Source organism: Mustela erminea, chromosome 8 (genome assembly GCF_009829155.1).
Source record: "Mustela erminea isolate mMusErm1 chromosome 8, mMusErm1.Pri, whole genome shotgun sequence".
In the NCBI taxonomy this organism is placed as follows: domain Eukaryota; kingdom Metazoa; phylum Chordata; class Mammalia; order Carnivora; family Mustelidae; genus Mustela; species Mustela erminea.
The window spans coordinates 27,593,881-27,664,416 of record NC_045621.1 but is presented as its reverse complement, the minus strand read 5'-3'; the positions used below and the strand labels follow the sequence as shown (position 1 = coordinate 27,664,416).

Sequence of the window (70,536 nt, the reverse complement as noted above, 5' to 3'; positions counted from 1 at the left end):
CTCCTAATCTTTTCCAACCAAAGCTGCTTAGACACACACAACCTGAGTCCTGCTCTAATGACATGGATTTAGGCTTGTGCTCTGGGACCCCTTTGCTGAGAGAGCCCCTGGCCGTAGATCTGCTCAGACAGCATAGCTCACCCTTGTCTCTGTCTGTTTCCTGGTCCAAAACCCAAATCCTAAAGGTGGCTGTGTAGACAAGCAGAATTCACTTGTGCACATATAGACCTTTATGGTTTTCGAGACACACGTCTCATCTACCTCTCATAGCAGGTATGAGCCGTGCATAGGGGGCTTCATTTTATAAATGAGAACTGAGTGCCAAGAAGAGGTGGAGGGACAGGGCAAGGTGGCTCACCTGGTAAGAGACAGAGGCAAGTGGGGACATGGGTCTTCTAACCACTGGTCCAGTGCTCATTCTATTCCTCTATAGGATCCCTGAAATTCAACCCTCCACCCTCCACCTCCCAGGGGCCATCCCCTTTTTTGTGGGGGTATTTGTCTTCCAAGTGAGAGGTGTGAAAGTGCCTCTGCTCCTCTCCTAAAGTCTTGTGTGACTCTGGTCAACTCCACTGTCTTGGCAAAGTCACTTCCAGCCTCAAGGCTTTGTCTTGCCCACCAGGAAAATGAGGGCATTGGATCAGATCTTCTCTATGATGGCTTGGAAGCTCAGTCTTTTGAGGGTCTTGAGATGAGGGGTCTGATCCTGTCAGAGGTCAGAGACTTGTCAAGGCTCCACAGCTGGTTGGTCATTAACCTGGAATAAGAACCCTGTTCTCCTGACTCGTGATGGTGGTGTCTTGTTGAACCCAATGTGGGAAGAGAGTGCTGGGTTCGCCAATGGGACTGGGAGTCTGGCTTCCTATCTATAAGGGTCTTGGTTCCTGGGAGTCACCATGAAAATCTGTGCCCAGAGATCCCGTTGTGCCCCTGCTGGGGACAGCCCAGGCAACACAGGCATGGGATCTTAGTTCTGATGCAGGTTTGGGTGGGAGGTCTTGCAGAATTCATCCTGCCCTTCAGGCCTGATATGGGGAGGTCTGGGCTTTCTCATGAACTGTATCAAGGCTGAGAATCAAGCGGGAGTGTTGAGTTGGTGCTTCAAACCACAGCTGAACCCCAAGCCATTGCAGCAGCCTGGTTGTCCCGGGGCAGCTGAAGACAGGGCGTGGCATGGGAGGGGGGCTTTCTGGGGAAGGCTCAGGGACATTTGCTTGAGATTTCATACCATATAGGCATAGAGATCTTATATTCCTGAGAAATGATTCCACCTGGTCTGTGTGGCTTAAGGGAAGTCTTTTCTGGAGGCAGGAGCCTAGATATAATGATTTTCAGAGATTTTTCTTCTACTTAGATATTTTTTCTTCCTCTGCCTACTTTTGTTTTTCTGCTTAAAAACTGCCATAGTCAGGGACGCCTGGGTGGCTCAGTTGGTTAAGCAGCTGCCTTCGGCTCAGGTCATGATCCCAGCGTCCTGGGATGGAGTCCCACATTGGGCTCCTTGCTCAGCAGGGAGCCTGCTTCTCCCTCTGCCTCTGTCTGCCATTCTGTCTGCCTGTGCTCGCTCTCTCCCTCTCTCTCTGATAAATAAATAAAAATCTTAAAAAAAAAAACCTGCCATAATCAAATGCCTATAAAAGTTCACTTATTTGCCTTGACAACAGGCTACCTTCTTTGCTTATCCCTGCTACTCCCTTCCTTAAGCCTTGATCTTCCTCTTAGTTCTATTTTTCTAGCCCCACTAAACAACAGTGTGACCTGGCGGAGGTCTCTCATGTGGCAGGCTGTTGTTAGAGCATGGGTTGTCCTTTCAATGGATCTGAGTTCGAATCTCAGTAGACAGGCTCCAGCCAGTTGTGTGAATCTGAGCAAATCACTCCATCTTTCTGAACCCTGGTCCCTCCCCCGTAAAATGGATAATGCTATCTAACTCATCTAGTTGTTTTGGTGATCTGAGGGGGACCTATGAGTTCTTAACAACCAGAAGCTCTCGGCGTCTGCTGGAATGAGGCAGTCTGGCGAGCGAGGAAGAGAGAATGTACTGAAGGCAGGGAAAGCAAGTTTTCTGAGGTTGATTTCAGTCACAAGGTAATTGCGTTCCTGCAATGTGACGTGTGAATGTGTGGATTAGCAGATGTGCTTTGGGGCATTTGTGGTCAACGCCTGCCCTGGAATGCAAGCCTGAGTGCAAGGTGACGATGGCCACTAGTGTGGGTGTGTGGGACAAAAGAAGCTTCCCTGGAGTCAGGGATTTGGTATGATTCAAGCACCTTAGGAAATAGGACGCTGGAGGACTCTGCTACGTGGGATGGTCTGAGAAAGGACTGGAAAGCTGGAGAATGGAGTTGTATGGCATTTGTCTTTAGAGGGGGTCCAAAGGGGTAGATTTAGGGTCCTTTAAAAGACATTGAAGAAGGTGGGAGAGGCCGGGAGAGGCCAGGAGATGGAGTGCTTTGAAGCTCCATCAGTAGAAGATCTAATTTAGGTGAAAAGTTTTGGATTCTCTGCAGAGAATCCAGCAAAGTATGGGGGTTGGTGACAGGGGGAGGGATGACAGAATTCTACCAGCCTTTGCTTATAAGAGGTCCCCCAACCTTGGAGGATATCTTAAAGTAGCTTATTTGTTTAATATTTTCATTGCTTTGATGTTCCTGACAGTAACCCTCAAACCAGCTTACCAGACTCAACTTGGTCTTGACAAATACTTAACACCAGATGATCTGGTCTCCCTGTGGTGCCTCGTCTGAGCCCTGGTGCCCAGGCAGATGAGCATTTGGAAAGGCTGGAGAAACTTCTCCGATGTGAGCCCCATGATGATCGTTGGAGGGAGCCCCATGGTTGTGGCAGGATGGGGGGGTAGGCTTCTGGCAAAGCCCAGGCGCCAACTTTTGTTCCCTCAGCAACATCTGGTGGCCATGATCTTCTCCGCCTCCTGGAGGAAAGCTGCCACGGAGAGGAGGAAGACACATGATTGGTGTCTTGCATTCATATCCTGTGTCCCTGCGTGATCCCTGTGATTTCTAAGCAGCTCAGACTAAGCCACATGGGTCTGGTAGGAGCTTTTCCAGGGAGAAACAGAATGGGTGTCATTCATTTACATGTAGCTTGTCTAAAAGGGGTTGATTTCTTTTTTTTTTTTTTTTTTTTTTTTTTTTTTTTTTTTAAAGATTTTATTTATTTATTTGACAGAGAGAGCTCACAAGTAGACGGAGAGGCAGGCAGAGAGAGAGAGAGAGAATGAGAGAGAGAGAGGGAAGCAGGCCCCCTGCTGAGCAGAGAGCCCGATGCGGGACTCGATCCCAGGACCCTGAGATCATGACCTGAGCTGAAGGCAGCGGCTTAACCCACTGAGCCACCCAGGCGCCCGAAAAAGGGGTTGATTTCTTAATACCTCTCAGTCCTGAAGGCACTGGAGTCCACTCCTCTATGAAGAGTGATACCTTGCCCTGTGTCCAGAACTTGAAAGGGGCTTTGGGCATTGTTGCCTGACTACTGTTTTCTTTCTTATCTGGTGCAACAACAAGAGGTTTGGCTATCTTTGGGCTCTCATCTGAGGATCCCCTCAAACTGAACTAGAAGTGGGGAGCGTTCTTGCAAGCCCTACCAGGCCATGGGAGTGGAAAGGGCCTAAGCTGGAAATTAGAGCATCTGGACTCAAGTTCTGGCTTTGTTGCCATGGTTTGTGCTTCAACTTGTCCTTTCCACCTCCACAGAGAGAGGGAAAAACCATGACATGTACCTCAAATTGAGAGAATTAAAGAGATGATGTGTGTGGAACATAAAGGAAAGGAAGTCATAAGCACAGGAGAAGCACTTGGAAAATGTCATCATTTCTCTCACTTGTGTTCCAACCAGTCTCTGGTATTTTGGGGTTAGGGGTTGGTAGTGGTGCTGTTGACAGGGTTGCTAATGAACAAAATGGCTTGGGGAGTCCATACTGGGAGGCAACCCAGCCAGTTCCATTCCTCTGAGAATGCCTCACTTTTTTGTTGTGTGGTGGTCTTCTGCAGACCAAGCAAATGCAACTATGCTCAAATGTGCACTATCTGTGAGTTGGATACACACTCACTTGAATCAACTTAAAAATGGTTGTGAAGAAACTAAACAGTGGCACAAGGTGTTCTACCATTTTGAATGGCACCGAGAGAGTTCTCTGTCTCAGGTGCCAACTGGTGCCAACTGGCAAAGACCCAGGAAATTGTCTGCATCAAGTCCCTTCCACTGCCTCCTTTCTGGGAAGATTTTTGGTCTTTCCGTGTTACATCCAGTTCTTGCTCTTTTACCTGATTGGACTTTCCTTTGTCTCCGCCATACTCTTTCTCTCTCTCTCATTTTTTTTCCCCATTAATAGACAATGACCAAGGTTGATCTGATCTCACAAATGTAATCAAAAGAAAAGACAAAATATTCATGATATGCTTATCAAAGCAAATGAAAGCAGTTATCAAGTAAACTTGGACATGGCTAAGAAATAAAGAAAAGAATGACAATACTCATAATAGTGACAGTGTGTGTGTGGAGGGGGTGAGCACTCATGACTCATGACTCAATGCGAATATAACTGGATTCAACTGTGCTGGAAGACAATTTGGCATATGTATCAAAAATAAACAAAATATTACATGGTAATGTAACATCTAGGAATATATTAAACAACCAGGCAAATTCACATAGCTATATATGCAAGATGGGGGGTTTAATTATAACGTTTATTAACAAAAAATTGGAAAGACTGTAAATATTCAATAATAAGGATTTGTTGAGTAGACTATGGAATATGAGGCTATGATACAGAGCTATTTAAAATGGTGACCTGGGGCGCCTGTGTGTCTCAGGTGGTTAAGCATCTGCCTTCGGCACAGGTCCTGATCCTAGGGTCCTGGGATTGAGCTCCACATCTGGGTCCCTGTTCGGTGGGGAGTCTGCTTCTCCTGCCTCTCCCTCTGCCTCTCCTTCTGCCTCTCTTCCCGGCTTGTGCTTTCTCTTTCACTCACTCTCTCTCTCTCTCACAAATAAATACATTAAAAAGAATGGTAACCTGGGTTAGAGGTTACATATTGGTAAAATTGAGAGGATAAAGAATTACAAAATATGTGTGTTTCCACTTTTATAAAAACAAAACCTTAATAAGAGCATAGAAAAAATCTGGCACTTATGTACATCATATGGGATGGGAAAGAAATGAAGGGGGACTTAAAAAAGCTTTTCTAGTTAACTGAATTTTGATCTTTTGCTCCAACAAACAGAGATTGCTTCTTTAATAAAGAAATCACAATAATTTAAATGGAATTGAGACAATGAACACAGGCATAAATAGAGGTCAGCTGACACTTCCATCAGAATCTCGAAGTCCCTATCTTTCCTCCTCTTTAGACTAGATTAGCTCCCCAGGATTCTAGAGATGCAAAACAGAAACAATTAGTTCTTAAGCAATTTTTCCAATTAATCTTATGCTAAAATACTAATTCACCAGGATGTTATTCTCTCCTATTTTTCACTGACCGCATTTTTACTTCATTTGTGTTGAAAGGAAGCTGAAAAGGGATTTGTAGTCCTGTTTTCATTTGTGCACAACTGTCCTTTCCAGCTGCAGTTTTGGAGAGGAAACACACTGAAACCCCACCAGGGAGACAGCTGTATGCGTCCCAATCAGTCTGGCTGGAAGGAACCGCTCTTGGAAACTGACCGAGGGGCAGAAGCTCATTTCCCGTCCTCTGGCGCCTTCCCAGCCCTGCCACCCGCCTCCACTTCTTCTGGCACTGTCTGAGCCCCCCTGGAGGGCTTTTGGAACAGGGTTTGGGGCACCTGTAGCTTAGTTCTGTATCCCCAAAGGGGTTTAACTTGTCCATGAGAAATGAGTCAGCATGTAGAGCCAGGAGCCGCGAGATACTTCTGTTCTGAGATCTGGAATCTCCTGGACAGTTTAGAAAGACATGTTTTTGGCGGGTGAAATCTCAAGGCCTAGGATGGGGCATTTTTGGTTTCTGGCTTGGTTAGGCATATTCTCCAGAGCAGGCAGAGGTATCATACTGAAAACAGGAATGCTGGTGTGGAGTTTCCGGGTTGGTGAGAACAGATCTTGCCCCTCCAGCAGTCCTGGTCCCACACTGTTGCGTAATGAGTGGACATAAAGACAGAGTGGGGAGATCGGAAAGGCTGAGGTGGCTGACTTGGGAGAAGCAGTCCATTTTGCTGAGCTAGCTTGCATGGCTGGGATGGCATTTGGGGCCAGGATCCGGTCACAATTCTGTCTCCCACCCAGATTCCTGCAGCAGGAACAAAGTGACCTGGGTCTTGTCTCTCCAAGTGGTTTCTGTCAAGTTTTGTAATGTGAGAGCTTCCCTGGGGGCTGAGGCCTTCATGCTTAGCTGTAAGCCGCTGAGACGCTGTTTCCAATCTTTTTAGCAAGTGGATTGGCTTCCAGTTCCACAGCCTTGGAAACCAGACCCCTCTGTTTGTCCCCAAAATAGGTATCACCTGCGAGGAGGCAGAACACGCTGTCCGAGGCCAACTCTGGATTTTCCATGGTTTGGTGTGGGCGTGGGAGGGTGAGGGAGCATTTGGAGAGCCCAGAGAAATGATGTCTAGAACCCCAAATTGATAAAGATTAAAAAAAAGTCAGCCATCTAAATTAACTCCCCCTTTCAGAAGATGTTTCTAAAGCTAAGTAGCTGAAAAGTGACATTTGAACGATTTCATTTCCAGCTCCTCCATCACTCTAAGATTTCCCTCCAAGGCTTGAGTTGGGGAAAAACAAAGAACCTGTTTATGCCCCTATTCAGGCCACAAGTAACGGAGACCGGAGAGCCGATGCTCATGAGCCTGCTCCTTCCCCTCCTTCCCATTCATACATCGGAGGACCTGCTGAGAATCGGTACTAGAATTTCGAAATAATTGTCTTAAGAAGAAAGACAACAATAACAAGAGTATCTATGGTTTAATAAGTGCCTACTATGTGCTAGGTGCTGTATATGTGTAATCTCAAATCCCCAAAAATAATCTTGCAAGAGCAGTGTTGTCACCCCCATTTTATAGGCTCAGAATCTGAACACGGAGTCTAGGAGAAGTTGTCACTTGCCCAAATTTGCATGACTCAGAAATGCCGGGATCTACATGGTGCGCTCTCCCTCCAAGTCAAGTGTTCTCTCCCCGTGGTGCTCTGTGCAGACTCCCGCTCTCCCATCCTCCCCTAGATCCAGGATAGGTCAGGACTGGGGAAGAGGGGTGACCACTGCCCACCCAGCTCTTGGCTCCTTCATTGCACAGTTCTTGGCTGGAACCCACTGTCCTGGTTTACTACATGGCTGGGAGAGGGAAGGGATTAATTTGCCTCCCCAACCTAAGAGAGGTAGGTTGGTTGGGATGAGGGGTGACATACACAGGAGGAACCTGGGTGGAGATGGGAGGTGAGAAGTCAGCTGAGCTGGTTTTGAAAAGTGTTTACAGACTTTTCTCAAGGTGAAGGACATATTCCCTTCATTATTCCCATGTTCTTGGAGATGACAATGGCCTGGTTTAGGGAAATCCCTTTAAAAACAAAGTTCACAGGTATTACAAGTTTCTGATTTCTCTGGCCAAGACTGATTGTCAGGGTCCATTCAGATCCACCCACTACCTTGGTTATAGAAGAAAAACATTTCAGAGCTGTTTGGCCACCCTTCTGCTTAATACTTGTGGTCCTGGGGTCCTTTCAAGTAATTTGGGGGTAATTCTGCTCCTTTAGGCCCAGTATGGCTGGGAGGAGTCAAGAGCCTTGGGAGACACAGAAATGCAAGCCACTAACCAGAAAGATATCACAAGCCAAGAGCTCATAGACAGTGACAGAAAATGGTTCCAAACCCAGAAACAGGGGAGCTTTACCACAAGGAGGCAGCTCCTCAGTGCTTGCAGATGGGTCACTTCTGAGTCACCTCAGTCACTACCCATCCAGCCCTTCCTGCCATCCCCACATTCCACTCTGTAGCTAGTGCTACATCCCGGCCCCAGGTTTCCCACTACATTAACTTGAGATGACCACAGTGCCCTTAGGTAATGGTGATCGAGAGAGTAGTTTCATTGACAGTAAATACGAGAATCATGTTTCCCAGAAGGTGACTCTACCAGATAATATGCAAGGTGCTTTGCCTACATTAACTAATCATCTGCAGAATATGTTCATTTTACCAAGATTCAAAGAGGTTAAGCGACTGGCTCAGGATCACACAGCTTGTCACACAGTCAGGATCCAGATTCAGGCTTGTTGGACTCCAAAACTCACAGCAAAGAGGACAGAGTAAAAGCAGTATTTCTAGTCATAAATACTAACACCATTTCTCAGCCATTCCTATTCTCAGTGTGCTCCACAGAATTCTCAGCACTAGGTGCTGTCAGGCACAGATGGGGAAGCTAAAGCATACAGAGGCTGAGTGAGGTATCTACAGTCTCAAACAGGTCAGCAGATGAACCTGAAACAGAAGGTGGGTGGTCCATTAATTTATTACCTCTTTTGCAAAAACTGCCAAGAGATCCAATTGATTGCATAAAAGATATCAACTCAGGGAAATACATCAGTCAAACTGATAAAGATGTCAAACATCAAGATGCATGTTTGCCTGTGAGCCAAGTGGTAAGAAATGGTGAGTGGTGTCTGAGAATGCTTGCCAGGGTGACAGTCATTTCATGGTCTCACAGAAAGCAGAGTGGGGAGGGTGCTGGAAGGTGAGGTCATCTAGCCCTCCTCTGCCTCCATGACAAGTGGTTACCTAGCCCCTGCAGGATACCCACAGTGTCACAAAAGTCCCTTTCCCAGAAGCTGCAAATTCTGTTTCTTCCACTTCTTCAGGACACGTCTGACTTCCTAGATATTGAACCAGCAGACATAGAATATCAGTATTTTCAGCCTGAGATTTGATGAGTTTAAATGAGGTCCTGCCCAATAAGAGTTAGAGACAGTGGGGATGCCAAAGTGTCCAGCAATTTTGGAAAATACTTTGACGGTTTCTTAAGAAGTTAAACATATAGTTAGTGTTGGGTCCAGCGATTCACTCTTAGCTATTTACCCAATGACAACATATGTCCACACTAAAAGCTGGATGCAAATGCTTCATTTGTAGTCATCAAAAACTAGAAACAACTGAAACATCACCAACAGTCCGTCAACTGGTAGATGATAAACCATGGTGTACCTGTACCTGGAGCTCTACTACTAGGAAACCAGGACCCAGGGCTGAAATGTGCAACATCATGGACTATGGATCAATTTCAATGCCTTATCTACAGAAACCAGACTCATAAGGCTGTGTAAGTTTACAGTTCCTCTTATATGACATTCTGGAAGAAGCAACAAATAATATATTTGAGTGAACCCACATAACTGAAGATTTTTTTCCCCCAGTAAATGCAGTGTGTTAGTGTCAATATTTTTTTTTCTTATAATTTTATTTTTCTTTTTAAAAAATCTTTTATTTTATTATTTATTTGACAGAGAGAGAGAGAGAGAGCAAGAGAGCACAAGCAGAGGGAGCAACAGAAGAAAAAGGAGAAGCAGTCTCGCCAGTAAGCAGGGAGCCTGATGTGGGACTCCATCCCAGGACCCTGGGATTATGAGCTAAAGGCAGATGCTTAACCAATGGAGCCACCTAGGCACCCCATAATCCTCTTCTCTTCTCTTCTCTTCTCTTGTCTTCTTAAGAGAGAGAGGGAGAGGGAGAGAGAGAATCTTAAGGATGCTCCACACCCAGGATGGAGCCCAATACAGGCCTCATCCCATGACCCTGAGATCATGACCTGAGCCAAAATTAGGAGTGGGTTGCTTAACTGATTGAGCCACCTAGGCACCCCTCTAATGATTTTCTTTTTTTTTTTTTTTAACTTAATTTTATTTTTTCAGTGTTCCAAGAGTCATTGTTTACATATCACACCCTGTGCTCCATGCAGTACATGCCCTCCTTAATATCCACCACCCGGTTCATCTATCTCCCCACTCCCCTCCCTTCCCAAACCCTCAGCTTGTTTCTTGGAGTCCATAGTCTCTCTTTGTTCGTCTTCCCCTCCAGTTTCCCCCAATTCACTTTTCCTCTCCTTCTCCTAGTGTCCTCCATATTATTCCTTATGCTCCACAAGTAAGTGAAACCATATGATAATTGGCTCTCTCTGCTTGACTTATTTCACGCAGCATAATCTCCTCTAGTCCTGCCCCTGTTTATACAAAAGTTGGGTATTCATCCTTTCTGATGAAGGTTATAATATTCCATTGTATATGGACTATATCTTCTTTATCCATTCATCTGTTGAAGGACATCTTGGCTCTTTACATTGTTTGATGATTGTGGCCATTGCTGCTATGAACACTGGGGTAGAGATGGCTCTTCTTTTCACTACATCTGTATCTTTGGGTTAAATACCCAGTAGTGCAATTGCAAGGTCATAGGGTAGCTCTATTTTTAATTTCTTGAAGAATCTCCACACTGTTTTCCAAAGTGGCTGCACCAACTTGCATTTCCACCAACAGTGTAAGAGGGTTCTCCTTTCTCCACAACCTCTCCAACACTTGTTTCTTGTTTTGTTAATTTTGGCCATTCTAACTGGTATAAGGTGGTATCTCAATGTGTTTTTTTTTTAATTTTTTATTTTTTATAAACATATATTTTTATCCCCAGGAGTACAGGTCTGTGAATCGCTAGGTTTACACACTTCACAGCACTCACCAAAGCACATACCCTCCCCAGTGTCCATAACCCCACCCCCCTTCTCCCAATCCCCCTTCCCCCCAGCAACCCTCAGTTTGTTTGGTTTTAATTTGAATCTCCCTGATGGCTAATGGTGATGAATATTTTTTTCATGTGTCTGTTAGTCATTTGTTTGTCTTCATTGGAGAAGTGTCTTTTCATATCTTCTGCCCATTTTTTGACGTGATTATCCATTTTTGAGTGTTGAGTTTGAGGATTTCTTTATAGATCGTGGATATCAGCCCTTTTCCTAATACCATTTTCTTTTCCCTAAATTCCTTTATTGTAAGAATGCAGTATGTAGTACATAAACATAAAAAATTTGTGTTAATCAAACACTTATGTTATTGCTAAGGTTCCCAGTCAACAGCAGGCTACTAGTAGCTAAGCTTTGGGCAAAGTTATATACGGATTTTTGACTGTGTGGGAGTCAGGGTCCTTAACCCCCTCATTGGTCAAGGATCAGTTGTATATATTAAAAACAAAACAAAATGAAAGAACAAAACAGGTTGATGGTTGCTAGAGGCTGGCGTATGACTATAAAAAGGTATTGACTACAAAAAGTCATGAGGGCACATTTTGGGGTGATGGAAATGTTCTGTATCTTGATTGTGGGAGTGATTTTACATTGTATGCACTTGTGAAAATTTATTAAATTATATACTTAAAAGGGTAGATTTTACTGTAAGCAAATTATATATATAACTCTGACCTTATAGAAATATAAAAGAAGATGAGAAATCCCAGATGTCCATTGACAGATGAATGGATAAAGAAGATGCGGTGTGTATATACATAGTGTAATATTACTTGGCCATCAAAAAGAATGAACTCTTGCCATTTGCAATAATGTGGATAGAACTAGAGGGTATTATGCTAAGCAAAACAAGTCAATCAGAGAAAGACAAATACCATATGATTTCACTTATATATGGAATTTAAGAAACAAAACAGAAGAACATAGGTGAAGGGAAGGAAAAATAAAACAAGATGAAAACAGAGAGGGAGGTAAACCGTAACATACCCTTAACTATAAGCAACAAACTGAGAGTTGCTGGAGGGGAGGTGGGTGGGGGAATGGAGTAACTGTGTGATGGGAAGTAAGGAGGGCACTTGATGTAATGAGCACTGGGTGTTATATGCCCTGATGAATCACTAAATTCTACCCCTGATACTAATAATACACTATATGTTAAGTAAATTGAATTTTTTAAAAAAAGAATGCAGACATAAAATTCAATAGTTGGATGTTCTCCATCTATGTAGCTGCAAAGTTTTGGTCCTTGTGTAATGACAGTCATGAGAAGAACCATCCTGTCTCTGGCAGTCTACACGAGCTGCCTTACATGGGTGTCTGAAGCCTTCTAGCTGCCTTGGAGACCTGGGCCGTTACTCTCTCTGGGCCAATAATTCTGATGTTCCTACAGCTCTGTCCCAGCCTCTGTCCCAGTTTCTGTCTCTGAGGCTGCACTTGGTCTGTAGCCTGTGGTAAGGCCTTTCCAGACTTTTCCCCAGGCTACTGACTGATACCTTACTGTTCCAAGCTACGTAAGAGTTTTTTCTTTGCCAAGACAGAAATGGTTTCCTTGTCTTGGTTGTCTACTTTGTGGTTCCCTCTGAAAAATTGCTTGAGTCCTTAGATATCATGGTTATCTTGATGCACATGTCACCATGGTGCCTGGGGCTGGCATGATTAAAGCAGGGCTGCCGTCTGACTCTTCCCGAAGTCCCCACTACCACTCCTGAAGTTCAGACCCCACACTTTGATGTTTTTCTGCCTCCTCCTTGCAGATTCTGCTTTGCTTCTCCCTTTGAAGTCTGGCTTCTCTTATCATGTTTTGCTCATGCACCCCAAATTCACCATGTCCCTTTCTATGTCTGAAACCCCAGTTTGGCCATGGTTCAAGTTCAAGTTATTTCCCCAGGACATCCTCACACCACATGCTAGTCAGTGCTACAAATAAATTGGGTATTGGGGAATCTGGGGGAGTTTGTAACTTCAGATGTTTGAAATAGCTCAATTCTATGTTGGTCTAAAGCCCTCTTTTCCATAATGAAGATGTGTTTGCCTTCTAGTGGCTTCTACTATCTCCATTCCTCTCTGTCACCAAGCTGGGTAAATATAATGCCTCTTCTATGTGACATGCCTTTAACTATTTGAGGACAGTGATCATGTCTCTCTGAAATCTTCTCTCCAAGCTGCCTTAATAAGAACACCATGTCTGCTGGGAGACTGCATCTGGAATCCTGATTTGAGATGTGATTTCTGCACATAAGAAGGACCTAGATAAAAGAGGGAACTCAGAGGTGAATAAGCAGAAATTCCCACACCAGGCTGCAGGGGCTTTCTGGCCCTATTTCATGCTCTAGACTTGCCTTTCTTTCCATCACAGAAATGTCTGGAGAACAACCTGTCATTGCTATGCCATGAGTGAGCAAAATGACTCCTTCCTGTCTGGAAATATGGAGCAAAATGATACCACCTGTAAAAGTTCTTTGTAGAGTTATTGGCATGTTTTTTTGAATAAATTATCCCATTTTTTGACTCCAAAAGTGTATTTAGCATCCCTTGGGAGTATTGGCTTGGGCCAGAGTTTGTGTGGAAGCTCAGAGGGAGGAAAAGTCCTGGTTTTAATGGAAGAAACACTGCAGACACATGGGGAAAGGACCCAAAAACAAAACCAGAGAAGCGTAATGTACCCAGCCCTCCTCAAAGCACATGGGAGTTGGCACTGTGTGCATTCATAGTGTTCAAGCAAGGTTGAAACATAACCCAAACATTGGCGAGTATGTGGGTCAACTCCCTACATTTCTGGAAAAGTCTTCCTGAGAATTAGAAATAATGTTTTATCAACCAGAATTCGCTTTAGTCTTTCCCACACAGGCTGCCTCTTCTGCCTTGTACTGGACAAGACCCACCCTAGTCTGAGCATGGCTACGTTTTCTGAGCATAGATGGAGACCCCCTTTGAAGGGGCCTGTATTTTTTGGAAGAAATATTTTGAGTCACTATGGGTGGAGGGTGACATCCAAGGCTGTATTCAAGTAGCAAAAAATGACTTTGGAACCACATGCGTAGGGCAAGGAAGAAAATTTGTATTGTTGTTGAGAGGGGAGTGAGGATAGAATAAAGGAAAAGGGGGGAAGGGGGAAGCCAGGGGATGGGAGAGACTGTGGGAGTGAAGGGAAGGAAGTGATCCTGATTCCCTTTGAAGGTTTATTGTAAATTATTAAAATCATCAAAATGGCGGGTGGGAATGAACTTGGGGGCGGGACCCTGGGTATTGTGCCTAAATTTGAGTGAAAGAAACTAGAGACTGTCAGGATTGCGGGGGTGGAAGGTCTGAACCTGAGTTACATTTGTTGTCTTTCTGTTCTCCCATTTGACTTGAATTCCTTCCTCTGGGGGCTGCATCTTTGTATTTTCAGTGCCTGGTGCACAGCCCAAAACATAGAAGGCGCCCAAGAAATGTTCCTTAAAGGAAATAAATATGGAAATAGAGGCAGTGGTATCTCCTCATTTTACAAGTAATAAAACCTAAGAGATAAATGAGAATGTCCCAGAAATGTCAAAGTCCCAATATTGATTTTTTGGGTAAAGACTTCTGATTCATTCAAAGGAAAATGGAATCAGTTAATTTTTTTCTCTAAACATTGGATCCCTTATCTTGACACTATATCTTCTTTAGGTCTGGCCCAGATGCACCTGCTCCTTGAAACCTCTTTTATTCCTTTAACTGGGCATCACGGTACATGACCCAGAATCATGGAAAATTGGAATTAAGAAGGGATGTGAGAGGTCAGTTACTGATAGTCTCGTTTCTTTCTTTCTTTCTTTCTTTCTTTCTTTCTTTCTTTCTTTCTTTCTTTCTTTCTTTCTTTCTTAGTCACTTTATATTTTCTATCTTTATTTGTTTTAGAAAATGTCTTTTACTTTAAAATGAGTTCTCTCTGGGCCTGTCAATATAATATGTGTTCTACATGAATAAACGCAAGTCAAAATTGTGAAACAGGATTGGCAAAATGTCAGTGCTGGAAAGTGCTTTGCAAATGTTTTACAAGAAATAGATATTACTCTTTCAAACCCTAATGGCTTCCTGGTAACTGAAAGACCCTTTTGTTCAGTTGAGCCCCTTGAGTTGGGATATGCAAAGTACACTTGGAGCTCAGTTTTAGAGTATGAGTCAGGGGAAGCCAAATTGGTGTTCTAGTGGTAGGGGTCAAGGGCAGTCTGGGAGGCAGGAGAGGAGGTGAATGGGAGTAGATAATACAAAAATGGTCTAGTGAGACAGCGAGGGGTGGGGGTGAAGGGTGACGTGCAGGGAAAGCATGCTGGCAATATCTGAGAGTAATGAATGTGGAAGCCCATGTTCTTATGATGTGACCCTGCCGCCACCTCCATTTCCTGCAAACCTGGAGCTGAATTTTTGAAGAAAGTTTCCTCAGAAATTCACAGAGATATTGGGGAGGGCATTGGATCTTCAACAGTTTGCAGAATGGAGATTTGGAGAATCCTATTTAGAGCTTAAGAGCAGGGAAAGCCCAGCTCACATCTGGGTTATACAAGACTATTTATTACCATGGAAACCTGTGTACATGAAAATGTGTTTTTGTTCCCTACAGCATCACCTTGACATTATCATGTTTGATAACAGGAGATAGTGGTAGAGATGAAAGTCATGCATGAACAGTCAGATCTCAGCTGTAAAGTACAAAACATCCATCGAATGTCTTTCATGTAATTTTTGTTGTTCTCTAGTGTGGATTTTGATGCTGTGATCATAGCACAAGAGATCTGAAGATATCACCAGTGTGAAATTGGGAGACATGGGGAAAAGGATGTCTTAGTGATATATTATCCTAACAGCTTCCACAGTAAAGTCTGATGAAAAGTTTTCACACGTGATTATACATCCGAAGAAGAATGGCAAGTGGCCTATCCTCAGACCAACCCTGTGCCAGGAACACAGTGAAATTCAGAACTGTAGTACTTTTAAGGCCATAGGAAAGGAATAATGCTATGACAAATCAGGAAGCAATCCCTGCCTTGATGGCTTTATTTCTGCAAAGATCTTGCTAGAAGTTGAAATTACTCTGGATCTTCTTCACGATCAGATGTACTCTGTGCTGGACCTTAATAATGCCAATGAGAGCAGCTGTGTAGCCTGTTCATGCCAGGTATTTTCTCTGATACCTCTCCCATTCTTGTGCATAGTTGTCTTCCCAGTCATTCATGCTGTCCTTTCCCATTGTCCCAGAGTTAATGAGAGTACTGGGTCTAAATCTCCCCCTGCATACATAGTGACATGAACTACCAAAGCTCCAGAGCCTTGCATGAGGCCAGTGTGTGGGCAGCAGTATATGGCAGCTGGCTTGTTCACCAGCCCCTCCATTTTCCTATGGTGAGGCTTCTGGTTCAAAATATCATTTTCAGCTTTTTCATAAGATAAAGTGATGAGGGAATTATGTCTTTGTCCATACTGATGGATAAGATAGTAATGATGCTGGTGGGCAGGGAAAACTCAGCAGTAATATAAATTAAAAAGGGCAGATGAAATCAGAGATGGAGACAAACTATAAGAGACTTAACTATAGGAAACAGGGTTGCTGGAGGGCAGGGAGATGGGGTCACTGGGTGATGGGCATTAAAAAGGGCACTTGATGTAATGAGCACTGGGTGTTATATGTAACTGATGAATCACTGAATTCTACTTCCCAAACTGATAATACACTTTATGTTAATTAATTAAAGTTAAATTAAAAATGGGAGCAAAGTTCAGCAGTGTTCTAGGCCAGGGTAAAAGCAATGATCTTCAGGTTATCAAAGATTAGGCAGCCTTCCTCCACTCTGTGACTAGGTGAGGAGATGTCATTGTCATTCAGTAAGATGGTGTGACCTATTTTTTGGCAGCATCAGAACCTGCCACCTCCATGACAATCCCAATATCTGCCTTCTTTAGACTGGAAAATCATTTACCACCTCATTGGTCATGGCAACAACTGTGTCTGATCTCTCAAAGCCTAACACAATGGTCAGTGTTTGCAAAGATGATCCCCAAGTGGTTGGTTAAGAACTCATACAGGTGCTCATGATTTATGCCCTTTGGTTCCATACTGGCCACTACAGTGGCCTTAGCAGCCTATTCGCTAACTTGCTCCCCATGAGCAATGGGCATTTTTTGATATCTTCTACCATCCTACTATTGGCTGAAATGGTACCTACACACCCTTGGGAGTGTTTTGGCTATGAAGGACAGTTACCTGTAGTTATAATGATCTTGATACCAGCACTTTGGCATTCACTGAGTGCATCAGGCACAGTGCACAGACTGAAGGGGATGTATTTTTTGTTGACAAGAGTGTACAAAGCAGAAGTTGGAGGTGGGAAAGATCATGGTATCTGTCAACTGAGTAGGTTTCTGAGAACTTGTTTGCTGGAAGGTAGAGGAGGTACAAGACAAGGATTTCTCTCTCCTAGGCCATCTAGCTCCGTATACACTGTGAGGAAGACCTCAGCTGTGCTTTTGTCCAGGGGTGAATCTAGGACATTCATAGTGATGATGCTGTGCTCTCTGAGGCCTTCGTAGAGAGAAGGTTTCACCATCACTGGGGGGCATTTATCGCTGGAGCCATCACTCTCATATATGAGGAGCTGAAATTTGTTGGTAGAATCAAAAGAGATTACAGGCTTTTTGCAGTTTTATTTCCTAATTTCTACCCAAGCACCCCACAGTGACCTCTGAGAACGTCCAAGGGCAATTTCTGAGGCATCTCCAAGCAAAACTTTCTTGATGATGGGAATATTTTCCTATCCTTGCTGAACCCAACTTGCTTATCCAGTGTTATTATCTTAAATAAGGAGGCCCAGATTCCAGAGCTTCAGCCAGAGAGTTGGTTTGTCTCTTCTTCATGTGTGTCAGCCATGTAGATCTGAATGTCAAACTGCATGTGGGGCCCATTGTGAGTCTCAGTGTCAGTTTTAGAGCAAATGATAGAAGTGGAATGAGGGTCTCCACCTCATCCAGGTTCTTCACTGGGAAGTTCTTCTTGGCCATCCACTTTTCTGTCATTAGCAAGGTGGCAGTAACAATGACCAGGAGGCCATCAGGTTCATGGGCCACAATGATGTCAATGAAGAAGATGGTGGAGTCCAGGCTGTAGTTCACAGACACGTCATAATGAAGAGAAAGATGCTGGTCAAGTGACTTCTCCTGCCACAATACAAGTGAAGTGCTCATCTCAGTAGCTATGGATGTCTTCTGATTTCCAATTCCTGAAGTCATGAGGCAGTCTGTCCAACGACTTTCTTTGGATGCTTTCTCTCTGTCTTTAGTTCCATTAAGAGGCATAAAGTAGATTTTTGGTATTGTCTTGCCCATGATGCTGATGACATGGGTGCTGGTGGAGTGAGGTTGATCATAGGGTAGGGTTCTGAGCCATAGGAAGGCACAGTTCCAAGGTGTGAGCCATACTAAGGGCCTGGAGCACAAGAGTCCAGTTGTGGGAGCTCGAAGGAGGGGAGCTGAAGGGCCAGGCTCAGACTGGTTTCTAGGCTGGTGCCAGGAAGTCCAGTCAGTTCAAGGCCTGCTCTTGCTTTTCTATCTTTTATCTACTTTCCCAGATTGAAAGCCTTCTGAAGACAGAGACTGTGTTTGTTTTATCACTGAATTCTCATCACATGGGAATTTAGAATAGGTATTCCTTGAATGACTAAATAACCTCATAATTTGGAACCTGTGGGTTTGTGACCACCACTTGGAAGAGCACTGTAGCCACTGACTGGCAGTGATAAAGCCTGAATGAATGGGCTTCATCAAGTGAGAAGCCTGAACCAGGTCAGCAGATCTCAGCTGGAACCCCTGGAAATCCTTTCAGGGAATAAAGAACATAAGTCAATCTTAGCCTCTGGTGCTGCTTCTACAAAGTCACGTTGAAAATAGGGGAACGATAGTGTTTACCTCTTGGTAACACTGTTAGGATTCAATGATATAATTACAGAAAGCATTTAGAACTTTCCTGGGACTAAGCAAGCATTCAAATGTCATTATTAATATTAATGTTACATTATTAATCACCAAAAAAAGGGAATGCCCTCTTTGCTGTAGAGATTGCAGCTCTATTTCATTCTGTTTGTTAACTATTAATCGTCTATGACACATGAGGCCTTGTGGAAAAGAAAAAAGCATTAGCATGACTAATACAGCCTCAGAGACAGAAACTGGGACAGAGGCTGGGACAGAGCTGTAGGAACATCAGAATTATTGGCCCAGAGAAAGTAATGACCCAGGTCTCTAAGGCAGCTGGAAGGATTCAGATACCCATGTGTGGTGGGTGGCTGGCAGGCAGCAGCATCACTGTCCTTGTAGATGGGGTGCTCATTATAGTTCACGATGACGTTTTTGGTAGTTTTTGTAGCTTTGGAAGTTTCACGTAGAGGTATTTCAGCTACCTTCTCAAGAGAAATAAATGTATTTATTATTCTATAAATAAAAGTAAATAAATATATCACAGTTTATGGAGATCCCTGAAAGATGGGAACATGTCCTATTTATCTCATTACCCACATATCTAGCACAGCTAATGACATGCAGGAACTGCTAAATACAATTTATGAATGAATGAATGAATGAAACCTATTCATGGAAGGCATTGATATTGAACATTTGTCCAAAATAATCCAAAGTCAGTGGTGGTTTCATAGTGATGGATTTGGATCTAAGAGCTTTTGTAGACATCTATGCATACCCAGAAGTTTCCATTATGTTATGGTGCATCCTATAACCAAAAATATTGTCCCTACTGAAACCCACCCCAGATCTGGATCTAGCAGCTGCCTCCATAGTGAGGGGAGAGTTAACCACCAGACTTGTCCTAATTAACCACCAGACACCATTCAGTCTGGGCTTTGGAGGGATACAGTCTGATGTAATCTTCGTGAACTCCATCAACAATACCATGAACAATTTTAAGAGTTGAGTTGATGTGGCTTATCAAGGGACCTTAGCGGCTATGATACCATGGCCTGGCTTGATGCCCTTGGCCAAAGTCAAGTGTTGGGTGGGTAGCTTGGCTCTCTCAATGGCCTGCCTGGCCTACTCCGGTAGTATGTGTCAGGACAGCAAGAATGCATTGCCTAAGCTAGGAATGTGTACCCTCTCCGAGGGCTGAAGGAGCAGACGAATGGAGGGAGGGAGCTCTGATTCTGATCGTGGGTTAAGAGAACAGGGTGTCCAGAAGGACATGTAAATAGTTCTTGGCTCCAGTGTCCTTGTTATTATCCACAGTTACTCAGTCTATCATGGGTATTGTTCTGGGGCATGGAAAGGGTGGAACCAGCCCAGGAGAAGATGACAGGTCACATTCCAGATCTAGTGTGCATTAGCAGCCTTGGAATAAAGTGGGTGTGGCTGGAAAATGCCATGCCCATAAGGGAAGTCCCTACTCTTAATCCTTAGAAAGAGGTCTGCTCATCCCAGTGATACCTTCAGAGCCTAGCTTCTCAAAGAGATAATCTTGATGTGATGGTTGGAAGGACACCAGAAGTCTTGTCTTCTGCCCATCCTCTTCTTTCCCCATCAAGGAAAAAAGGGACCACTAACAATCTCATTCCTCTTTCTTTACTAGTTATTAATTGATTTTAGCATATGGAACATTTAAAATAAGACAAGTTTCATTTCACTGCACTGGAATTTGAGCTTGTAAGCCAGGGCCTTAGGACTTTGAAATGTTTTGTAGAAAAGGCATTGCTGTATGGGGCTCCTCTATTACTGAGGGCCTTTCCCACTGGAGGGAACTAAACCACCTCTTTGTGTGACTCATCTCGCAGGCGATAAAGTGGTTGCAGTCTGAGCCTCTGGGCTTTAATAGTGGGGTTTAATAGTGGGGTTAATAGCATGAAGAATATGTTCTTTTTCTTCTCTGTTGCCATCCCAATCTTCTGACAGTCCTAGAATATACCCAGCTTTCTCCTGCCTCAAGATCTCACTTCTCTGGTCTTTGCATGACTGGCCGTTTTTCATTATTCTGATCTTTGCTCAAGGTCAGCTTCTCAGAGTGACCTTCTCTACCACTTGCTGTCTAAAGTAGGTGTTCTAGTTCAAGCTCCTCCAATATGGCCTAGGACAACCTTCTAGTTATTTCCTTTATGGCTGTATTCACAACTCTAACTGCATTTATACATTATCTACTTTTTGGTAATTTTTGGCATGTGAGCATTGTGAAGGCAGGCTTGTCTTGTTATTGCTGTATTGGGGGGCACAGGACAAACCTAGCATACTTAAAACATGTGAGTTTCTAGCATGTGTACTTTAGTATTTGGGGGGAATTTTTGGGGTTGGGAGTTGGACATGTCTCTCAAGTTTAAGTTCCAGTTGGCAAGATAGGAAATTTATCAGTTGGCCCTCACGGTAAGTTCTTGGAGAGAGGGAGGAGAGGGCATAGCTGGGTAAACACCCAAACAAATCTGCAGAAGTTGGGGGGTTTCCTCCTAGAAAATAGAAGAACTGAGACCCAAAGAAAAGTGGCAAGTAGCTAAAGAAAGAGGAAAAGGGTTCTGAGTAGAGGGCGTAGCATGTGCAAGGGTCTGGAGATGGGAAAGATGGCATTTCTGAGGACTTGAGAGCTTTTAGTAGTAAAAGATGTGAGCAGCAAGTGATGGGGATGGAGACATAGCAAAGGCTAGAGTACAACATGATGGAGCCATACTAAATTTGCATTTTATTCTATAGGAAATAGAAGAGCTGCTGAAGAATTTTAAGTAAAGAGAATGATCCAATGTTCACTTTTTAAAATTTTTTTATTTTTAAAAATATTTAATTTATTTATTTGACAGACAGAGATCACAAGTAGGCAGAGAGGAAGGCAGAGAGAGGGGGAAGCAGGCTCCCCGCTGAGCAAAGAGCCCAACGCGGGGCTCGATCCCAGGACCCCAAGATAATGACCTGAGCTGAAGGCAGAGGCTTAACCCACTGAGCCACCCAGGCGCCCCCAATGTTCACTTTTGAGGGATCACTCTGCTTTGTGGGGAGCAAAGAGCTGGAGAGGCAAGATTAAAGAAAGGGTGAGCATATAAGGGGTATATCGGTGGCTCAAGGGAACAAAAATGGCGGCCTGGACTAGATAGGCAGCTGTGGGGCTTGATAGCAGGGGAATGTTTCTCAGTATTTAGTCTCTAAAGGTAGATGCTTGACTGTGGGGGAAAGGAGTAGAGGCTGGAGTGCTTGGGTGGAGACAAGGCCAAGGCCCACGTGATCCGGGCACCTATGGAGACGGTGATGGCATTCATGAAGGCAGGAAACCAGGGGCAGGAGAGGAACCATACACATCTCCACTTTGGGGCCATCCCTCCTTTTCTCTTCCCCTTGAGACATTCCAGCTGTCCTAGAGGCCCAGTACAAGTGTCATCTCCTCCTCAGAGTTTCTTCTGAATCCTCTTCTGAGCCATAGCACCAGCAACTGGCCCACACTCTCTGCCACTTGTGTATGTTGTTCTGCCTTATTTCCTCCAAGTTTGTCTTATCTTTCCAACTAGGTTGCATACTCCTTGGTAGCAGAACCCTATGTTTCAGAGATGGCCATGGGGCTCAGTACATGCAGATGCTCAGTCCTTGGCAGCTGTGTCAGTAAGTGTTCTTCAGAGAAACAGAACCAATCGGATGAGCCTGTATATACAGAGAGATTTATTATAAGGTATTGGCTCATGCAATTATGGAGGCTGGCAAGTTCAAAGTCTGCAGTGTTGGCTGGCTGGAGATCGAGAAAGAGCTGATGGTGCAGATGAAGTCTGAAGGCAGTCTGCTGGAGATTTCTGTATCACTCGGAGACAGCTTTTTTTATTCTATTCAGGTTCAACTGTTGGGATGAGGCCCATTCATATTACAGAGGAGGAGCTTCTAACTCAAAGTGTACTGATTTAAATGCAAATCTCATAAAAAATGCAATTTATTTATTTATTTATTATTATGTTAGTCATCATACAGTAATTCGTGCCCTCCTTAATACCTACCACGGGGCTAACCCATTCCCCCACCCTCCTTCCCTCTGCAACCATGTTTGTTTCTTGGAGTCCATAGTTTCTCATGGCTCATCTCCCCCTCTGATTTCTCCTCCTTCATTTTTCCCTTCCTTCTCCTAATGCCCTCCGTTCTATTCCTTATGTTCCAGAGATGAATGGATAAAGAAGATGTGGTCCATATATATAATGGGATATTACTCAGCCATTAGAAAGGATGAATTTGCATCAACATGGATGGAACTGGAGGGGATTATGCTATATAATCAATAAGTCAAGCAGAGAAAGACAATTATCACATGGTTTTACTTATATGTGGAACAAAAATGCCCTTTAAATTGACACCTAAATTCACCATCACAGGGGTTACCTGAATAACCAAATTATAGTCATGATTTTAAGCCAGGTGGGTGGTTAGGTTGGCAAGGCTGTGACTTCTTAGATCTCACAGGAACATATAGAAGCTAAAGAGAATACTTGAGCTCAGAGAGGTCAAGGGATTTTCCCAAGGTCACCAAATAGGTTAGTGCCAGAATCTGGAGTGAAACCCAGGTTTCTGAACATCTACAAGAGGCCAGGATATCTTATTGGAAATGTGACTTCTAGTTTTTAATTTGGAGGTTAGAAAACAAAGAGAAAGGAGATAACTTTCTCCAGCTGTGTATTCTTTGTTAGTGAGCTTCTAAAAACAAAATTTGGACTGGAATTCAGGAAAGGTATGACACAACTTAGCCCTTCATAAAAATATCTAGTTCCAGATCACTGAACCAAGGCCAGCTCACTTCTGGGAGCCCCGGGCAGTTTGGGTTTTTATAGTGAGTCTTGAGGGCAAGGTAGAAACCTGTCAAGTTGGAAGAGACACTTAAGATTTAGGATCCAAACTAGAAGGTGGGGGTCACCCAAGATCAGAGGTGCTCACGGGTCACCAAGCCTCACACAGGCCCAGAATCCAGAGTTCCAGCTTGGAATGAGTTTGGGAATTCTGGATAAGCAGAGAGAAATTAAATAGACCATGGAATTTAGACCAGAATTCTTGAGATACTTTCTGGATCAGGGAATGGCCTGTTAAACTCTGTTCTAGGGTAACTAGGGTGTGACAATTGAGCCTGGGGTCTGAGTTCAATCACTCTGTGTCTCTTTTTCTCCATATATCTTTCTGTCTTTCTCTTCCAGCTGGAAGGTGCCAGCTAGCACGTGCTATGCCACTGCGGGCACTGGAGGTCTGCATGTGACAGTTGGCTTCGGGGGACCCTTACTGCTCTCTTCTAACTCTCCAGGCAGGAACAAGAATTCTAAGCAGGTGGCCTCTTCTTTTGCAAAATCTTTGATGCAGCAAAATTCAGCATGATATAAATGGACAGCCCTTTGAGGCTGTTGTAATAAAATTTTGTCTGCATAGTTTCAGTATTTGTCAAGGCAGTAGAATCAGATACCAGTTATGTCCACATGATGCCAACTACCCAGATGGAAAAGAACAATTAGTTTGTCACTTTGGCCCACTGACATTCCAGAGAGCAAAAATTTCCCAACTTTCAGAATCTGTGACATGGTAGTGACTGGATTCATTGTGCTTCTTTCTCCCAAAACTACTGTATGGCTGGATTTCTTTTTGTTAGCTCAAGGGATTCAGATTTAGCTTAGTATAAAAGAACTAGGAGCCCCCGGGTGTCACATGAGGGAGCCAGGTACTTAGTGAAGTTGAACTACCTTTTCACAGACCTCCAGACCCACAGGACTCACCTTGAGTGCCATATTTTAGAGAACACCTAATGGATCAATACATTTAGCACCAAGACCCTGGAAGGGAGGCATCATTGATTTTCAAGAGCATGGTGAATATTTGGAGCTCTAATCAAACTTAATCACTTCTATATGCACCAGAGCACTTGTAGAAAACCAAACTGGTATGACAATGGGCAAAGTGCAAAGGTCTGGCTGGTAGAAAAGAAAGAGCAAAACATGAAAACCTTAATGGGTGGATGAAGGATGGGTTTGTCTTTTCCATTTTTTTCCATCCACAGAATTACTCAATAACTGGATAAAAGGAGTTCTGTAGATGTTATGGATTTAGAATTTTAGGAAAAAATGTGATAGGACTCCTTGTAAATTTCAATTTAAGTTGTGTGCAGATTATTTTGGGAGGCGCTGTGGCCAGTTCTCTGCTCAAATGAGGGTCACAGGGAGGGGTGGTAGCTGCCACGATGTTGGTTGCCAATATTGGTGTGTGTTGTGGGATGGACTGGCTGGATATTTACAGCCTGAACAAGCTTCACCCTTGCCCAACCTCTTCTCCAAGCCATGTGTGGATTCTGGAATAGGAGCTTCTGGTGGACAATAGGAACGATTCCAGAATGGAACTTTCTAGATTTAAAGATCCTTTCTTCTAGGGAAGAGACAGGGGCTTAAAGTCCAGCCTGGAAACACACAAACTAATACATCTGGAGACAGGAATCCCAGATACAAATATTGAGCATTAAGGAAAAAGCTGGAAAAAATTAGCACTAAGAAAGATCTGGGGCCGGAAGGAGAACTGCAAATTTGTTTTGTACTTGCCCTTGACTTACCACTGGCTGACCCAGGGCTGAAGGATGAGGAGTGGTGGGTGGGAGGTGGGGCAGGGAGGCAGTTGTTTAGAAGGAGAAGCCAGTACTATTTAAGGCTGCAAACAAATACAGCTGTAGGTCATGGGGAAGGGCAGTCAGTGACCTTGTGGATGGTGATGAACCATAGCTATAAAGAACTTAGAGACAAGAGTGTGTGTCCTTGGATTGACAGATTCTGAAAGAGGTTCAAAGAGGAGAGGATCTGAAAGCCCAACTTGAGGTTAACATCACTACTGAGCTGTTTCTGCTTTGCTAAGGGATAGAATTTTAGCATTTTTTTTGGTGGTCTGTACAGTGTATAAAAGGAACTGCAGAAAAAAGCAAGGCAGAGAACAAGAGATGAATGTTGCCAGAGTAGAAGATAAAGAAGTGAGAACTGGAAGGATTCCAGAATCCCTCGCATCTTTGAATGTCCAGAAATAGGGGAATATAAAGGGTGCAAGGAGGAGGTAATTTGGCCTCTGGGCTTTTCTTGAGTTTTCTGATGCAAAATGAAGTGAGATGAGGCTTATATTAGGTTAATGATTGTCCTCACTGCTTATGGCACTAGCTTGAGCAACATCTTTTTGGGGGACGGAGAGAAGGTGAAAAACTACAGCCTTGGTAAATGTTGAATTGGAGCAAGCAGCAGACAAGGTCATTTCAGAAGTGTTTTGGGGGGTAGGTCTCTGGAGCAATTCTGAGTGATCTTTCAGGATTTCATTTTTTCCCTCATGTCCACAGGAAACCTGCAGATGGAAGGACAATTTGAGAAGGGTGATGTAGGGGAAGAGATTGACACTGTTGAAAGAAGCAGAGCGAGCTGATCTCCACCATGATCTTTCAGGGTCTTCACTCAAGAACTTCCTTCTCTGAGGTCTCTACCATGCCCCAGGGATGCAGGATTTCCCTTATCTCATTCTCACAGGTCCTGGGGAGTACGGACTTCAGAGAGATCTGGGTGTCAGCAGAGGCTGTTCCATCTGGAAGACTCTGTTAATAATTGCAGCTACATTTGCTAGACTGTTGAGTCCTGCCCTGCTGAGCTGACTGATAAAGATCACTGAGGAATGCGGTTAAAAGCAAAGAGTCTAAGACTCCCTCCCCAAGATCCAGATTCAGAAAATCAGGGGTGGGAACTGCAATCAATATTAAAAAAAGTTTTTTCCTTATGAATCTAATGTGTAGTTGGATTTGGAAACCTCTGTGTTTGGAGTCATTGCTCAGAGTTGGGTTTTTACCTTGTAGACTAAGTTTTTGATGTAAAACAGATAGCATCAACCTAACATCTGCAGTGCTCACAGACCGTTATAAATAATGGCAGTAAATGTTGAACAAATATGTAAGATTTATATATACATTACATAGAACTCTAAGATAAATATATTTGTGTTACTGGAATGTCACAATCAATCTAGATGATGACAAAACATGTAGGCATTTAACTGGAACACTCCTTTTAATCTACACAAGGTGACCTTCCTCCCTACCGCCATCTTTCTGACTTGCTCAATTTTCAAAACAGCTTATTTCAAAGAGGTTTCTAGGGCGTGGAAGCATAAGCCTTGTGCAGTGCATAAGGGCTGCTTCGGGAGAAGCAAGGCTTCAGAATCCTGTGAGAAATGAGATTTTTCAGGTTGTATTTGTGTGTGTGTATGTGTTTGTGCACGTGCACATGAATGCATGCTTTTGCAACATTTGGTGGGTTTCTAGATATTTAAAAGAAATGCCTTTTACTCAGCATGTAATCTAAGAAGTGCAAGTCAAATGGGTGGGGCTGCCATCAACATGTAGCTAAAACTTTCAGGATCTAGCAATGGAATTAAGTTGACAACGTGGCCTTGACAGCCAGGAGGCCAACACAAAAACTGGGAAGGGGGTCTCATCAGTCTCAGCTTTCACCTGGGGAGGGGATGGATTGATTATCCAAGAAGGTGCAGAGTAAGGAGCCTGGAGGACCCTGTATGGCTTCTGAGGATTCCAACAGAGAAAATTGATTTTGTCAGCTCCTCAAACAGGTTAGCTAGCCAACAGAGCAGCTTCCCCGAAGCTGGAGATAGTCTTTGCTGCAATCCAGTTGTTTGCTTGATAAACAGAGCAAACCCCTGGAGTGTGTTGAAAGAGAGGGGTGCGGCCAATGCCTTTGGCTGACAGCACATTCAGAAGAGCTAAGAAAACAAGGGCATAAACTCGAAAAATCTTTTAGGTTTTGTTTACTCAGGCAAAAGGGAGTCCAGACTACAGCAATTAAGTGAGTTTGATGAATAGGGACGGCTAACCTGGCAGAATCAGGCCTGTAACCCTTTTCTCTTTGGCAGTAGACTATGTGTCTTTACCTTCCATCTCCTCCCCTCTCCCCCCTCAACACATGCACACACACATTCTTTTTTGCCTGTGAAACTCAGTTTCACTCATCTGATTTGTCTTCCAGTGGAGGGAACTATATAAATCGAATTTCCTTGTTCCTCAATTATTTTAGGCAGGAAAATCTTATCTTTCTGGAGAACTGGTGCTGTACATTATGCCGCTACTTTCCTCCCCTTCCCCCTCTATTTTTTCCTTCCTTCTCCCCCTTCCTCCCTCCCTGTCTCCCTTCCTTGCCCAAGGTCTGCCTAGTTAATGCTGGGTCTAGGTTGAGACTTCATTTATTGTTTTATTTATTCACTTAACTATCTCTATTAAGCACCTGGTATGTGCCCGTCTCTAAGCTAAGATCTGCAGATACAGACATAAAAGCTCACAGTCTCATTCTTCAGACTCTTCATACTCCAGCAGGGAAGATCTTAGATGCTAGGCGATCAAATGACATATACATGATCTGTTGAATGTAATGATATCCTTATTGTTGACATATACAATCTTGGAAATGGGTAAGTTGGAAAAATACTTGAAAACAGATTTTAAAGATTTTATTTATTTATTTGACACAGAGAGAGATCACAAGTAGGTAGAGAGGCAGGCAGAGAGAGAGAGGGGAAGCAGGCTCCCTGCTGAGCAGAAAGCCTGATGTGGGGCTTGATCCCAAAACCCCAGGATCATGACCTGAACGGAAGGCAGAGGCTTAACCCACTGAGCCACCCAGGTGCCCCTGAAAACAGATTTTAAAACTACCCAAAGGACCATGATGATGAAGCCCATCAGACATGGTACAGGGAGCTCCCACGTCCCTACTCCACTCTCCACAGCACCTATCAGTGACCAGCCTCTGAGAAGGCCTGGTTTTTAAAGAGGGTGGGAGAGGGCTTCTGCCCTCTCATGGTAGCTTAGGAGACAGAAACCAAGGGTGCAGGTGGGTGAAGCCCACTCACCACACAGTTCTAGCCATGTGTGACTCTTACTCTGTGAAACTCTTCTCCAGCTATCCTAGGGCTGGGCATACCCTCCAAAGTCCAAAGAACTTTCTCTAGACTACCTAGTTTCTCTGGCTCTCGAGATTCATTTTCTCCTTCATGACTTGCAAAGAGGTAGAGTATGGGTGTGGCGAGGGGAGGAAACAGGAGAAATAAAAGAGAATACCCATTTAACAATTCGTCAGTGTTAAGAGTGAACAGAATCAGCAGGGGAAATGGACACGATTCAGAGGAGGGTCTAGGTGTTGTGAAAGGGAGATTTTCCCACTGAGCGAAGTCTGTGCTTACTGTAGGGAAACTCAGATGAGCCTCGGTGTGTGGGAAAGATCACTTTGGAGTAAACTATTTAATTTGATCTGGGGATGGAATGTACCTAGCACACCTCCTTTTTCAAGGAACTGAGTTATTTCCAACTTATAATTCAGTTCACTTAAGATGAGGACAAAACAGATTTTGGCATTTCCAGGAAGTCTAGGATGGAAAAATTTCCCGTGTGCCTGCACAATCTTCAGCCACGTGGTGAAGCACCAAGCTCCAGCAATTTAGATTCCCATATGGCCATTTGGTTGTTACTGCATGAAGGATATTGGCTGTGGAATGAAGTTAACTGGTTGAAATCTTATCTGAAAAATTGAGAAATATTTCAAATGCACAGTGCTCACACTTGGTGTGTGGTGAGTCCTGTCCTTTCTTGATAAGAATGTGTGCCTTATAGAACTGGCTTGTATAGACCCTTCTATTGGTAGAGGAACCTCTGTGTTCATTACCAACAATAGTGGATTTGAGGTTTTGAGACCTCAGGAATATATCAAATGTGGCTATGACTATAAAAAGGGATTTGGAAGACTTCTTTCTCAAAATATGGGAAAATAAGTAAGTTTACAAGATTAGGCCTACAGACATCTTACAAGTTACAGGCAATATAGTCTGAGGAATTCTGTATCTCTTTCCAGGCTATGAATTGTTTTGATGTTAAGAATGTGTGGTGTGCCTGGGTGGCTCTGTCAGCTAAGCATCTGACTTTTGATTTTAGCTCCAGTCATGATCTCAAGGTTTTGAGATTGAGCTCTGAATTGGGCTCTGTGCTGGGCATGGAGCCTGCTTGGAATTTTCTGTCTCCCTCTCCCTTTGTCCCTCACCACCACCCATCTCTAAAGGAAAAAAATAAATACAATAAAAAAGAAAGAATTTGGGTGGGGTCTTCTCTGTGCTAGGGAGCCCTCTTTCTTCCCTTAAAAGAAGAAAGTAGGCTCATAAAATAGCCAGAAGGTTCAAATTAGAAACAAGGGAAAATGCCCAAACTCTGTTCTTAAGAAAGGGACAAAGCACTAGGTGACTCTGTTAGAAATCTATTCTTAGCCTGGCTGTCTTTGTGTCTATTCGTGCAGGTTGAATTTGACTATGTCCTAATGTCTTCTGAAATTCTGTTGCATTGATGTGTACAAATAATTGTGCCAGGCATTGGAAATAGGGAAAGAAAGACTTCAGGTCTCCTTAAGTGAGTCATCAGATGGGTAATCTGCCGATAGCGGGCCCTGAGTCTCCAAGTGTGGAACTGCCCTGCTCTTTGTCCCAACCAAGAAGGCAGTGAGCTTGACCCAAGGCAAGGCAGGAATGTTTCCAAGGATGAAAGGTTGCCTCAAGGGTGGTTCTCCTGAAATGCTGGTTTCAACTGATCATCCACATCATCACGATCCCAGTCACAGTGACTGGGCTGCATTTGAACTTCCACTGCAACCCTCAAGATGGTGGCATATTTTCTATAAGAAGGACAGATCAGGAGACTGCACCATTTCCAGGGATTCAACTGAACAAGTCAGTCTTGCCATTTTTCATCAGGTGATATGGTTTAGGAAGTCATCTGGGCAGGCTTGTCGGGAATAAGATTCTTTAAGACATATATATCACTTCACCATGAAATAATTAAAGTAAGGCAAGAAAAACAAAGGGAAAAAAAATCAACTTCTTCCCCAACTTCTGTTGGGGGTTCTCCTTGGGCTTTGTTGCTGTGGTAGGGCATGGTGTCAACAGTGTGTGTGTGTGTGTGTGTGTGTGTGTGTGTAAGAGAAAGAGCGAATATTAGTGCCATATTTGTCTCTTAAAGATAAGTCTCCTTAATGTGAATACCAAGAGATCAGAGTTGGAGCTTATCTGCCAAATATTCTGTTTCTCTTTGACTGTGGACTTGCCATTCCAGAGTTAGCTTATGACGGTGAGAGGAAATATGCTTTATACTACTGGTTTTCTGGACTTGGAGGGCAGTGCTCCCTTTGGCTTTTCTTAACTCTCTCTTTTTTTCCACAGCATGAGTGAGTGCCCTCGGTGGACAAGTCTCCAGGTCCCCAGCCCAGATGAAAAGGTGATGATGGGAACTGGGGATGAGGTTGGGTGGGAGAAGTGTTAGCAGAGACCTCAGCAGTGCTTCTAAGGCCATCTCCTACTCAGGTCTGGTGGGGTTTGCAGTTGGAGAGGAGACTTACGAGCCCCCGCTTCCCCAGTTCCATACCACTGAGCGCACTGTGGCCTCAGCCACTCACCCTGAGAAACACAAGTGGATATGAGGAAAAGTGGGAGAAGTTTCACCGGTAAGCAATTTTTGGTGACCATAGTGGGCTCCCTATTCTCTAAGTAAGGCTTAGTGAACCAGAAATAGCCATCCAGTATTCCAGGGACCTTAGGGGTCATGGCTGTAGGATCTAGTGACTAGTGACCAGTGACAATGTGTAGACTAAGGCCAAGGGAATGGAATTGGATCACCCAAGGTCATTCTGGTTGTTATTGGCTAAAGCAAGACCTCTTGCATCCCAGCCCAGGCCTTCTCCTCTTGTACCATGAGGCTGTATGCTTGTGAGTGTCCTCAGGAGATTTTGGGGGTGGGATCATTCTGCTTCCCGGTCTCAGTCATGACCTACAGGACTTCCACTTTGTTCTTCTCAGCCAGATCCTTTATTCCTCTCTTCCTGTGCTCTAGCCATCTGCTTAAGCACCTGAAATTCAGAAAAAAAGAAGAAATCTGAGTGACCCATGGAAAATTTTATTGCCGACCAAACCAGTCCCAACCCCTCCCTGCTTTGTTCCATCTTGAAATCAATTTACTTTGGCCTGTCATCTGTCAGATTTGCACAACTCTGGAGGTGCCCTGACTCTCAGCAGTCCTGCTGGGTCACCATACTTTAGTCAGAATTGGAAATTTGCTACTGTGCCTTAAAATCATTTTTCAAGGAGTTTGCAATATCAGCTTGTCTTATCTTGCACTCAATTAGTTTTTGGCTACAATTTATTTATTTATTTTTTCATATTAGAGTTTGAATTGGCTACCAGACCTGTTGGTTTCATCCATCACTAAGTTGATACAAATTGGTTTTGGGTCTTAAGCAAGGCCTGGCCCCAGGTAAAATTGTGAAATAGTTGAAATGTGTTCCTGGCACCTACCCATCTTCCTTTCCAGCCCCCTCCTATCTCATGTTCTTTCCTTCCCTGCATTTGCCTGGTGGTAGCTGTTTCTCTGGAAAGTATTTGATGACTATAGCAATTTTGTCTGCTTAACCAACTACATTTGTATAATAACACCATTCTAAGAAAAGTAGGCATCCTCCCAACCCCACCTTTCTTTGGTTGTGGCAGAGGTCAGTGGTCTCTACACTTAGCTGATCATAGACTATCCGGAGATTTTTGTTCCAAATACAGGTTCCTAGGCTTCACCCAGTGGAAAAAGAATGGAATATTGGGCTGACTCCTGGGAATTTGTATTTTTACCTGAGATATCTAGGCCACTTGGATAATTAAACACTGATATCCAGTAGGAAGTTTCCTTCAACCCTGAGATTTTGTGTCCTTACAACTTTATTTTTATCACAGCCCTGGGAGGAATTAACACCACCACCACCACTACCACCACCACCACCATCACCATCATCACAATAACAGCTTATTTATTAAGCACTTACTAGATGTCAAGTTCAGAGCTAAGCACTGTGTATGAATGAGGCCATTTTAATTTTTCTTTAACAGTGGAGAATTTAGGGCTCTTGAGAACCAGTAGGGAGCTGACTAGGACATCTTAAAATTTCTGAAACTACCAGTGGAATGGAAAATCTCCCAAATTCTCCACTCTGGGTTCTAGGGTTCTTTGTAGGGCTTGGGGTCAGTGGAGGTGGTCTCAGACCATTTGAGCCGCAGCCCAGCTGTGAAGGCCTTCAGGACAGGGAAAGTGTTTCTCAGACTTTCCCATTCCCCTTCCCTTACCCCAGCACAACCAAGCACCCTGCCTGGCAAAGAGAAGGCCTTCAGTGGAAGTTTGCTGGATTGGAACTGTCTGCAACCCGGATCTTCTGACTTCAGGCCCAGGGCATTTTTACTGTCTGGCACTTAATGAAAGCCAGGACCCCAAGGTATAAATTGAGAACAGAGCTCAATTTGGTGTTTCACAGACAGATATTTGGGATTTTAAGGACTTGGATCATGCAAATTACAAAGATAATTATCTCTAACGATGAAGTTTCAGGTGCCTGGGCAGGCAGACCCGTTTGGAAAGCTGTAGATTCTAGACCCACATGTACAGAGTCACTTGTTTTTCAACAAAGGCACCAAAGCAGATCAGTGGGAAAGGGAAGGTCTTCTTTTCAGTGAGTGATAATGGAACAACTGAATAGAAACATATGGGATTTAAAAAAGAGACTACTTCATACCAAAAACAAAAACTAATTTGAAATGGGTATATATTTAAATGTGGAAGCTAAAACAATAAGTTTCTAGCAGGCAACATAGGAGAATACCTTTGTTATCATGGGGTAAGCTAAGATTTCTTAAGCAGACCACAAAGTTAATAACAACAAAAAAATGGATAAATTTAACTCATCAAAATTAAAAAACAAATTTCTGTTCATTGCAAGATACTATTAAGAAAGTAAGAAGGCAGATTATATTATGGGAGAAAATGTTTGCCAAGAGTCTAGTACCCAGAACACTCAGAGAGCTCCCAGAACTCAGTTATAACAAGACAAACAACTTATTTTAAAAAAGTGCGTCCAGGGGCGCCTAGGTGGCTCCGTTGGTGAAATATCTGACTCTTGGTTTCGGCTCAGGTCAGGATCTCAGAGGGTGAGACTGAGCCCTGAGTTGGGCTCTGTGCTGGGTGTGGAGCCTGCATGGGATTCTCTCTTTCCCCTCTCCCCCTGCCCCTCCCTCCAAATGTTCACACCGTGGAAACCTACAAACGCTGCAGAGCAGGGTTTCACTGGTGGCGTTGGCAGGATAATGAGAAAGACAGACTTTTCCAGAACACTGCTGCTTTATTGCCCCAGAACTAGACCCTCAATGTCTACAGTTAGTTATGTATCTGTTAACTGTTTGACTTTGTATTTCAGAAATGCCCTTTATCCAGTGAAATTCTTCTACCTAAATTGAATTTGCTTACATTTTAATTCTCTAACAAACTTTTTTTTTTAATGTGGGGTTTGATTGGATTTTTACCCTTTACTTTCTTATTCCTTCTGCTTTTTGTCATTTTAATTGCAGTTGGAATTGATTTGGTGTAGCTTTGAGTTGCTACACTTTCCTCTTGACCTTGTTCCTGGACCCCCTTGGGGACTGCTGCCCTATCCCAACACACCAGACTTGTGGCCACACAGGGCCATCTGCTCTGAGACCTCAGTCTCTGTTACTACCATCCAGGGATCCATCTTTCATGTCTTTTTCTTTCTTGGCATTCCCGGGCTGCTGGAATTAGTTAGTTTTTACTAACAGGTGTTGATGTGTTGATCTCTTGAAAACAGTCTTTTCTGGTTTGTCAGCTCCCGATGTGTCTCAGCATTGTCACCAGCCACCCTGAAATATGATGGCTTGAGCTGGAGATGATAGAGTGTCAGCTCTCTGGAAAGTGTCTGGGGCTCCATCAGTCAGCAGCGGGCTGGGAGTGCTGCGGCATCCTGCTGGCCTGAGTTTACAGAGCAAGGCTGCTGACCTGGCTGCTGGGGTTGGGAGGCACCCGGGGTGATTTCTTTCAGGGCTGCCTCTATCTTTTGCTTTGGCTCTCCCTGTACTTAGAGATAACTGAGACAGCTATTGAGGTGTGAGCAAACCAGCCATCCACGGACCAGCCCATGATCCTGGCAACCTGATCTTACCGTTCATCACATTTATGGTGTGCTTGCTGAATACCGGGGGCTCTGCCAAGTGCTTCAACAGCATTGCCTCATTTAATTCTGACAACAACTCAGACGAGGAAGCTAAGCCTTAGAGATTAAGTAACTTTTTCACGGTCACATAGCAATTAAATATGTGAGTCAGATTTGAACTCTGAATTGCGTGATTCCAAGCAACATAATCTCCTAACCTCTCTGCTCTGTTCTCTGGAAGACAGAGCAATGTAACCATCCATGAATAATGCCCATCTATGTGCCATACTTGGGGCTGGGAGTGTGGGGGGTGCATGAGACACAGTCCTTGACTCTGAGAAATTCTCAGTCTAGTGGAGGAGACACAGGTTGAACACAAAGAATTGTAATCAGAGAATTACTAGGAGTTCAGGTAGGTGATGTGGAATCGAGAAAAGCATGCATCCTTGTGTCTGGGGATGGAGTGAATCTGGGGATGCTTCCTGAAAGGGGATGGGAGGTGAGGGGTGTGGGGTGTTTGATCAGGATGTGAATGTACAGGACCTGCCTCCTTACAGTGAGTGTGGTCACTGTCTTCATGGAGACAGAGGAAGCTGGTAAGGCATCCTTAACCTAAAAGTTCTCTTCCCATGCGCCTTCTCAGACTTTGATGCCAATGATGGGCCTCCCTGGAGCCTGTGGTTCACATCTGCTTCTAGGCCATGTTTCTGGCACCTGAGACTGTGAAATTTCCTGCTCAAAAGGCCCTGAGCTTTCCCTGGGTCTGTCTTCCCGGGGTAGATGGCATAGCCAGTGTGCACAGTCCTAGGGCCTGGAGGTGGCAAAGGAGAGGCTATTTGCAGGATCAGGGGGCCAGGGCCGGAGCTTGGGCAAACAACCTAGAGCATCCACTTGTGTCTGCTTGTATGGGAAGGAGATGAAGGAGGGAAGACGAGAGAGGTGAGCCATTGACCAGAGTCCAGAGATTAGGACCCAGGGACTTACTGCCACTTCTAAATTCAAATCTGGCCTTTGAAATCATGATGAAGGTTTTTTTTTTTTTTTTTTTTTTTTTGTTGTTGTTGTTGTTGTTGTTTTGTTTTTATAAGAGTTTTACTGGAATTACAAAAAGTAATACAGAAAGGTCTTGGAGATCTCTGACTCAGCTTCCTTTAATATTAATATCTTACACAACCCCAGAGCCGCTATCAAAATAAATCAACATTGACATAATACTATTAAATAATGACAGGATTGAAAACTAGTTAACCACACACACACATACAAGCTCTCATCTTTTTCTTCTTAATTCCCCTCTCTTCGCCTTGCTCTCTGCCTGCTGCCAAGGAGTCAGCATTGGAGGAGTCAGGAGCGCTTGGTTCTCCCTCTGAGCTCCGTGGCCTTGGGCAAACATTTCGCCCCTGAAAGGAAACCAAGCTGTGCCATCTCTGAGTCTTTCCTTTCTGACTTTGGCATTGTCTGTTCTCCGGCTGTGATTTTTCCCCTCCTCACCGCCCCTCGCCCACATTGTTCTCGTTCTCCTCTGTCCTTCCCTAACTCATTTTTCTGCTTTCCTTGTACTTTCTCTTTCTCCTCATTCAGTGCCCCCATTTCCCCCTTATTCCCTACCTCCACTTCTCCTGGGCTCCTGTCATTCCTTTCTTCCCTCACCTCCCTTGGACACCACCCTCCCTCTCTTCCTGCTCTCCCTGGGCACATTCCTTCCTTCCATGTGGGTCTGAGGTGGGCTTATGCACAGGGACTTCATGGCCCACCAATCCCTCATGATAATTGTTTCAAATGAGGGGAAAAAAAAGAGGGAATTAAATCATAGTATTGGCAGCTAGCAATTTGCTTCAATTGTGGAAAAATGTCCCCGGCTTCCTCAAATATTGAAGCCCTGATGAAGAACAGATTTTCTCTGGCAGTATGAATTCCCCTCCATGGACGTTTTGGCAAAGGGACTGCCTTGCATGATATTATTACAGGCGTTTCGATGCGTTCCCCGTTTAGGGAAGTTGGGACGCGTTTCAACCAACCCCTGTATTGATGTAACACTGTTTTTATTGGTAATGAGGGTGTATTAAAATATATATACATTTCCACTGATTTCTGACTCTGGGGAAGCTGGGATCTGATGATGTCCAGGCTGGAAGGCCTGGGTTTTTCCACCCTCTCTCCGTGGGGAGAATGCTGGAATTCAGGCGCTCCCCCGTCTCCACCCCCTTGTTAGGTCTCACTGATTTTAATAAACACTTTCCTTTCTTCAGTTTCCTCAGTGATATAGAATCAGATATGTCAGCTGGAGGGGTCTTCCAGAGGCCCCTGCTCTCCCCAACAGTGCATGCATCGGCCAGGGTCCAAGTGAGCGGCAGCGACAAGATGGAGACAAAGTACTGGGAGAAAATGTACCCCCAAAGATATGAAACTATTTCGCTCTGATTCTGTCACGTGTGGGGAGACCCAGGGGAGGAAGGATGATGAGGGGAAGGGCCACAGAAGCCATCCCTCAAGGCTAGCAGAAGAGGCTGGGAGGGAGGGCAGGCCAGTTTGGTAGCGAGGGCTACTGGGATTCTGGGAAGGCCAGAAGCAATGGCTACTGACAGGGAGCTTCTCTTTTTTGGCAGAACGTTGAGTGCCTTCTGTCAGAGTAAGCCCAGCCTTTATTGGCATGTAACCTCCCCACCCAGACACACCTGGATGCAAGATCTTGGGTTTGGGCCATGGCAGTCACCGTCATTGAATTCCAGCACTGGCTGGGCTGTCAGAAAAGACAACACCATCCAGGGATCTCAACCTGGAGCTTTTGAAAGTTCTGGTTCAGTTGTTTTATCTTTCTTTGTCCCTTCTTACCAGGGCCCATCAGCTCCAGCTCCTCTGAACAGTTCTCTTCAAGGAATACAGCACGCAATTCCATGCCTTGGGTGCAAGCTTATTTCTTTCAGCTGAAATACGCTTCCTCTGGAAAGGCCTTCTTATTTTTTAAGACTTTCCCCCAGAGTCACCCCACCATGAAGACTTTTCTGAAAATTGTGAAGGCTCTTCTGCCTCTCTAGGCAGGGTTGGACCTCTCTCTTTCCTGTGATAGAGCTTATCTTGGGGTTTGGCAAGTACTGGTGGAGATGCCGATGTCCTATCTGGATGGTGGGCTCCTAGAGGATAGAACTGTCTGGAACATTCTTTCTGGGGGCTATTCTGTTCTCCCCTCAAAGGACTAGGGAGGACTGCTGGTGGCCTCTGGTGAGCAGAGTTCAGAGATGCTGCCAAGTGGCTGTAGTGGCTGGGACAGCCCCTTACAACAAAGAACACTGGGTCAACAATATTGGTAGTGCTGCTGTTGAGAAACCTGCCACAGGGAATCAGTACCCTGTGGCCGAATCCCTGGAACGGAACACAAATGTGTGAAGGGTTAACACGGTCTGAGACCAGCATCCACTGTTTCCATCTCCTGGTGGACAAGACAAAGGTGTGGCCTCCGACAATAAAATTATAAGGAAAGTTTTAAGTGCTTGGTTTGTATTCTAAAAACTTTAGGTGACTCTCTGAGTCCTTGGATAAGATGTCACTGAAGGTCCCTTCCAGCCCTGCTAGTCTAGATTTTAGGCACATCAAATGTCACAAACAGGTAGGGATAAAGGCCACTGGCTCTTTGAATGGGAGATCTCATTTAGGAAGAGTACATCTTTTTGAAACCCTGCTCATGCTTTCAAAGGCACTAAATTTCTTTAAATGAGAATCTCCCCCCTCCCCCATTTAAGAATCTATTGCAAGATAAGAGACAGAGCACAAATAGATTTTTAGGTACATTCTACCTCATCAGTCATATTCTTGAGTGTTTATCTTGGAGCAAATACATGGGTGAACTCCCCTGAAATAGCAAATAAACTAAGACATTTTCTGTAGCTCCCCACAGGTCATTGTTGGCAAAGCATGCTGGTTAGGAAGGCCAAGCCAGAGACTGCATTGATGTGGGGATCCATTCAGAAGGGGGCTGGGGCTGTGATGTGCAAGTTCATGGCATGGAAGGGAAGCAGAAGGTGGGAGTGACAGAAGTACGTTTAGAGGACCAGGCAGACGGGGGAAAGACAAGAGACAGGAGACTGGAGCATGGGTGCCATAGCACAATGGGGGATTTATCAACATGGTCTTGGATGAGTTGAGTCATCTGGGGAAGAGTCCAAGGCCAGAGGAAATGCTTTCTATATCTCCAAGAGCAGTGGTGCCTACACCCAACCACTCCTCACAATCACCTGAGCCCCTTTAAAACTATGTAGATTCCAAGGCCCCATTTCTGAAAGTTCCAATTCTGTAGGTCTCAGTGAGTCCTCAGTGATTCTGATACTCCTCCAGGTTAGAGAAAATGGAGGGGGTGCTGATGGCTGAGAAGCTTCGAGAGTACTAGTCATTTGGTTGAAACAATTGAACAGATTTGGGAACACCCTAATGCTGGGATGCAAGATGCAGCGTTCTCTGTCCTTGAGGAGCACATAAAGGGCACATAAAGGGCATCAGAAAGGCAGTGGACACAAACTGAAGGAGAATAGACCATGTAAAGGATGCATGAAGGTCTTTGAAGTGGCAACAAGGGATCACAGTGGCTGGGGTGGGTGGCCAGACAGGGAGGTGTCAGTGAGGGAGATAGGAACCCTTCTGGAATGATAGGTATGATTTCAATGGGGAGGGTGGACTCAGCTAAATATTTCAGGCTTAGAAAGCAACAGGCTTCTGCAAGGAGCCATGTCTCCTTAATATCTCCAGTGGTGGGGGTCTCACCACCTCACAAAGGAGTCCATTATACTTTTCAGAGCACTAAAGGAACTTCTCATATTGAGATCTGCTTCCCCTTATTCTGGAGTAATAGAATATGTAGTTTCTTTCTGACATGAATACTTTTCAAATATTTGAAGATAGGGATCATATCCCTAGGAGACCTTTTTTTCCCCCCTCCAGGCTGAATGCTTTCAGTTCCTTCCAGCATTATTCTTGTGGTTTGGTTTATAAATGCTTTTTTTGAACTTGTCTTTCCCTGGCTCTGGTCTGTACCTTCCCTACAAAAAAAGTCCCACATGTTCTAGTTCTGGTCTGACTAATACATTTAGTAGAGCAGAAATATCACCACCAATGTTTTGAACATCAGGTATTTATTGATGTATCCAGGTTGCTTTAATTTTCTTAATAATATTTATTATTTTATATTGAAGTTGCAGTCAACTCTCACCATGCCATGCTTCTGCACTTAATTTTTAAATTTTAAATTTAGAATCGTCTATTAATTCCTATAGATATATATTTTGGATCCACATTTCAACCTTGGATCCATATTTCAATTCTGCCATCTCATATGGAGGGGCACCAAGTAGCAAAGTCCCTTCGGTTGACACCTCTGTCCACTGCTGTTCTGTTGGTGGAGGAAGGAGAGCAGCAGAGCACTGGAGTTATCTTGGGGAGTGGGAAATCGTGGGCTTTGTGGGGGTAGGATTAAAATTCAGGCCAATACAAGGACAGTGAATCACCAAGATAGAGAAAGAACACTCTGCCATTTTTCCTTTATGTTTTCATTTGTCTCAGGGCCCTGTGAACAAGGAAGCATGCAGGGGCGAGAGTCACTGAAGTCTGGGTAGAAAGATTTGGTGCAAGTCCCTTGCTGTTCAAAGCTTTTCAACGTACCCTTTATGCTTCCTTTTGGTCTAATTTCTTTCAGAGCCTTGGGCCTGGGAGCAGTGGAAGATGTGGTCCTTCCCCTCATGGAGAAGCCTATGACTGGTTTGGGGAAAAAGACTTGCATGTGTGAAACCACAGCATACTGGCTAGGAATGCAGACAAATCTGTGCTAAGTAGCATGGAGTTGACCACAGCCCACATGGGGGTCTCCAGCGGTGGAGGAAGTAGGAGAGGGATGGATCCACCAGGGAGTGGCCCAGAGGAAGTGGGAATGGAGTGGAGTCCTGCAGGATTGGAAGGAGAAAAAAGAAGGAACAGCTTTACAGGGTAGGGAAGGGCGTGGACAAAGTGGGTAGTGGTGGAGGATTCTGCAGAGACGCGGGGATGGAAAACAGACTGGTTCTTCTCCAGGCAATGGAAAAACTCGCCCATGAGAAGTACTTTGCGGCAAGGACCTTTCAAAGACCTAGTCCTTGGGTCTGGCTCAGCTTTGCTATTTCTTTTACCACCAGCCCCATCGGGCCATTTTCCTCCTACTCTCAGACTCTTCACACCCTCTCTGATGATCTCCTTGCTTCTGTGTTCCTAAACTCTTACTGGAGAGGTGTATTAAACTCCACCGTTCTCCCTACCCCTGACACTGGGGATGAGCAAGATGCAAAGAGGCACATGAATGTGGTCCTAATTTCAAATATTTTGTCCCATTGTCCCTGTTTGTTGACCCCTCCCTGATAGCTTTGATTCTCAGTCTTTCACTTGGAATGTATAATAGTAATGTTATTTGTAATGAATAAGAGCTGCTGGCATCCGGAGCGGACAGAAGTGCTAGGTTTTATGTATGCTCTGAGTTAAATCATCCAGTCAGGTAGGTACTATTATCATCCTCATTTTGTGGTTGAGGAAACCGAGGTACACAGAGGTTAAATAAATTGCCCCCAAACACACAGAGAATAAGTGGCGGGGCTGGGACAAACACAGGCCGTCTGACTCCAGGTTCTGCTCTGCTCACCATAGAAAACACAGGCTCATAGCCTCCCAGGAGTAGGAGTTGAGAAACCAAGTTTTTATCCACCCTGAGTACGGGCCACCTCTTACGCAAAAGCATTGCACGCGTGTCATCTCAGTGAGTCCGTACCTCACCCCGAGAGACAGAGATTATCACTCCCCTTTTATAGATGAAGGAGACGAATGCCAAATGAAGGAGCTGGTTGTGGGCACACAGCTGGCACAATGGGTAGTCAGATTCCAGGCGAGGTCTGTCTTTCCCCCAGAGCCTGAGTGTTTCCATTGCCAATGTGAATGAGTTCCTGAGCAGCTGGCATACGGAGGGTCAGAATGGGCCACATGTGAACAGAGAGAGTGGAAGAAAACTTTCCTGATGATGAAAAAGCACAGTGTTTCAGTCCATGTGACACAGCTGGGCACCGCTGGAAGAAAGCAGTTAGACAGTATCTGCAGCCAACGTGCTGTGGATTCATGCATTTGAGAACAAAGCGTCTGGACTGCGTTTACGTGCAAAGAATCTGAGAGAGTAACAGGCATGTTGAGCACCAGCTCCTGACGGCAGCAGAAAGCTTCTGTCCCCTTTGCACAGTACAGCGAAGGGCTGTCCTCTCACAGGGACTTCTTTAACCCAAGCCACCACCCAAGTGGTAAAAGTCCCCTACAGGGTCATCTTAGGATGACCAAGTGGGGCAGGAGCCCAGTTTTCATGACTGTGGACAATCTGGATGGTCTGTCTCCTCATCTCCCCTCGCGATAGGATAGGGGATAGGGAGAACAGAGAGAGAGAGAAAGAGGGAGAGAGAGAAGAGGAAGACTCCTGTCACTGGCTCCCAAGGGTCACAGCAGTGTGCTTCCATGTTTCCTGTGTGTCAGAGGTGACTGCCTCTGAGGTGACTGCCAGGATGGAGGTATTAAACTAGGTTGCTGAGATAAGCTTTTGATACAATGAAGATTGCAGGACCCGCTTCTAGAGTTTCTGAGTCACTAGGTCTGCAGTAGGGCCCCAAAATTTGCAATAGTAACAAGTCCCCAGGTGGCCCCGGGGACCACACACGACCTCTTCAGAGTTGACAGTTCCCTTCTTTTCCTTTTCACCCTCCACACTTGCCTTGAACATACCAGATGCAGGAATCAGGGTTCTGGCAAGAAACAGCGTTCAGCTTGGGTGGTTCAAAAAAAGACTTCAGTGAGGGGGTGGCTTACAAAGTGTGGGGGTATGTTAAGGGGCACACAAGCACCCAGAGACCAGCAACAGCAGGAAGTGGTGACCATTCTAAGGCATGAACAGAAGGAAGCAGTATTTCCAGTCTTGGAGAGTATTGGGCTCATGAGGCTGGGCTCTCTGGGGGATTGGGGGTGGGGTGAGGAATGACTGGAGTAGTGGAGGAATATGTCAAAAATTTAGATCCAGAAGGGACCACTGCTCTTCCACTCTCCAGGTGCCTCCTGAAGTACTGCTTGGTTGAACCCATCTGGGTGCTGGAAGACAATGGATACAGTGTTTCCAGGGGTCCCAGGGCCCAAGACTGAAAGGAGAGTGGACCTGTTGTGGGGTGGCATGAGAGCATGCAAATGGAGAATGACTAGAGCATATAGCGGGCAGGACCCTGCTCCTCTTCCTCCCTCTGCCCCATCTCTCGATATCTACCTTTGCTTCTTCCAAGAGCTTACTAGAAACCAGTGACCCAAGAGAGGAGAGGGACTGTCTAAGGCCTGTAGTCATCCTTAGCCCGGGACCCTGCCCCTGTCTCATCCATGCGTGGAGACATCAGGACTTCCAGATAGACTGTTAACAGAGCTCTCTCCCCTTCTCGGGCTCCTCTTCCTTACCAGCCTGCACCCCTGTCTCAGATAGGGTGGCAGTGTTTCCACTGGCCTTCCCTGGCTTCTACATGGTTGGGGAAGGTTGGAGAAAGGCTTGCTTCTTTTGGAGCAGCTTCACGAGATTCTGATAGGAGGGCTCCGGGGGACTGGGGGTAGGTACGGTGTGGGATGGTTGGCGGGTAAGGGACAGAGAGTTTCAAGTTATTTCCAAACCAAACCATAAGGAACACACAGTGCTTGGCATTGGCTCAGAAAGACCTCCCATTCCTTCTATGGAACAATGAAAATGGAATCTCTTAATCCTTAGGAAAGAAAACAAAAAGACAAGGGGGAGGAAACAAGAGGAAGAGCAGAGGTGTTTACATTTGCGAACTGTCCTAGAACTGCCAGGCAAAAGGCTATGTTGCTACTGGCCCCGGCTGGCGTGAATTTGGCGTCTCGATTTACCTTTTTGTGGCTGTTAGGATATTTTCCCGAGCAACGCAGCAAGATCTCTGTGTCAGATAAAACCCTCCATGGTAAGATAATCTTTGAGCATGTTTAGGGAAACTGTGGGTTGGCCAGTGGTTTTATAACCTGACATGGAAGCCAGTGGACAGCAGACAAACTTGCAGGCTCTGACACCCTCAGAACCAGGAGGATCGTCTTCCTCCCTGGGTTCGGAGGTTCCTCTTGGTTGTCAGGCTTCAGGAATGTCTCCTAGGCAAAGGGCAGTCTGGTGAAGTGGTCTAAGCCTTCCCTAGTTGGGTTCAGAGAGTTTTTTCCCAGATAAACTTCTGGTTCCTTTTCTTCTTGAGATAAAAACAAACAAACAAAAAAAGAAACTGAAGCCAGAGTGAGCATATAGTCAAAGAACTCTTATAAGTTAGTCATACAGCTCTGGCTGAAGACAGAGAAACAGACTCCTTATAGTTTGGTGGCTTCTCCTCCATGGTTCTGCATTTTCCTAGAGCCTTGGATAGAGACCTTGGCCTTACCCATATTACTACAAGAGTCCAACTCTATCCTTGAATTCACCCCTCTGCCATTTTGAGCCCTACGGCCCTAGCACACCGAATATTCTTTGTCTCCTTTGGCTGAGATGAGAAGCAATTAGGCAAAATATGAGCTTAGGCTGTGCATTTATGATGTCAGTGTCCTGGAAGGGGACAGAAATCATTTCTGCCTGGGTCACATGGAAGAGGAGGTGTTGATGTGGAAGAAAGCCTGACAGTAATAGGAAGAGGCAGGCACAGACTTCTTAGATAAGGGCGAGTGCTTGTCCTTTCTCGTGGTTTCCTATAACAGTGCCTTCTGCTGCCTCCATGGCACCCCCAAGCTGGAAGGACACCTAAATACATCACTTGAACTGGGATACACGGGGAAGTGGTAAGAAGGTTGGATGGCAGTTTGGGGGTCTCAATGTTGAATTAACCATCTGTCATTGGCCAAGTGGAGAAAGACTTGGTACAGGTGGTTTTCCAGAGGTGTAATAAGGGAGTCTGGTTAGATGAACTCTGAGGTTTTGTCCAGCTGTGATATTCTGTGATTCTATAGCTTGGTGGTTGCCTCTGTTGTGTTTCTTGTATTCAGAGATCTTTCTAGGATTCACAGTCAGGCTTAAAGAGGAAAACAGAGAGGCATGTGGGTGGCTCACTAGTTTAAGGGTTTAACTCTTAGTTTCAGCTCAGTCATGATTTCAGGGTTCTGGGATCGAGCCCTACATTGGGCTCTTGTGCTCAGTGCAGAGTCTGTCCCTCTCCCTCCCTCTCTGCTCCTTCCCACAACTTTGCTTGTGTGTGCTCACTCTCTCTCTCAAATAAATGAAATATAAAATAATATATATATAAAATAATAAATAAGAAAATAAAAAGGAAAACAGATTTGAGAATTCACCACATTTGAGAAATCCATCTTCCTGACACCGCTTTGGTAATTACAGAAGCTGGGCCTTGAGTGCTGCACATTGTGATTTCTAGAAAAGCTCAGCTACTAGCGAGTCAGAACCCTTTCCTGCCCTTGAGCCTTGTGTGCCATGGATAATAATTGTATTCAGATATTCATCTTCTCCTAGAAGCTTCCACTTCCACAGGGTCATGCATGAGTCTGACCCAGACCTAGGGGTTATATGCTGCCTTCCAACTTGGCTACATGATGCGGTTTTCTCTCTGTGTTCAGATCTATGTCAGGTGCTTGAAGCAACAGCAGCGCTAATGGGATATGGGGGCATGCAAGTGGGTCAGGGTTAGTAACAGAGACTCAGAGCTGATGGAAGGGTCATGAAGATCCCATTCTTGGAGTCTGAAAGATCCAGGGCTCAACCTGATGAGTGACTCTTAACAGTTTAGTAATCCAGGGCCACTCAATTCATTTCTCCAGCCTCAGTTTCCATATCTGAGAAAGGTTATCCTCTTTTCATGATAAATTTACATTCACCTTTGCAGCTAGCTAGGAGGGTAAAATGAAAATATGGATGGAAAGTATTTCCCTCATTGCCTCCTTTGTGTTATATATTCAATTCATGAATTTCCTTTCCTCTCCCTTCTTTCAAATTTCTGAGGGAAGAGAAAGGGGGGAAAGAGCCATTCTGGAGAAAAGAATGTCAAAGGATGATTTGGAAATGACCTTGACATATACTGGAAGGTGATTCCCATGTGCATACACTGTAGCTTGCAGAAAGGAGAGCAGCTAAATTCATCAGAGGAAACATATACTTTCAGGTGGACACAAACACACAGAGTGAAGGAATCGAGGTAAGCAGCAAAGGTAACCTGTTCTATGGAGTTGTTTTCAGCCTATAGATTCTAATTTCGGACGGGCACCTTGGAGTTCCTTTATGCTGTCTCCTCACCTTTCCTCTTCCCCAGTTAGTTCTGGGTCTTCTCTCTGCCTCTCTCCCCACCTGTCTTGGTCACTGCCAGCCAGAGGAACCCTTTGGTCTTCTGTAGAAGCAGGTTGTGTTAGGTCAGATTTCTCAGAGTGGAACACTGATCACACACAGACATTTCCTTTGTTAATACTGGTGCTGAGAATTGCTCAGAGAATTATTATGCCAAGGGAATTTTCCTCCAGACAAGTAAGGAGGGAGAATCAGGGGGTGAAGAACCATTGATCCCATTATATACATTAAAGGATGCCCCACTAACGTTTTTGAGTCTCTGTAGACTCAGCATTGAGTAGCTGGAGGAATTTAGATTAGATATCATGACAAATAGTTTAACAGCGATATTTCAGGCCCTTGATCAGGGGCACAACACAAATTTTGCACTCCCTGTGACTCCATGCCTTCTGCCCAAACAGAAAGAGAACCTGTTTTAAGAGAATGGCTTTCCAGGATCAGGGGAAGAGGAGAGAGACAACCTCAAGGCATTTTGTCCCTTTCTGGTTCCATGAATTAGTTCAGATATGGCTAAATCTTGTGGAAGCCCAGTGACAGGGCTGCCCGAGCACTCAGGTGGAGGTTTAGTTCCCTTTGAGCCCCATCCTCATGCTTCCCAAGTCCTCATGCCCTCAGCTCCCTTGTTCATGGGCCCAGACCCAGATTCGCAGCATGGGCTCTCCCTCACTTGTGTTCTGCAAAGACCTGCCTTTGTTCTTTTGCCCACTCCCAGCTTTCTCTGCAACAAAGAGGAAGTCCAGTTACAAATGTCCTCTTGCAAAGTAATTAAGCTCACGGCATGGGGGCCAGTGCTCCTCAGGGCTGGTCAGCAGGGGAGGGTTAGAGTCCACAATAGGTCTGCCAGGAGGGACCTGCTAGTTCTCATGTCCTTCCATCCCCTGCTGAGGTGATGCTCCCACACGTGGCTGTCCAAGTGGGGACATGGTGGGCATAGGGGCCTTGGGATATGTCTTGGGAGGTGCTGGCACTAGGCACAGAGTCTGCTTCCTGTATGCTTTGGCCCTTGGGAGGCTGTGGGCTCACCCACATGTGGCACTAAGGGGGCTTAAGGAAAGCCTTTGTTCACTCAGAACCTCTGAATAAGCTCATAAAAGAGAAGACTGGGTTGCCAGGGTCATGTGGTGGGGGAGGAGGAAAAGAGAGGAATTGGTTACTTTGTGTAGTGTAGGGACCAAAAGTACTCTTTCTTCACTGAGGGAAGTAACAGAGATTGCAATGAAAAGGATTTGAATTAGAACTGAGCACCAGGACAAACAGAGAAATGGGCTGGGTTGCTTTCCTGTGGATGTTCTCCAGAAAGGAATAGGGTGTATGTTTGAGAATCCTAGCTGGAGACAAGGAAATGAACTCCCTGGCTGTGTATCATACTTATCGGAAGTGACAGATTGGAGATGGCCCAGGGCACTGTACCTTGGCATCTTCTAGAATTTCTGCTAGGAGTTAGGAATATTTCAGAGGTGTCTTTTCCAGTGGGTACAACTAGAACCCACAGAGAGGTTTTTCAGGAGAAAGACTTTGGCCAACCAGAAGGAAAACCATTCTAAGGACCAAATCTGTAGAACAGTGGAAGGGACTGTTTGGTTAGGGCAGTGAACTTGAGCTTAGCATTAGTTTTTTGTGGAAAGTTTGTTTCCTCAGCCAGTGTTTGTTCACTCATTTATTTACTCATCTTTGGAATACTTACTCTTTACTAGGCCTGCAGACACAAAAATGAACAAGGCATAGATATTTTGTATTTGGGGAGTTCGTAGTATATCAGGAAGGCAGGTACAGAGGCAGAGCAAATGAAATTTTACATGGCAAGGGCTACACAGAAGTATCACGTAAGAGCTGTGGAAATGCAGAGGGGGCAATAAAAACCAGATCTTCCCAGGGTAATAGGAGAAGCCTTCTCAGAAGAGGCAACCTTTCAGCTGGCAGCTGGCTCCCAATCCAATTCCATTCTGTTCCAGTCCCCCTAGGCTCACTGAATGTCTGTCATGTGTAAGGCAAAGGGAATAGATGCAAATATAAATCCTCTGAAGGGATAATCAGATGCAAGTCCATATTTGTATCCTCTGAGCTATGTGCCTCAGAATGGAGAACACACAGATGAGCAGAGCCTGGTCTTTAAGAAGCTTCCCTTCTTCTAACAGCCCCTCTCTCCAAGATTTGTGCCTTTGTTCTGGTGTAGAAGCTGGATCAGAGAGAGTAGGTGAATAGAGTGGCCACTTGGAAGGGGTGTCAGAGGGCAGCAGTAGGGAATTCACTTCTGTGGCTTACCCAAACTTTCTTGGGGTGGAGGTGGTGTCTAGTATGTGGCCGGTCAATCTATGACATCGTGACACAGGAGACAAAACATGGGGTCCTCCTACCTCCAGTTCATAGTTCTGGGTAAGAGGTCTACTGAATGCCAGCAGGAAGCAGGGGCATGTTTGCTTCTTATCTGGGTGTGGCAAGAGGTAGGGAGGGCAAGGGTGTTGGGTGGAGGAAGACAAAAGTCATCATTTTGCTCTTTCTGCGTTGTTGGTGCCACTGATAACTGGAAACCAAGCATCTCCAAGAGAGTATTGGAGTATATCAGGCCCAGTCATGAGTCAAAACAACTGGTCTGATTTTTCCAGAGGTAAATTAAAAAAAAAAAAAAAGATTTTATTTATTTGAGAGCGAGAGAAAGCACAAGAAGGGGGAGAGTTTGAGTGAGAAGCAGACTCCCCTCTGAGCAGGAATCCTGATGTGGGACTTGATCCTAGGACTCCAGGATCTTGAACTGAGCTGAAGGCAGCTACTTAACCAACTGAGCCACCCAGGTGTCCACTACCAGAGGTAATTTAACCCAAACAATTGTTAGGCTCACTTGAGCCATTGAGGAGATGCCATACTAAGATATTTGCCAAAAGAAGTCAGGTTGGATTCTGAGTTAGTTAATGTAACACCAGATACTGAAACAAACACAAACTCAAAAGTGTTTTTTAGCTCAAATATAATATAATTTTTTTTCTAGCTCTCATAAGTCCAATACAGGTATTTCTGATCCCTGGGTGATTCTCTTCCTGGTCCCTGAGTGATTCAGGGACCAAAGTGTCTTCCTTTATATGGCATCAAGTTTGCATACTCATCTGTATCAAGCCAGCAAGAGAAGAAAGACCATGGAGTATGTGAGGTTCTCATACACCCAGCCTGGAAGTGACACCTGGGCCCCCAGTCCACTGATTAGAACACAGGGGGCACATCTACCTGCCAGTGAAAAGTTAGGGGATTATAGTCTAGTTGTGTGCCCAGGAGGAAGGGAGAAAGAAGAACTAAACAGCCAGTTCCAGCCACAGTCCTAGATTGGTTAGACTTTCAGCAGTCTTCCTAAAGAATACTGGCAGAGCTTAGCTCACACGATAGGTTGTGAAGGGGAGGAGTCAGAGAAGGTGGGGAAGACACATGGTGGGGAAGGAGGGAATGCCCTAAGAAATCATAATTATTTTTTATTTCAGTGAAACAGAGCCTTGTGTTCCCATGGTGAATTTGCTTTCAGGGAGGTTCTTCATTTATTTCAATCCCATTCCTGGGAAGAAGAGGATAGTAGAGAAGATTCTTTCTACCTCTTTTTCCTTTTTTGTTTTCAGTTAGTAAGGTAATCCAGGCTCACTGACAAGAAGAAAAAATGACAACAAAATTCAAAGAGTATGTATGTTGGAAATATGTTCCTCTCATTTTTTGCTTGTCTTTTGACTTTGTTTATAGTGTTTTTGCAACAAATATTTTATATTTTAATATTGTAAACTTTATTAATTTTTGTTGTTTATTTTCCCTTCCCTACTCCCAAGTCATAAACACATCCTCCCATATTTTCTTCCAGTACTCTCATGTGCATATTGTTAAGGTTTGTAATACATCTGGATTTTATTTTTGTGAATGACATGTCATAGAAATCATATTTTATTTATTTTTTTGACCAGATGATGAGCTAATTATCTATCCTTTTCCAGCTATTTGAAATGATGCTTTTATCATGTCTTACTTTCTTCATATACATGATGTATTAGTTTCCTCTTGCTGTTGTGACAAATTACACAATCTTCGTGGTTTAACACAATACACATTTAGTATCTCCTGATTCTAGAGATCAGTATCTGTAATGCTTTCTTGGGGCTAAAGTCAACGTATTGGCAGGGCAGCATTCCATCTGGAGGTTCTAGGGACAAGTTGTTCCCATACCCTTTCCAGCTGCTCACATTCCTTGATCAGTGGCTCCTACCGTTCGTTATCAAGTCAACAATGGCCAGTAAAGTCTTTCTCTTACTGGATACCATGAAACTGACTCTCATGACACTCTTTCACTTTTAGGCACTCTTGTAATTACAGTGGGCCTAACCAGATAATCCAGGATAATCTCCTCACTTCTTTCAGGGTCAGCTGATTTATCTCATTTGCAACACAAATGTCCCTCTTCCATGTGTTGGGGGCTGAATCTTATCTCCCCATAATTTATATGTTGATGCTCCAACCTTCAATACTTCAGAACATGATTGTATCTGGAGATGGAGTCTTTAGAGAGTAATTAAGGTTAAATGAGGTTGCTGGGGTGGGCCCTAATATAATCTGCCTGGTGTCTATAAGGGGCCACTTGGACATGCAAAGAGACATGAAGGACACATGAATATGGAAGAAAAGACAATGTAAAAAGCAGTAGTGGTGTGGCCATCTGTAGGCCAAAGAGAGAGACCTCAGGGAAGATCAACTTTGCTGGCATTTGACCTTGAACTTTCAGCCTCCAGAACTGTGAGGACATAAGTTTCTGTTGTTTAAGCCACGTAGTCTGTGATGCTTCGTCATGGCAGCTCTAGCAAATGAATATACGAATTAATACAACATAGTCATGTGCTCTGGGGATAAAGACATGGTGTGGGAGGGGGAGGTATCTTTGGAAGTCCATTCTTCTTTCTACCATACAGTTGATTTGTAGGTTTTCTCTTCTGTTGTACTGCTCTATTCATTTATTCCTGAGCCAATACTGCATTTTAAAAATGACAAGGGCTATCCTTATTTTATCCAGTGGGGAGAATTTCCTCTTACGTGATTTGCTTTCATTTACTCAATATTTTCTCTGTTGTTCTTATGCACTTGTCCTCCCATATCAACTTTAGAATCATCTTGCCAAGTTTCCTGAAAGTGGTGATTGCATTAAATTTGCAGATCAAGGTGAGACAATGGATATCTTCCCACAAACACAGTATTTTCCATTTAATTTGATCTTCTGTATGCCTTTCTACATATGTTCTTTCTCATTTCCTGGAAGAAGGTTTTTCAGAGGTGTTTTATAATTTTCATTGATAGTGGGAATAAGTCAGTTCTTCCTCCTTTACCCTAGGAAAGCAGGCCTAGAGAGGGACAGGACTTATCTGAGGCCACATGGAATCACGAAACAGGCCCTAATGGAATGCAGACTTATGCTTCCTAACCTTTCCCACCATGCCCTATCCTTGGCCCCTTGGAGCCTCTAGGCCAGCTTCCATTAGATCCAGGGTGTAGTATTCTGTTTTTGGTCAGTGTTCATGTGTCTGTTAGGGAAGAGCTGGACTGTGCCTGGGAACAGGCTGCCTTTGAGTTCAGGATGATTGAGAGGTCATGTGAGAGTCCTTCTTATTTCACAGATGGAAGCATTATAGGGCAGAGGGTGGGTGAGGAGAAGTTTGAGGAGCAAGCAAAGGAGCATCTGTAGAATCACTTACTTCTTAACCCTTGTCCATTAAGCAACTATCATCTGGGAAGGAGTGTGTGCTCATAAAATGTAATAACAAATAGAGCTCTTATCCACAATTCACAAGAAATAAAAATCCAGTTCCTGCTCACTAGGGAGCAGTAATAGGCCCCAGAGGTCTTCATTAGAATGACTAAAGAGATTAAAAATGACAAAAAAGAAATGTTAGGTTAATTTGACCTTGGACGAGAATGTGTGCTATGTCCCAGAGATACCAAGGGTCAAGGAAGGCAAGGGGAAGTGATGAAAGACTGGGTCTCTATGGTTGCTGAGATCGCTTCCATTCATGGCCCCAGCCGCAGGAGCAGTAGTAGGTAGCAGAGGTGATCTTGACCTTGACTACCTACCTGGACACCCTTGGGAACCCTTTTAGTAGTTGCATGGTTTGCATTTCCTCATCCTCTCACGTAACCTTCAGCAGGGGTCATGATCTGTAGGCTACACTCAAGAACACTGCATTTGCAAATACTTTGGGGGATTTTCTAAGTATCTTTCAGTAGCTGCATTCCCGAAATGTCTGATGTCTGAGAAATTGGGGAATATTGCATAGTCCCAAACAAAGAGGGGCTTTTGAGTTCCCAAATCTAATCTGTATCTAAAGGCCTCAATTTCACAAACCAGGAAATGGAGATGTTAGAAGGAAGTTACTTGAGTCATCATTGTCCATAATTCTAGAAGTCTTAGAACCTGGGGCTTCAGAATAGTCCACATCTTAAGATGTGGCCCATCCTCTGACCCCTCTAGGCTGGTGGGTTGGATTATGAGCCATAAAAACAATAGAGACTTATATGTCAATAGTGATAAGGGTGTATTGCTTTGGGGAAGGGATATGCAGGAAAAAGGGATAAGCTTATTTGTTTGTCCCCGACGCAGAAGACTGTTGCTTCCCCACTGATGCAGAGGAAGTGTTCTAATTGGAAACTGAGTATTAGATCCATTTGTCCCTTCATCCATCCATCCATCCATCCATCCATCCATCCATCCATCCATTCTTCCATCCATCTATCCAGTATATGTATGCATGAGTAGTGTTTGGATGGTATGGAGTTGTGAAATGTCTTGCAGATAAATTTGGAGTTAATTCTAGAGTCAGTGAGGAACCACTGAAGATTCTGGGTTGAGGGAGTGGCTTGATGCAGGAACTGGCTCAAGAAGAGTAGGGCAGCATCAAGAGAGATCTAAGAGGCAAAGGCTACATGTGGCCCTCTCTCAGGTCTCCCAGGTGAATGTGAATGTATGTCTTTTCTGATTGGGCTGCTGAGCTACATTCGGGTCCTGACTGAGGAGATACCAGACAAAAATTAGAAAGGTGCAAAAATTGGCTGGATGCCTGAGAGAACAAGTTATTTGATGTGATATGTTCAGCGGACTTGTTTGGGGGAATATTCAGCTCAACACATAATTGCTGGGTATGCTCTCCTTGATCCTTCCAGTAATTTTTCTTCCACCTTTCAGGCTAAAGAACCCTGTGCTCTCTGGCAGGAGTGCTGGAGAGGACAAGGCTGAGTATTTGTTGCAATTTCAAGTCTCTCCAGCAAATTCAGCAATCTGTTCTCTAAAGCTGGTTTGGGAGTTGAGGTTACATTGTCTATGCAGAGAAGAGGGAATGGTGCAGCTGGGGGGTCTGCTGGGCACCAAGAACCAACATGAGGGGCGGTGGGAAAGGAGACCGCCTCCTCATTCTTCAGTGAAGCAGTCGCCTGCCCACACTTCTGTGTTCAGATCCCTGCTTCCAGAGGATTATGGCGAGGGGTGGAGGAAGGAGCAAGAGATTTAGAGTCACACAGATCTGCTTACCAGCTGTGTGACCTGAGCTGGGCTTGTCTCAAGCTCTCTGAGCCTCAGTTTCTTAGCTGGAAAACAAGGATCAGAATATCACCTGACTCCTGGGATTATTTTAAGAACTAAATACAAATACAATGATACTGACTTTGTAGAATGTCAGTCACTGTTTAAAGATTGAGCCTGATGGTGAATATTAAGGAGGGCACGTATTGCATGGAGCACTGGTGTTATACGTAAACAAGAATCTTGGAGCACTACATCAAAAACTAATGATGTACTGTATGGTGACTAACATAACACAATAAAAAATAAAGATTGAATATGAATAAGAACAAGAATTCTCCAATGTAATTGCCATTGTTCTTGAATGCAAGCACATTCGCCCTCTTCTGAAAGTCTTGAATAGTGATGTATCCGAAGGGTCTAATGTCCCTTAGGTAAAGGATGACCCAGGCTCCTCTGTACTTCCCAGTGAGGGCTGTGTTAGCCACAGTGCAACTTGTGAGTGTGGGGATGAGGCACTCTGTCTTTTTGGGAATGAACACGGGTTTGTTTTTTGTTGTTGTTGTTGTTGACATCTCATGACCTTGCATTGGTTTTTAAAATATGATTTATGGTGCTATTACATCTGGTTGAACTTCTCATGTTTGTTTGTTTGTTTATATGTGTGGTTTCATTTTATTTTGTTTTGCGAATCAAATCTTGAGAAGTAAAACACCACTTCAAACAGTTGGAGTAAGAGGAAGTGGAGGAGGGAACATGGCCCCAAGTTGAACCTAATGTGATTAGGGGCAGAAGCCCACAACTTTCTGGAAATGTGGCCAGCTTCCACTTTACCCTTGTCTGGAAGGGAAGCCTTGCTGCTTGTCCATTGCTGGTACTGGCCTTCTTCTTTGCACCCCAGGAGACAAACTGTCATTTGCTAGTCATCAATCCAGAGTTGCAGGGCTAGCGCTGGGAGTAAGTCCCGTTGTCCAGGGATGGGAACACTGAAGGGTAAGCAGACAGAAGTATTTTTCCTGGCACCAGGTCCTGCTCCTGGGGGAATGGAGGTTGTGAAAATTGTCTGTTTAGTTATAGCTTTTCCTTTTTAGTCACTGATAATCTCCCTTTCTGTTGAAGGCATGGATTCAGTCAATGCTGAGGCTTTTTGCCTGTTAAATTGTTAAAATGCAAAACGACAACCCCTTCACTGGTTAAGGATATTTATTTCAAGTCTTAAATCCATTTCAGTCTTCCTCTCTCTTTCTCTCACCACTTTTCTCCTCCTAGTGCACTCCTCCCCTGTGGAACCTGGGAAAATCCAATTTCCTTCCTGCCTTAATCTCTCTCCAACATTTGCACTGGCTCAGCCCTGCCCGCACCTGCTCCTTCCAGCTGTGAGATTCCTTTTGGTAAAATACTTTGTGTCCTGCCAAGTTGTCGATAGACAAGACCCCCACGGCTGCTTCCTGGCTCTCTTAGTGAACACAGTTGTTCTGTTCCCCCAAGTCCCCAGGAGCTCCCTGCTTCAATCTATTAGCCTGTGGTGATTTCCACATTTAGAGTGAGACCCCCGTCCTGGGCCCCCAAGAGCCTGCTCTTGACGGAGGCCAGAATTTGAAATCTAGCACTCCCTGTGCTGGTACTAAGTAAGTGCTCTGAGCTTTACAGCCCTAACTCCTGTATCACAGGAATGTCAGGCTAAGTGGAGAGACTCCAGAGCTGCCGTCTCCCCAGCCTTGGGGCTATCCTATGATTATTAATGACAGCAATCACCACCCAGAACTCAGGTCATAAATAATAAGTGTCTTTCAGCAGTCACAAGAATTGGCTACAAACATTCATCATCTACACACCTCTCAAAATAGCCATGGGAACGAACAGCAGAAGTATTATGGCCAATTTCTATCTCCACGTCAATGCTAACAACTTAGTTTTATTTAAAAAGAAAAATCCAAAGCAGCATGAACTTTGGATGACAGTAATACACACTCTCCAAAAAAGGATTCTACAGGTTAATATGTTTGGAAAACTCTTTGTTATTAAAAAAAAAAGTTGAAGAGATTTCTTTAGAGAAACACTGTAATGTTCTAATGTGCGCACAAATCTCCAAGAGAGGCAGGACGTGTTTCGCCTAAACTCTTTGACTTGAACTTTTTTTCTTTGTTGGCGTGCAATGTTATCTTGCAGAACACTCTTGGCCAGTGTGCTGGAAATATTTAACAATAGGCTCTCCGGGAATGATGGGGAAAGCCCTAATTATTAATATTTGGTGATTTCTGTGGGGCAAATATTCCCACCATAGCTGATTTCAAGCTACCAACATGAAACGTGAGTGGGAAGAGTTGCCCACAATCAGCATTCTGAGCTGGTGTGAGTTGGTGCAACATGGATGGAGTAATTCCCCTTTTGTTGATGACAGTGGGGGGCGTGTGCAAAAATTTGTGGATGTGGTGTTGGTCTTTTTAGCCAGCAGGAAGAGAATGTAAAAGGAAAGTCCCTGGCCACTGAATTTTTGTTCATTTCTCTAATTACTGATCTGAGTGGACTTTCTCTGCTTGAGACCAGCTGATGATGGATGTTGGGTTCCTGGATGGCACTTCCTGGCCCTCTTAACTGACACTGAGAGCCACTCTAGGGCAGTTCTGTCTTTGCTAAAACTTGACTGGTCTCTTGTCTACCTGAGGATAAATGCATCTGTGCTGTCCACTCTCTGGACAGCTCTGCGACTTCCTATTCAGCTGGAGTCAGAAAAACCTTCCTGACCAACTTCCCTGCCAACACTGGGAGAACTTCCTTTGACCCTGACCAGGAGGTCAGACGGTATTGTTGGACAGTAGTCCCATAGGTCATCTGATAACAGAAAGGCAGTAAATTAGATTTATATCTCAGTAGCATTAGGCATAGTGGAGCACTTTCTTCTTTCTTAATCATTTTCTTCTCCTAGATTCAAAGATGGCATGCTCTTTCCTGGTTCTTCTCCTGTCTTCTCAGCCACTTCTGCTTTATTGGCTTCTTCACTTGACATCTAAGATTTACTTATTTATTTATTTGACAGAGAGAGAGAGAGCGAGAGCGAGAGCACAAACATGGGGAGGGGAAGAGGGAAAGGGAGAAGAAAGCTCCCCACTGTGCAGGGAGCCTGATAAGGGGCTTGATCCCAGGACCCCAGTATTATGACCTGATCCAAAGGCAGACTCTTAACTGAACCGCCCCGGTGCCCTTCACTTGACATCTAAATGCTGTTTTTTCATTCTAGTTTCTCCTCCCCTCCATCCCCTCTTTTGTCCTTTCTCAGATGATCTAATCCATTCTCATGATTTAATTGCCATCATTATACTGATAACTCCCAAACTTATAATCTGAAACTAGACTTTTTCTCTGAGCTCCGGATTTATATAACTGACAGCCTACTTGGCATCTCTATCTGAATGTCTTATAAATTTTTCAACTTTAACTTGTAGAGAAAGGAACTCTGTGTCCTCTCCACCCTGTTTCTTCTTCAGCCTTCTTGATCTCAGTAAATAGCATTTCCCTCAATCTTGTTGCCTGAGCCTAAAATCTAAGAATCACCCTTATTCAACTTTTGTTCTTATTTCCTATATCCAGTCTAATGGTCTTGAAGGAATGAATTTCCCTCTACTTTTTCCTTTTATTCTGAGGGTCATTGTCTTATATTACACTAGAGCCCTGAAACCAATTACTGGGTCCATGTTCTACTGCTTTGACATCTTGGAGAGTTGTGTTTTGGCTTAATTAGTTTTAATTAGATCTTCTTTGGATGCTTCTCTAGACAAGTATGCCACCAACTCTCCTGTCATAGATCCCAAATGGGTATCTCTTCATTCAATGGATCCAAGTAAGCCTGGATTCCCTTCACATTTTCCTTGTATTCAGTTATTATCCTGTGGCCTTTGCCATCCCATGTCAAACCTTACTCCCAAACATAGATGGGAAGTCCAATGGGACAAATCACCTTGAAAAAATTCAGATAAATGAAGTATACCCTTGGAGAAACACTGGTTCATTCTTTCTTTCAGGACCATTTCTAGGGTACTTTTGGTTTTATGGTGATTTCTTGTAGATCTGAGTCTCACTTTGGGAAGTAGGGAATGTCAAGGAATTTTCCCCCATTTTAAGATAGAGAACTGAGGCTCAGGCTGTGACAGGACAAGCTCAAGATCATGCAGACAGAGTGACAGAGCCATGTTGTTCCCAGTAGGGACCTAATCTCAAGTTTCCCCAAGAGTACTGTTGTGTTAAGGGATGGGCATAAGGAAGGGCATATACAGATTCTATGGGGTCTTATGCTTTGAGGAAAATAATACAAAATTCCGTACACAAGTGAACATTTACTTAGAATGAGAAAAGAAATCAGAACACACTGCAAATTCAAAAATGCTTATAGAATACCATAAATACCATGGTATCCAGAAAAAAAATTTATAACTTTATTAATTATCAGACCGCCCATGCCATGATGCTTTTTTCTACATTGTTGAATGCATACTTTTCCATTGTTTTTCTAAAATATGTTACAATTTGATAATATTTTCTTTTCTTTTTCTTTCTTTCTTTTTTTTTTTAATGGGCTCCATGGCCAGTGTGGAGCCCAACACAGGCCTTGAATTCAACCTTGAGATCAAGACCTGAGCTAAGATCAAGAGTCGGACGCTTAACTGACTGAGCCACCCAGGCTCATATTACCCATGGTAATATTCTCTACAACAAGAATACAAAGATAACTTAGGCTTTTTTGTGTTGATTACAATAGCTTTTTATTTATTGATCATTTGTACATTTTGTCTGTTTTATAATTTATTATTGGTGATGTCATGTGATTTTTAGGGTTTTAAAATCCTAAATGTGGGAACATGCCAGTCACTTCTCTCTCTTACATGAGCTATAAGATTTAAGGCATTACAAGTTTTCTTTCTTTGTTGAGATTTAAAAATTCTACTTGTGATAAAATACACACAACATAAAACTTACCATCTTAGCCATTTTTTAAGTGTACCATTCAATAGTGATAAGTACAATCACCTTATTGTGCAACAATTTCAGAACATTTTTCAGCTTGCAAAACTGAAACTCTATATCCATTAAATTACAACTCCCCTTTCCCCTTCCTCTCAGCCCCTGGTAACCATCATTCTACTTTCTGTCTTTATGAATCTGAGTATTCCTGGTACCTTATGTAAGTGAAATCATACAGTGTGTATTTTTGTGATTGGCTTATTTCACTTAATATAATATCCTCAAGTTTCATGTATGTTGTAGGATGTGTCAGAATTTCTTTCCCTTCTAAGACTGAAAGATATTCCATTGTATGTAGAGACCACCTTTTGTTCACTTATTCACCCACTGGCAGACAATTGGGTTGCCTCTACCCATTGGCTATTGTGAATAAAGCTGCTATAAATGTGGGTGTCCAAATGTCTCTTTGAGACCCTGCTTTCAGTTCTTTTGTGCATATACCTGGGAGTGGAATTGCTAGATAATATGTTAATTTATTTTAAATTTTTTGAGAAACCACCATTTGTAATCTGATTTTTTTCACAGCAGTTATAGCATTTCCAGTTTTTCCACATCCTTGATGATATGTATTATTTATTTACTTATTTGATAGTAGCCATTCTGTGGGAATGAGGTGATGTCTCAGCATGGTTTGAATTTGTATTTCTCTAATGAGTGATATCGAGCATCTTTTCATGTGCTTATTTGCCATCTGTATTATCTTTTTTTGGAGACATGTCTATTCAAGTATTCTGCCCATTTTTCAATTGCGTTGTTGTTTTGTTCTTGTTTTTGGTATTGATCAAGTTTTTTCGAGCAGTGACTAATTTTCAATGCCTCTTGAATTGATTGTGCTCATTAACCAATTTCCCTTTCATGGTATTTTTTTAGTTGCATCTTGTGAGTTTTGTTATTTTTTTAGTGCCAAGACAATTAGCAAGAGATTAAACTCTTTTTTCCAATATGTTTATATAATTTTCTTCTCCTTTAAAATTGAACAACCTAACAATCCAAGAGTCTAGTCCTTACTCCTATTTCAAATTTATCTCTGTTGATAAATTGGTGCTTTTGGAACCACCAAAAATTTGGTGTAATTCACTTACTGATGTCAGAGTAATCTCTTGATTTCTTGTGGAAATCTATGAAAACTAATCCTTACTGCATAAGATGTTTATAATTGTGAATGTGGAATTATTAAGAGTACTCCCGGTAAAAACAACTCTTCCATTTTGCTTAGGGACTAATGAGAACTGGATTTTCCATGTATAATTCTATGCTTTTGATGATAGAATAATTTTCTACAGCCTGGCTTCTGGCTCCTTATATTTCAAATCTGAATTCTTCTACATTATGCAAATACTTCCATTTCTAATGCCATAAGATACATTTATGTCATCATAGGCTCTCTGGCCTGACACCTGTATGCCATGACACTGGGTGAGTCAGTCGAGTGTGTAAATAGGAGTGTTTCTGGAAGCCATTCTACAACAGGACAGCTGAAGAGAAGAAACTGTGAACTACATAAAACTATCCCACTAAACCCAAACTAAATTTACCCTAAATCAACTCTTTTAGCTAAATCCCCCCATACCAATACCACCTGCCATTAGAGGATGTGTGGCTGTGGGAAAGTCAGAATGGAAAGAAACAGTGCTCTTAATTGATTATGATTCATATATCCTTCTTTTGCAAATTTTGCTCAGAAGAAAAAGAAAAAAAAAAATGAAACTCTACCATTTAAACCATCTCTAGGACTCTTTCCAGGACCTTGAAACTGGCCTTAGAAGCGAGAGCCCTGAGCTTAACCTTCATGGGCTTCAGTGTAATCTGGTCTGGACGCAGGGCAGATAAGCAGATTCCTTGTTTTTCAGGCTGCATGAGATGAGACATGATCTGGCCAATTCTCATCTGGAGGACCCAGGGTCCCAGTTCAGGCCCAAGGACATTTCCTAGTCTCCCCTCCCTTTCTCTTTAATCATACACCACACGCTCTGTGTTTCTGGAATGGCCCATCTTGGCTGGGGACTATGGATTTCCTGGTAAGATGTCAGCAAGTTGTGATATTTTTATTTTACTGTCCCACCATTCTTCACCTACAACAAATGTCCCCTTAATTGCTTCAGCATGAGCCCCAGCTAACATCCCCCATTCCTAAGGGTCTCTCAGTCCCAACCTTACAGTAAACTCAAGACATCTGAACAAGGCTGCTAGACGTGGCAGCTGGAATCCAGACATCACGGCCTATTTGAGTAATTAGCTGAGCTCCCATCTTGGGCTGGCCTCATTAGGGGGATCCAGATGTCCACTGCTAGAGTTGCTTTCCATCCCTGGGGGCAAGCTGTCTCCCCAGGTGAGGCCAAGCCGGTGTCTGTGGGAGGCATGTCAGAGCTCAGAGAGCCCTTCCTCATTTTCAGGGCTGCTAATTGAAGTGCAGTGGGAATGGAAGAGACACCAGTCATGCCTGCCAGTCCCCAAGGCTCTCTGTTCCCAGACAGAATCACTGTCTGCACAGAGCTCTCCCCATCTGGGGGCAAGCCCAGCTGCCACAGCTCAATCGATGGTGAAGGGTGTTCAGGCCCAGTCACGCTGTTCGTCTGCAGCTCAGCTCCCACCATGACTAAATGGGAACATCTGGAAAAGGGCAGGGCAGGGCTGGGGTGAGGGGGATAAGGGCAGGGGAGGATTAAAACTGCTCTGTCTTTATGGGAAGAGTTCCTGTGGTAATATGTGTCTCTTCTTTCCCGTGTGGTGGGAGATGGGGCAAAAGAGAATTTCATCCTAGAACAACCTGACAGGGGGTCCAGCCAGAGATACCAGCTGTTGTAAGGGCCTCCAAAATGCACTCTGCCAGGGAGATCATTTTCATCATAGTCTATGTGATGGCGCCCCCTGGAGTTTGGGGGTGCCTGACATGTGTGGCCTCAGTACACCAGCCCTGCTCGTTAGTTTGTGGGCCTTTCTTGGCTTGACTGTTCCCAGAAGCAGGGCCTGAGGTAAGGATTTTGGCAGAAGTCCTTTATTTGGAAGATGAGACCTGGAAGCACCAAGAGGGAGTGTGAAAATGAATTGGGGAAGGCAAAGAAGAAAGCTGTGTTAGTGAATAGGTTGGGTTTTGGGTGACCAACCATCCTCTTTGCCAGGGACTGAGTTGGTCCCTGGGGCATGGGACTTCCCAGGCTAAACAGAGAAAGTCTCAGGAAAACTGGGAGAGGCTGGTCACCTAGTTGCGTTCGTCAGTAGGTTACTGCTGCAGGCAACTGGACCCAGTCAATTTCATGTAGATGTGTAGACCTGGACGACAGTGTAGACCATGCCTTCAGATGACAAAGAGGGATAAAGGACAGAGGACAAAGAAGGGCAAAGAAGCTGGCCTGCTTACCCATTAGCTCTAGTCTGTTGTTGGTTGAGGGCTGCCCCCCGAAGGGGCTGGTTCTGTGATGACTCTGGTCTGCCTGCTGTGATACAAGCTTGATGCTTTGGCCAGTGAAAGAAAAGGGACCCAGAAGTGAATACAACACAGATCCTGCCTTCAAACAGCCTAATGTGATAAGAAAGCAACTGTCGGGATGAAGAGGTCACCTCTGAAAGGTGCTTTCTCCCACAGACCTTTCTTCTCTGCAGGTGTCATTCTATCACAGATCTCCTTTCTGGTCCCCTTTAGGTTCTTCCACCCTTCTCTCCTCACACTCCTGGCAAGTTGGCCTTCCAGGGAAAGGATGAGGCCTGAGGTGTGCCAGCAAGAGGCAGCTGGGAGCTGTGTGTCATTGTGCGTGGTGGGCTGAAGAGCCAGTTTTGACCCCTGCAGAGGCTACACACAGCTGACTTAATCCTTCGTGATGGTAATCCCAGTTGTATTATAATCTGTACTCCTGGCTGGGGGTGGATTGGGCTCTGTGAGAGGGGAAAATAAGGCCCCCCCAAAGATGCCCACACCAAATCTCTGGAACCCATGGATAGTTTGTGTTATATGGCAAAGGGGAATTAAAGTTGTAGATGGAATTTGGGTAATTCATTGGCTGACCTTAAAATAGGGAGAACAATCTGGATTATCTGAGTGGGACCAGTGTAATCACAAGGGTCCTTACAAGTGGAAGAGAGAGTCAGAAGAGGAGGGTCAGAGAAGAATATGTCCTTTTGGAGGAAACACTCAAGAGCTTCAATGATGCTGGCTGTGCAGACTGAGAAAGGGGGCCACATGTATCACCTGTGGAAGCTGGAAAAAGCAAGGAAAAGGACTCTCCCCCAGAGCCTCCAGGAAGCAACACAGTTACCTTGACACCTTGATCTTAGCCCAGAGAGATCTGTGTTGGACTTCTACCTTTGGTAGCTGTAAAATAATGCAATTATGTTGTTGTAAGCCAAAAAGGTTTTTGGAGATTCATTCTAGCAGCCCCAGGACACTGGTACAAGCTCTCCTTGCTCCATTTTACTCAGTCATGCTCCCAAGTAAGAGTTCATTTAAACTTGGAGTTCTAAGGTTGAAAATGTGAAAGTCAATGAATCAGGCTAATGCAGTGTCTGCCTTCTCAGAGTTAATAGTCTTGTGTGGGAAACTGAGACTCAGAAAGTCATGGGCACTGGGCTAAAGAAGTTTCTAGGAACAGGATTCCTAGCCTGTCTGGGAATAACTATGGCTTTCTGGTACTGAGGCCCATCTTCAATGTTTGAGCTTGGTTTCATGAAGGAATGATTTCACAGGGCCTCTTAGTAGGATCCTGGAAATGTTTGTGGAATGTAATTGAGTTGAGTTGAACTTGGGGAAGTAGGTCCTTAATTTACATTGATGGTTTCCCCCTACACCCTGAGGAAGCCCCATCAATTTCATCCAGGAAGGCTTGTGAGTGGAGATGCCATGAGCACCCCCAAGATCTCCCTGGGGGGAGGAATAGAAAAGGAATCACCATTTCTATTGGGTTTATCTCTAACTAGTGTGGTTCCTTCCACACATAATTCCCAAGACCCTTTCTAGTGGTCTTGGTGATTTTTCAGTGGCACTTGGGTCTGAACAAATTTTATTTGTTGAGCATGTGCTTCAGCTGGCCTGTGTCTGTTCTATCCCCACACGATATCTGCATGCCCCCAGAGTGGTCATGTTATGGTGTAATCTGCGTTTTCTCCTTTAACTCTCCTGTTAGACCATAAGCTGCCCAAAGATCCAACAGTGTCTTATTCAGTTTTGTAGAGTGACAGTTCTTAGCAAAGTGCTGGGAGGCTTAGCATACTCTAGAGGCTCAGTAGATATGTATGAAGAAATTGATGAATGAGCTGCTGCCCTGACTCACTCAAATTTGGTGTTTCCTCCATAGAAATACAAAGTAGGAACTATGAATTCAGACTTAGAGTGGAATGCTTTATGGAACACAGGACAATTGAGCTGACTGCTTAGAAAAGAGCAGAGCAGATGGGTGGTGGGAGTGTTGCTGCTTGTGTAGCAGGTGAGGAGAAGAGCATGGGCCCAAGTATAGAGTGTGCTTGGGGACTAATGGTCAGACTGGTATGGCCTGGGCACGGGATGCATGAATAGGCTCAAAGAGAACTCAGTTTCAAACTGTAGACTGGGTATAGGTCCTAGAGGTCTTTCAATCAAGTGCCAGGAATTTAGAATTAATTCCTTGGACATTAGGGAACTAAGAAGGGCTTTGGAGGATATGAGAAAGTAGGTTTTGGTGGCCATAGAAGTGTAAGGATTTTGTGTAGAGCTTCCCCCAGGGCTAATTAGCCTGAGTTACCAATCTCTTAGGCATTTCAAATTAACTATCGGTCAACTTCCTGGGGATCTTTTAGTTGTGGCTCTTGTTGGGGGACCCTAAGAGAGAATCTAGGCAGTTTCTGGGTTGTCTTCAGCCCTAAGAAGCTCTGGTTTGTGATTTTTCTTCTTAAGAATTAACCTGGGTAGATGTTCTGTCCTGGGAGATTTTCTGGGGTTAGGTATCTCTTTTGGAACCAACCACAGGTCTCCAGGCCTTCAGAGGGTATAAATTATAGTTCCATTCAGCCTCTTGGATCCAAGGGGTGATGAATTGCACTGGAGGTATGTGTAGTACATGACAACTTGTCTCCATTGTGACATTACCCAACAGGAATCCACAGTATGTTCTAGAAGGTTTCCAGGAAGTATGCTGGGAAACTCGTACAGTTTTGGATTTTCTTTCTTTGGATCACCACTCTGACCTAGTACCTGCAGAGAGGGTTTCTCCCTGAGGAAGACTATCTTGATCCTGGAAGCTGAATCATAGCCCCACATCTGAGTCTTCTTTTTCTAAGTTTCCATGCTTGGGTTGGCTGAGGTCTTGGATCCCAGATTTTGCAAATCAGGAGAGACATCTTGCTCCCACCAGCTCTGGCCAGCTTCCCTTCCCCATAGCACAAATAAGGCCCAGGGATTGGTGAGAAGGCTTGGTTGAGGGACGATGGTCTACCAGTTTATGGGTGGAGTAGAGTGCTCAGGTGGGGCAAAAGGAATTTGGGGGCCTTAGAGAGGAGGGATGAAATTTGAGGTCATCTGTCCCTGCTCTCTGGAAGAAGGTGAAGCAACCGAGTCTCTGCCCTGTCTGGATCACTTTCTGGCATCCCCACCAATCTATCCCACATGCTAAATTCTTCCCTTTTTTGGACAATCTTGACAAAGAAACATTCGGCTCAGGGTTGGAGAGGTCAGGGGGAGACTTGTTCTTCTGCGCTTTTTCTAGCCGGGGGCATGGGGGACAAAGGGCCATCACACAATTGGTAGGTTATCATAGACGTATGTATGTAGGCTTTGCAGAGTCACATTTTTCTGGGTCAAAAAAAAGATCCTTGCAGAGGGACTGTTTGCTATGTTTGAGAGTGTGCATAGGTTTTAGCTGAGGAAGCACTCTGGGAGATGTTAGTCTGCCCTGTTTTATTTGCCATCAATTCATAGAGTCCCCGAGTCACAGAGCCAGCAGGCACACTAGGCAAAGGTGTCCTTGGTTTCCCCTGGTCACACAGGCAGAGGGTGTGAGGTCCTGAGTCAGGGGGGCTTTCTCAGAGTGACACAGTGTGTCTCGTGCTTCACACAGTCTGGGGACTGAGCAGAGAGGATGCTGGATTGGCAGGGAGCATTTTTTTCTTTTGAGAGCTGGAGATGAGAGACGCATCTAAATGCCAGGCCCGCAGGAGGATAGGAAATAAGAGCTAACCGTTGAGAAGGATTCTTCTGGAATACTTCTTCATGGGGTGCTCTTGGTTACGTTGGCTCAGGATCCCCCTTCACACATGACTTGTTTGTGAAACACTGCATGCAGAGCCCATGTGTCTGGCCTTGGAGAGCTGCCAGAAGACAGGGCAGGGTTTCCAGAGTGCTGGAATCTGAGGGGCTCCTTAAGACCCCGCAGAACTGTCCCATTAGCTGGGGCTTGGGTTGTACTCATGGTGCTGTCTTCTCCATACCCTGCATGGCTAAGTGAGAATTTATACTAAAATATAAAGGCTGTAAAATAGAGGCTCTTCCTTCTCTTTGGGCAAGGATCTTTGCTGCCCAGAAGGAGGCTTTATAGGTCTCCCAGTGTTGAGGGGAGGGGTGTTTTGCTTAGTTAGACCAGGGAGGAATTTAGCTCACAGTTCTTTTTATTTTTTTTCCTTTACTCTTCTTTGTTCTATACTCTAACAGTGAGTCCCTCTAATTAAACTGTTAAATCAGGTTTAGTTACCTTTCTTGATGGGAGAATCTAGAACACAGATTGCCTTTCAAAATTCCTCCCAAGCATGTTAGTACCATGTTCCCATTTCCATGCTGTGCCTTTAGAGAGGAGGAAACAGAGGCACAGAGATTCAGAATAATCTCTGCTTTCCAATTCTCACACCATTGCTGATATCACCGTCTTCCCAGACATGCAAGGCACACATTAATGTCTTCAAGACCCAGAGAGAGGCTTTTATGCAAAAAAGCTTGGCTGAGCTGCCCCCCGATTTTGCTCTGGGAAGATTAACCTGGAGTTTTCCTGCTAGCTCAACACTAACGCACGCTGTGGCCTTGGGCAAGCAAGTTTACTTATCCAGACTTCTGTCTCCCCTGAGCAAAATGAAGAAGCTGGTTTAGGTGGTTTCCACAGACCATTCCCAGCTCCATGATCCATCCCAGCCCCACCATGCTGCCTGCCCCCTGCCCGGCTCTGTTGCTCCAGCAGGCAGACCTGCTAACATGTGGATTTATGTGGGACACTGGCTTTCCCCAGAAGCTCGTTTCCGCTGCTTATTACCAGAGGGACAGTAGGCATTAGTCTGCTTTGCTTATTGAAGCCTTCACTCCGAAGATTTTATGTAGTGATGGCAGCTTGAGGCCCCAGGACTGACCGCAGCAAACTTTCTGGTTGCACTTCAGTACCTCAAAACTGAAAAGTGACTTTAGAGAGCACTCCTGGGTGGGGAGGAACACACGATGCCTTGAACCCTTGGTAACTGCTGACCTCACTTGAGTGAGTCAGGGTGGGGGCATGTGTGGCGATAGGCAGTTTTGGAAGATGAGTTGTACCTTGGTTTCTTCTTTCTGTTGGGATTTGAAGAGTCAGGTTGACAGTGGTTATAAGTGGAGTGGGGGGAGTAGCTTTAGCCTTATGTGGAAAAGAAGTTGGTGAATCATGAATACAAATCATTCTGTGGATGGAGAATAGGAAGAAGGAAGTACGCTTTGCCTAGAATTAGTTCTGGGTGGTTAATCTTGTCTTTTCTTAGTTCTATAGTTCTCTAGATAGTAGAATAAGACTGAATCTAGCTAGCTGTGGTATTTTTCAGCAGGGACCCAAAGATCCTGTAACTGGAGAGACTTCTTCCCAGGAGCTGGTTCATCTACAATTTCTGCCACATCTGTAAGCATAGGAACTGAGTATTTCGTGTAGCATCAATCCTATGAGATGCTCAGGAAGAAAAGGGTGTGTTCCAGTAAATTCCGAAAATGCCACAAACTCGTTTCCTGGAAAGGAACACCATGAAATACTATAGTAAACCCTCATATATCCTATAGGGCCAGGGAGACAATTCCACTTTATTTAACCCTCAGGCACCTAAGCATATTTGAGAATAAACCATCTGCTTTTAATATCCCACCCAACCAGTGTTCTGTAGATTGGACTTTGGGAAATGCTACTCTAGGGTGAACTCTGACATTAGAAACTGTTGCTGTGGGTCTTCTTTGCTGCACAAATGAATAGGATTTTCTTTCTTTCTAGATCCTGGGGAAAGCATGGACATGTATTTATAGCTTATTTTTGATACATTGACTAAGGGCATCCTAAAACCACAAGTTCAAGGTATAAAACTAAAAAAACACATGAAGTGAAAAAAAAAAGTGAATATAAGTCATTGGTGTTACCATTGGAAAGGTATACTACACTACTTCCTTTTGGGAGGTACATGGTTGGGAGAGGGAGGGGCTAGAAGAGCTAAGTGGGTGAGAGTGAGGGTGGCTTGTCTAAATTAATACCTCCAGCTGGGGAGAGAGTAAGGATAATGAACGCTGTTTTAGGCTACATTCTTTAGCACACAGAGCCTGAGGCCAACATGCTAATCTTTTTTTTTTTTTTTTTTTTTTGGAGAGTACAATCTGAGGGCAGCAAGAGTGAGGGATACAGAAGGGAGGCACAGAAGGAGGGAAAGAAAAATCCAAAGTGGTACTTTATGGAGTTGGCCACAGCCTTCCAAGAAGACACACGGCAAGTCATCTGGGTAAATGGGAAATCCCTCTGGAGCGACTGGAAGGAATAATGTTGGAATATCTTGGAACAGTCCTTTGGACACTCGACTCTGGAGAGTAGTGAGAAGAATTTATCAGCTAGATCCTTGTACTGTTTGCCTCTCATGATTCAGAGTTGACCCATTTTGGCAGCTGCTGGGAAAGGCAGAAGCTCCATGAATCCAGCTGGGTCAGAGCTGGGTGCTAGAGTGGCTGAGGCTCTGAAACCACCAGAACTTTCACCTCAGAGCAGGTGTGCTGGAGGTCAGTGGGTACCCAGCTCCTGCTCTGTGGAGACGCTGAGTCAGCTGGCAGTTTTTAAAGATGGGGGAGGGGCAGTAGTAGCAGCAGAGACTCTTTTGGCTGGGCAAGCAACTGAGGCTTAGGGGCAGGTGGGGCTCTTAAGTCTGGAGAGAAAAGAAAGAGTCTGTTATGAGGATTATCCTCAGAAATAGAATAGGGATATAATCCCTCTGGAAGGAGAGTGCAGTAAGTTACTTTTTTCTATTGTCAGACTTTGGGACTTAGGCATGATGAAATAGGATGGATAAGGCAGGCCAGATAGAAAATCAACCTGTTGACCATCCCACATTGCTGTCTGGCATTTTGGCAAAGGCCATATCCATGCGATGGAGAGTGGATATGAGCCATTTTATACTCTTTCTCCAGTCTGGTCCAGGAGGTGAGAGGCCTTCTGTACTGGGAGGTAGTTTTGCCTGTTCCAGCATTCAGATTATGACAAGTTTATTTTGGTTCACCCTTGGATCATCTATACCCAGAGACCCATGCCTCCTTTGTGCGAAAACTCTCTTTCTCTTTGTGGTCTCCAGCTTGACACTGGCAGGCCTGGCTAAGCTGGGAGGCCATATCAAGTTACATCTTTGCAGGGGCTCACAGGGATTCTTTTCCCCAAGCTTCTCAAGTGTTTTGCAAGAGAAAAACAAAAAGAAAGAAAAGAAAAAAAAAAGAAAAAAGAAAGAAAGAAAAGAAAAAGAAAAGAGAAAAAAAGAAAATAAAAGGAAAACAACCTCTCCTCTTCTACCACACAACTTGGGCAAGGATGCAGTGGCTTTGGAACCTCTGGTTTGCTGGGACAGAGCACCCTCCCCTTCTGGAAGGTTCAGCATTTAGCAAGGTGCCTTAGAACCATGGGACAAAGTGAAGCTGAGTGGGGATCAGAGGCTTGTAGCTGGGCATGAAGTCTCAGGGCTGGATAAGACTGGACCCTGAGATCCTCTCTAGTTGCCATTTTCACACTAGAATCTGCTGGCTGGCTCAGGATTCTTACATAACTTCACTAAGGTCACATGGCAGCATGCGAAGCATTGCATTCAAACTCGGGGATGCCTAGATCCAAAGTGAATCTCTTCCTTATCCTTTTAGCTAGAACCTCTCTTCAAGGCTCTCAAACTTGGCAGGCAGTGATGATATTTGGCTCTTTGAGGTCTTAAACTCCCTGAAGATTGATAGCATACTCCTGTCCCCAGAAGTGAACATTACTAAGTTAAGATAAATTTAGAATCTGGGAAATGTCAAGGTTTTCCACATTGCTATTTTCTCTTTGTCTCCTCCAGAGACTGGCCCTCCTATGTGCCTAGAAAAAGTTCTTGGGGTAGTCCTGCCTGCAGGTGAAGGCTGGGTTTCCTTGTGGCTTGGGGAATTTCTGATCTGTGCCTAGGACTGTCATTCATTTACTATGGTGACTGCACATTGCAGAGGTCATTGTGGTCATCCTTTGGCTTCTGAGGATCATGGTTCCTAAAGAAGACCACAGCAGAAGAAAATGGCCTTGCTTGTTTTTGTTCTGGTTAGTAATTGTGAGATTTATCAAAGTGCCATTTATTAATGCGTTTGCATATAAATAGAATCCATGAAAAAATGCTCTAATTTTGACTTTGCTTTGAAGGACCTCCCAGACAACTTATGTCATTGCTTGACAGAGTGTTCAGAACATTTTTAGCAAGACTGTTACTTCATCTAAAAGAAATAAGATCCTAGAACAAAAGTCCTCTAAAGAAGAACCTCCCCCTGCCAAATATGCAACAATTAAGTTAGAAATACCATGGGTATCCCATGGCGTTTCTTAGATGCTATTTTATTTCAGAGGCAAAAGGAGTTTATTTCCTCTTTATGAAGACCAGTACAACTCAACAATAATATGTTGGCTCCAGAAAGGATCTTTGAAAGCATCTAGTGCTGGCCTAGTGATTTTCAGATATATTTT

The 70,536-nt window shown here is 44.3% G+C and overlaps 1 long non-coding RNA gene across 1 annotated transcript; it reads left to right on the top strand.

Moving 5' to 3' along the window:
* The first annotated feature begins 29,135 nt into the window (after positions 1 to 29,135).
* Positions 29,136 to 31,145, top strand: LOC116596887. The gene is made up of 3 exons (XR_004288349.1): positions 29,136 to 29,321; positions 30,952 to 31,006; positions 31,093 to 31,145. It is a non-coding gene; the product is annotated as an uncharacterized LOC116596887 (long non-coding RNA).
* Positions 31,146 to 70,536: the final 39,391 nt, after the last annotated feature.